The sequence below is a fragment of the Pagrus major genome, chromosome 19, assembly GCF_040436345.1.
Source record: "Pagrus major chromosome 19, Pma_NU_1.0".
NCBI lineage: Eukaryota > Metazoa > Chordata > Actinopteri > Spariformes > Sparidae > Pagrus > Pagrus major.
In genome coordinates, this window is record NC_133233.1 from 18,949,795 (window position 1) to 19,014,617 (window position 64,823).

The window sequence follows — 64,823 nt, forward strand, 5'->3', positions numbered from 1 at the left end:
GGACGAGTTATCCTCAAACCTCGCATCCACATCATAGCAAGTCATGTTCGCCATCCGTAAGTCTGTATCGGTCTGACTCACTTTAGCAGTTTTGACTTTTAGCCTTGTAATATTAGTCGGCTGCCTTCAGACTCCTCCAGCGGTTCTTGATTTGGTCAGTGGTTCGTAGGATTCGGGCTTCGATCATCTTTTCAAACACTTGTCGACCATCGAGGTGTTCAACAATCGTTAACTCCTTTAAGACCTCCGACAAATACGTTTTATCAGCCACAGACCAGTTTTGTTTTGCTACAGCCATGTTCTTATGATGTTACCTCGTTACGATCGGAATAAGCGCTTACATGGTCAATATTTTCCCTCTGACCAGAATATCACAGGTTTACACCGCCGCTCTCGATCTGATTGAAAGTTAATTCAGATCAGGCCAGTCTCTTCTGATTGAGGTGTTTACATGATTGGGCGTTTATTCTGATTATTAGTGTAATATTAGGGTCCGGGTGAACGCAGCTGGTGTTCGATGAAGGTTGATGAGTTAATTACTGATCAAACTCTCCAGACTTGGTTTTTGGATACGAGGGGAGAGACAGTGAGGCCTTTGTTTATGACAATCAGGGTGTGAATTGATCCCTCAGCCGCTCAAACACTCCGAAGTCCTTTCATGTGTGGCCTTTGCCTTGTCGAGGCGCTAAAGCGTCACCGCAGAACAAAACGGCGATACCCCCCGAGGGTGCTAACAGGACGCCACGTCGGCCCGGGCTCGCCAATGTCGATCAATAACAGCGTGTGTGATCAGTGGCACCTAGCAAGAATCTGGATCAATAGAGGTAAGCAAGGGGAGCTGCAGGGGCAGAAGATAAGAGTAAAGATCACATCCAGAACTGTGGTGGAAACAAAATCATAAGACCTGGTCTATGTGGGACTTTTAAAATTTTTTTAAATAATTTTTTGTTTCACAGTGAAATACTGCGCCATCATTTCTGGAGATTACAGAACAAATACTCCAAAACTCATGGCTGGAACTTCCTCATAGACGCAACAACTTCTCCTTTAACGTGCTGCGGTTCAAAACTCCTTAAAACTGTTTTCCCATAATCACCTCTGATCTTTACCCTACCTAAATAACATGCAACACTTTAGTAGAGTCATGCTAGCGTTTCAAAGTTTACTGAAACCTGAATCTTTATTAAACTCCGGTGCAGTAAGAGGCCGCAGTTCTCTGCAGACCCCGTTAAAGTGAGAGAAATGGCCGAGGAATGCACCGCATGTTGTTTTCACACAGCTGTGGTTTTATGGAGGAAATGCACTGTGTGTGTGAGTGCTTCCTCCCTACGTTGTTCCCTTTACACCAACGCTGTGCAGAAACAAGCAGCGTTGATAGGAAGAGCCGACCAACCTTTAATCGAATTCACACATAATTTCTTGTCGGGCTGTTTCTCCGGGACGACAGAACGAACCTCTGCCTGTGTTAAATTAATGTCCTGTCTAATTTGCTAAGTCACACGATGGATTGGTGTCAGGTTAACGACGGTGTGGGGTGGAAAGAAATGAACCTCAGGTGTGAAAATGTAGCTTTCACCTTTTTTTTTAAAATTTCCTTTTTGAGAGAGAGCTGAGGGCTGACATTAACAAAAATACATAAATTAATATGAAACCTTCCGTCTGTTTTGACTACAATCAGTCACGTCTCAGTGAAATGTGCGCCACGAGAGCATTTTATCAATACATTATCTTACATATCTGGCCTATCTTACACTTCAAGGAGTTCCTGTGTTTGGCTAAACCTCTCAGTGTCTGAGTTCACCCGATGGAGATTATCTCCTCAGTTCATTTACACACAATGGTCTGGATCATCAATACCTACTCACTCCCTGCCTTAGGTTGTGCTGCACCAAACACTACCCTGCAGCCTCGGTAAAGGAATGTATGCTATCGAATAATAGTTGCTTTCCTACAGTTAGATGAGAAGATTGATGCCATTCTCATGTCTGCACCATAAATATGAAGCTACTGCCAGGAGCTCATTAGCTTTTCTTAGCTTGGATTGAAGCAGGGGGAAACGTGGCTCTATACAGAGGTAACAAAATCCGCCCACCAGCACCTGTGAAGCTCACTAATTAAACCGTTATATACATACTTGACAACTTGTGGTTGCACTGTTTGTTGTATACTGGACCACAACCAAAACAATAGCAGGCTAGCTAAAATTAGAGTGGAAAAAATACTCCGGATGAATGCTAATGTTTCTCTGTGTTTATTAGAAGTGTAAATAGGGAAGGGTTTGCTCATTTTCATCAGGCAATTTTGGAGTTTCCCCCGTAGAGTGCTGCAAGAAATATGTCTTTTTGCACTAGCTGTTCCTTTGTCTTTAAGTCAATGGGTTTTTTGAATGGGTTTTTGATTTGATGACTCTAAGAAGGTCTGCGGTTAACACTAGCTGAAGAGATTTCCACATTTTGTTCTATGGAAAAAAAACACACCAGGAAGTACTCCACTTAAGTTGAATTTTAAAGCGTGTACGTGGCTAACAAGTGGCTAAATGAGACTACAGAAGTTGTCATTAGGCACATCTACTAAACTAGTTACTTACTAACCTTTTAGTTAGAAAATATTCTACTTCTCAACTTGTAGATTCATTGATTTATACTTAAAGTGTATAATATAGTCTATAGTGTAATAGGACTCTTAAGGGTGATGACGAAGTTATGCAACTGCGCTGTAGTTCACTCATAGCCTATCGTTAGCTTACTTCTGGCGGGCATTTACGCTTCAGATATCATAAAAGTGGTGTTCATCTGTGAATATTATTATAGTATCGTAAACTAATCCAAGATCAAATTGAAGAATCTCATAGGTTTTCTTGTCGAGGGAATCAGGGCGATGCTAACTTCTGGGTTGGCCTACAAAAAAATGCTAAGCTAAAGGCTTCTGGCTCCACTCTTAGCACATAGACATGTGAGTGATCTCAAACTAGTCGTCTAACCCTCAAAAAGAAAGTTCCCTGCACGTCAGTCATATGAGGGCCTATGTTGTGAATTAAAGCCCTCCAATTCCAATCACATACAAGCAATCAAAGTCAGCTGATCAGCATCCCTCCTGTGATTATTCCTACATGATGACATGGGAAAAGCTGCTATTAGGAAACTGGGGGAAAGTCCCTCCTGATATCATCACTAACTGCATCCACACAAAAGCCTGCTACCTATGCTGACATGCTGCAGTGTGTGAAACAATGGAGACCCAGGAGAACTCTATCCGCAGCTGAAAAATGGCATCCAGATATTCAGATCAGTGCCCGTGGTGCGGACTTTGAACTTTGCAGTAATTGTTGCATTCTGTGCAGCGGCAGGTTCGGCTTTTTTGGCTCGATACCATCCAAAACATGTGTTATCGCTGCAGGCTGTGGAGCATGGGGCCTTATCAGATGGCCTTGTGGCCTTACAATAACATAGGCTCTATCATGCCTTCGCAGACCCGTATCTGGCAGCAGTGTCATACAACAACAATAAATAAAGCCTCCGAGCCGTGCACATAATGTTACTCAAGATGCTCCTATAAGCTGGGATGGGCATTCATTAAAGGAGACCTATTATGCTTTTTCATTTTTACTTTTCCTTCAGTGTGTTATGTCGGTTCTTGTGAATGCAAAAGATCTTGAAAGTTAAAAAAGGTCAAAGATCGCACCAACAGAAGCTCCTCTCTCCCACAGAAAACACTGCTCCTGAAACGCCTCGTTAGTAGTCCCACCTTTAATCGACTTTGTGACATCACACTACATCACCATGTCGCACATTTGCAACGACAGAGCCGACTGCAGACATGGCGAGCGGTGCTGACTCAGGTGTGTGTGAGCTGGCCAATCAGAGGAGACCTGTTGTTCAGGATGGGTGTTCTTAAAGAGACAGGAGCTAAAACAGCGTTTCAGACAGAGAGGGAGTTCAGAGCTTCAGCACTGGACAGTGTGAGAAAACTGATGTGTTTTTTGAGCATTAAAGCCTGTAAACCTATTCTGGTAGTGACCCAAAATAAAATGTTGAACATGAAAATGAGCATAACATGTCTTCTGTAAATCTGAGGTGACTTGATGAGGAAATACGCCAAGCCAAGGAAGATCATTAGTATTTAATAATGGAAAATATTAAACTATTCTTTATTTGTTAAAGACGTGTGATGAAAATTATTTAAAAGGTTGCATCAGGTTGAGCATGATTGTGCACATTTTTACCACGGACCAGACTTCACAGCTTTGGCCTCTTGCGATCTCCTGCTGCTGTTTTATAAGGCACAGATTTACAGAGTAAATCAAAGCAGACGATTTCCTCAGCTCAGAGGAAAACCCCTCGGAGGAGAAAGAGTTGATAATGTCCTGACGTGCCCACGGCTTCCTCCCAGATAAATAAATACATAAATAAAAACACGCCTGGCCCACTTCAGGTTTATTGTTCCTCTGTAGGTTGTGAAGTAGGGGCTATATTGTTTATAATAAATAAGTCCATTAACAGATTTGGCCCAGATGGGTGACACAGCCTCCGTGATATCCCCTCACCCCCCCTGCAGGCACCTAGACCCCAGCGGGGCCAGAATACTTCCATTTAAGGCAGTGATGGCCAAGGAAAAAGGGGGACTACAGAGGTTAGTGTTGGTTTGACTGGGCTGAGACCGTGTCACGTTTTCTGGAGTGATAAGAGCCGGAGCAGGAAGCTGTGAGAGGGCAGGAAGGAAGAGAGCTTAGGTCTGGAAGGAGAGCGGGGAGACGGAGGGATGAGGGCAAAGAGAGATGTCGGAGAGGAGAGTGGAGCAGCAAAAACAAGACATTTTTGAAAAAAATCTAAATCCAAGCAATGCAACAAACCCTACACACGTGCAGCTATATGTGGTATTAGAGGTTTAAGCTCTCTGCGCTGGGTTTCATGCACGCTGGTGGGAGGAGGGCCGAGCTCTGCTGGGAAACGCAGAGGGAACCTGGGGTCCAGGGGGAAGTGAGTTGATGACTAAATTTGGTCTGAAAGCCACACTAACATACACCTGCTTCCCGCAATCAAACAGGCCACACAATGATGACGATATCAAGCATCAGGCTTTTGTCTGTTAACGCCAGAGCCAGCAGTATGGCAGGGAGAGAACGAAGATCTGCAGCTTTCACTAAAATCTGCACCAAACAGTTATTACTCAAGAGTTTCTTATGCTGTGTTGTCCACGAACAGGCGTGCAGTTATGTGCATGTTTGAGCATCCACAAAATGTATCAATGTTTTGCGCATTTGATCTCATCTTTGTTGCAGTTTCATTGATGATTTTGGTTTCTTTTTTAATCTTGACTTCAAGGGGAGGATTGTGAATAATCCCTCCTGTCTTCTCTTATCACTTGCACATTTCTTTCCATGTGTAAATACTTCAAAAAAACAAAAACTAAATGCAACCATGTAAATTTGAGAATCCAAATCAGTGTCTAGATTGCATCACCTTTGTTTACAACGTTTGTAGAAGGGCAGTTTCATGAAATTTACAGAGAAAGGAGACATTTGGGAAGTATCCATTTCTGCTTTCTTGCAGAGAGTTAGATGGATAGATATATGACACTACAGACGGTTAGTTTTGTTTAGCATGAAGACCAGAAACTGGGAAAACAGCCAACTGTCTCTCTCCAAAGGGAACAAAATCCACCTAGCAGTACCTCTAAATGTCATTAAATGACACATTATAACTTGTTTGTTTACTCTGTATACAAAACAGAACAATTTGTGGCTTTATGTGAAGTATTGTGCAGTCATAAGGCTAAGTCACTTCACCTGGCAAATAAATAGTCCGTGTATGCTGATTTCCAGCACATAACCCTCCGTAACTTGTTGCTCAAATTAAACAAATGAGACATAACGTGTTAATTAGAGCGCCTGTGGCCCTAGTTGTTGCAGTGCGTCCCGTGCCATTGGCACTCGTCGGCCCTTGTTGGCTTTTTGTGGCTTTTTGGTGAAGCCATTTGCCAGAATAAATGTTAGCGTCAAGTAAGTTTCTGCAAAAACACAAGTTAAAACTGAATGTTTCTTTGTGTTGCAACTTTTGTTTAGGTTCAATTTTCTATTTCTCTCTTGTCACAAAGTCACCACAAAAACAGCTGGAGATGGTCCAACTCCCGGTGAAAAATAGCCAGCTTTGTTCGCCACAAAAATGGCCGGGATTTTCCCCACAGACTCGGACTGAGGTCATCTTTTTGGCAGCTTTGTAGCTTTTTAATAACGCCACACGCTTCCCCTCAACCTCCAGATGAGAAATTCAGCTAATAAGCAAATAATGTGAGCATGACATGCCATGTTAAGAGCAAATGTCAACCTTGGACGTATCGTGGTTTGCAGAAAAGTTAACTGCTAACATTATATCCTGGTGGTCCTGCGATGTATCCGTAGTCCGGAGACTTGGAGTCTTTTTGAATTACGAATACAGACTACCGCCACCTGGTGTTATGGAGAGTTAGGTCATCTTACGAAGCTTGTTGGCTAGCTATGGTCTTTGCAGTGTGCAGCTTTTTGGCCGAGACGCTAGTCGTTTGATGTGGGTTTGGTGTGTCCGATTATGTTACCTTTGCCTCGCCAAGCTCGCCTGCTTTGCTAGCTGTTTCCACCTCTTTCAAGTGTTTATGCTAAGCTAAGCTAACCAGCAGCTGGCTGTAGCCTCATATTTAACGCACGGATATGACAGTGATATCTTCTCATCCAACTTTCAGCAAAGAAATCGATGATATATTGTTGACAAGTGACAATTGTATGGTGAAAATAGCACCATAAAAGATTAATACAATGAGTTTTACTTTCAGTTCAGCATCAGCATTGAATGTTTGGCTTCAAACAGTCTTGCCCGAGCTCTGAGTTGACTTTCACCATTGGAGAACTCCCAGGTGAGAATATCAGCAGCTCAGTTCCACCACACACTCATCTTTTCCCCTTTTTAATCAATCTGTTCATCTAAAAAGGATTTCTCTATTTTGAGATTTTAATCCAGTGTCTGAGTTAATCTCTGAAACTCAGGGATTGGAGGAGGGGACGTACGGGGCATCAAAGCCACTCAACTTCAGCCCTGCTCTCACAATTACACCCACAGGGCATCAAGGCAACCAATAAATCACGCTCTCATAATGCCTCTCGGAAAATTAATTTTCTGAGGCTCGGTCATGTAGGTCAGGTAGTGGGCGCTGGTTTGGTCGATTTCCAGGCATTTTTCAGTCAGATTAAAACATGGAAGGAGACAAGTGTAAATGATGGTCAAGCTTCTGTCAGGCTGTGTTTAAAACAGCAGATCAGCTGGATATAAACTGCTGGTTTGACCTTTGTGCAAAAACAGTGAAGGGTTTACGTTACATGTGCAGTATTCTTCATTCTGCATGAGGTGTTTTAAGGGAAGCCTGATCTGATATTACAAAATAAAATTTAAAGTTCACATTCATCCAGAGGTTCTGCTTTACCTTTTCACAGATGGATTATGAACTCAACAGAGGGAGCCCTCCACTGGAGCTCAGAGGCATTACACACAAACCTGATGAATCTGCACACATGGACTGCAGCTCTGTCTCAGTAACACTTTGACTAATTTCTACATTTTGATAATAACCTCTAAATAGTTCCTCCTCAGAAAAGATCAGGATCATATCTGTTATCATAATGGTTTAAGAAGAGGAACATTTTTTCTTGATTTGTCATTTGATGCACAAAAAAAGGAGCTTGTCCAGGGGATAATGAGCAATTTGACAAGGAGGACAAAATTTCTGCATAATCTTACTAAGAGTAAGATTAACGTTGCACTTTTCTGCCTCGAGTATACACTAGGACTGTCCTGAATATAATTTTTTGGGCTCCAGAGCTTCAGTAGTAATCAACAGCGAATATGCAAAGCTTTGGTTGGGGGAGGAGGGGGTGCTAAGCATGACAGGTGAAAGGCTTTCTCTGTTCTTTAGGTGTCTTTAGGTTTAATAAAATGCAAAACATTTTTAAGGATTCTGCCATCCTGCAGTATTTTATTGAGTAAAAGACATTTTCCAGAGGTTTGGTGTGTTTTATGCATGTCTATAATCCAGAGCAGTTTGGTTAAACAAGGTAAAATAAATGCTATTTTGCAGTTTTTTCCTTTATTGATAGCCGACATTTAGCAAAAAAGGCAAAAACAAAAAAATCTGAATCCCAAAATTGAAAACTTAATACCTACCCATCACACAAATATCAGAATAATACCTAAACACATACAAATATATACCCGTGCACATATATATATTGTATGTTAACACATATTTGTCAAGCTAGAAGGTAATTATTTCACTTTTCTGCCACCTTAAGCCGAATTACAATAATTCATGTATTTTTCATGCTTTCTGATCAGCCCTTTTTTCTGCAGAAAATGTCTTTCGATAAAATTTCAACATCTCCTTTGAGATAATAGATGGTAGTTAACAGTATGCAGCATTTCAGACATTGACAATTGGGCGGAAGAGAAACATTCCAACCCCAAATAATAGATATAATTGTGATGGTAGCGTTGTATACAGTACGGATGACAGCAACTTCAACTATAAATCCGATACTCTCACTGTGTTGTTTGTAAATCAGAATTATACTTTCAAAAGGTTAAAAAAATCATGCTGTCCTCGCAGATTTAATATGTCATTGGTTGCACTTCAAACAGCACTTCAACCACCTTGAACAGAGCCAGAGAGTCTGGCCTCTACTTGCCCTCTGAGGTCTTTATTAGAGGTCTATTACTGTAAAGTTGCTATCAGCTATTAGGGGGGTCTCCCTGGCTGCCACTAAGCAGTAAATAAATATGAGCCTATTGTATTCTTGTAGCCTCACTGTCCTTGCTCTTCCATGCTGAGTAAACGCTCACATACAATGGGAGGCCGGACTGCCTTGTCATTCCTGATCCCCCTAGATTGCTCTTCTAGGTCCTCTGCCTGGGAAAGTGGCAGCGGAGGAAAGAGGAAGCAATGAAAAAGGGATCGGTGAGAATATTTTACTCGGCTGCATCCCAGATAGTCTGTAAGGCTGATCTGATGACTCAATCGAGCAAAAATTGTGAAGTTATTCTTGTCGACAGCCGAGGTGGAAAGTAACCGAATATATTTACTCAAGTACACTTTCAAGGTTCTTGTTCATAATTGCATTTTTTCTGATACTTTATATGTCTACTACAATACATTTCAGATTACATTCAGGAGATCAAGGTTTACGACCTGGTATCACAGCAGTTTGTGAAATAGAGACAACCGAATACCCAAACACCGTATCGTATCATATCGTATTGTATCGTATCGTATCGTATCGTATCGTGTCGTGTCGTGTCGTGTCGTGTCGTATTGTGTCATATCGTGTCGTGTCGTGTTGTATCGTATCGTATCGTGCCGCATTGTATTGTGCCATACTGTATTGTATGCCGTCGTAATGTATCATATCATGTCATGTTGTATGGTATCGCATTGTATAGACAACTATAGAGATGTTGCTATGTAACAGACATTACTGACTCATCATCACTACTTACACTACTGTTACATGATATTTTAATTATCCTGCAGTTGCCTCTCATTACCATAGTAGCCTCTCTTCAGCAGAAGATGTAACTTACTGATTATAGTCATATTTATATATATGTATGTTATAGTTTATATGCAGCGGAGTCGGTCATTTGTGTGGCTGTGTGTTCTAACTTGAAAGATAAAAGAAAGAAATTGAAAGTTGTGGAGGTTTCTGGCCACCTCAGGCTGCCTTGTGGAGCTTCCTCTCCAGTTTCTCCACAGGAAGAGTGCTGACAGGGCTGCATGGACTCACAGGGTTCCTTGCGTGGAAGTGAGGCCTTGAGTGAGGAGGGGTGCGCAGCATCGCCCCCATGGGACGGTATTATTCAGGCCTCCCCGGCCTGCCCCCGTGAGCCAGGGCATGAGGCTGCCAATACCAGGCACAGGCGGGTGCTGCCGTCCTGTAATCACCGATGACATACATGAAGTAGTTTTCCAGATCGGTTTTCCTGTCCTTCCAGCTGCGAGTGGGGCAAACAGCACAGGAAGAATAACACAAGTTGCAGGCCAAGCTCAGGGAATGTGGCCTTAACAAACACAGCACAAATAAAAAAGTTAAAAGGCACACTGCTCTCCTCCTGAGAGCCTCTGAGCGAGGGAAGTGAGGCTACGTCCTGAGAGAAGGTCCAACCTTCCTCAACACCCACACAGACTCAACAATAACCTGCCAATCAAACCAAATGCTGTTTACTTTGAGCTACCTGCCGGCTTAGAGCCTGAAATCAACACCATTTTCTGACACGTTGGCCTTATCTTGTACGTAGTTTGAGCCAGATTTATCTTTATCTTCTGGGTGTTGAATCAGCTTTTTCCTGCTAATCTTAATATTTGCAAAGAAACTTTTAACTACCAGTAACATAGTTAGGAGCCTGTGTAGACTTTATTTTCAAAAGTTGACACAGCATCTTAGGTGTTAACTGATGCTGAGGCTGTTTAAAGCATATTTCACTCCTGAAATGGACTTTATTGGCTCAGGGCGACTTTAATATTTGTGTCTTGAACTAACCTGGACCTGGATTTATAATGCAATTTACTGTAGGCAGCTTTTACTAGAGCCCTGCTACCTGCAAACACCATCTGCAGCCTCCTTTAAATGAGGCTTGTGACCCTTCATCTGTAGTTAATATGTCTTCTGGTTGTGACCAGCTCAAACAAAGACAGATTTATTGTCTTTGTTTCACTTTAACAGTTTTATAAGATCTGAAGAGGTACTTTTGTCAAGTTATCCAAAAGAAAAAAGAAGTGAAAGGACTTCTTCTCCTTTTTCTCCTTCTCTACTTTCCCATGATGTTAACCTTCTCATGACCCCCTGTGATCCCTTGCGGGGGATCTGACCGTGAAGCCTTCATGTTAAATTCTGGCATTTTTTCCCGCTTCAACCACCATATCAGAGCATTATAACCAAAGTGATTTTACAGCGGCAGCTTAGCACACAATGCGTTGCCCTCAGGTGCTACCAGCCTGCTGCATGCACACAGTCCGCTACCTGCTGAGGGGCCCGGTAAGCTGTTAGTCTTTTACCCCGCTAAGCCAATCAGCTGAGGTGTTAAAGACGCCACGTCAGCACAAACTAACAGGTGCCCACTGAGAATTAAGACAGAGGGGGGTAGAGGGAGACACTGAGGGGATGGATCGACTGTAACTTCAGGTGTCGCTGGTGTTGTCATTGTATGGAAATGCTATGAATTTACCAACATGCACATGCCTACATTAGTTGTACATTTTAAATAGCTGCATAGAGGTTTGTTTGCATGAATAATAAATAGATAAAACAGATTGTTTAACCTCTTAAACAACCCTTTTTTGCTGTACAGAAATGAGATGCTGATTTTGTCTACCTGTCTGAAGGACCCATGGTTTGGAAAATACATTTTAAATATGACATTTCCAGTATCTGCCAGTACTATCAGGCAACTAATGTAAACTGTAGGCCTACAGGCTACATGTGCTGATGGAGAACAGACAGATAGCTAAGCAGGCCAACTTGTCTAACTGAATAATAAATAGGGAAGAGTTTAATTTCCCATCACAGTTCTGTTTTTTTTTTTAATCCAGTGAAAGGGGGTAGTGATCGGAAAACGGTAATGAAAACAAAACAGAAAATTAAAATACAATCACATCCTGAAACAGATCTGATAGGTGCGTCTCAGCCCTAAAACACTTAAAACACACACATGCATATGGACATTTCTGACCAACTCATGGACATACTCGCAGACTGAGTCATAAAGAGCCAGCAGACACTAAGGAAGGAGGTGTGACGTTATTTCCACAGAAATCAGTCTGGTAGGAATGACTCTGAACAACACGCCACATTTCGCTGTGACGAAGGTATTTGATATTAAAATATCTTTACATAACACCACAAATGTAGGCTTCAGTATACAGTATACACATATATATAATATAGATCAAAACACATATGATAAAAGACTATATATGCGAAGAGAAATATAAAAACAGCCCAGACACAAACAAACACTTCCGCTCCAGTTTGAGGATTGTGTTTGTGTTAATCATCCTCTTGAGTGTTTGTTGACAGGCGTTAGCCTCTTTGCTAAGAGACTGTTAGAGTATTGTATCTGCTCAGCAGGTCACAGGGACACACCCAGCTGCTCTATTCTCCTCAGTGTGTCTGTCGGACCCTGTTACAGTAATCATCTGTCTGCCGCTCACCGACTGGCTGTCTCTTGGTGGGAAACGCGGCTGAGGTCATAATAAAACCACAAAAACAGTTTTGTGACTTTTCTGCACCACCAGGATGAAACCTCCACCTTCTCGTTTAAAGCTATATAAAGCAAAACAAACTAAAGGGTTAGTTCACCCAAATTAATATCCAGCCATGCAGATGGTTTTTGGTTTAATGTGGACAGATTGTAAGATATCCATGTCTAGGATTTCTGCCGCCAGTATAATACAATGGAGGTGAGTGCAATGTTGTTCTTCAACATCACTGCATCATTGCAACTGAGAAAATATTATACTTTCTACTCAACTACACTTATTTGACAGCAGTAGTCAGCAGTTGCGTCGCAGATTAAAATATACAAACATATTACTGTCATATAAAACATTTAATTATCCCTCTATTTATCTCTATTTCTAAACTAACATTAGCTACTGTTGCTCTCTGTAAGCACTGAGACGAGGCACTGGGGTTTGTGCATAACGTCACATCCTTTGGACTGTCGTGGAAAAGCCAAACTGAGTCCTTTTAAAAGAAATCAACAGGCCAGCAGCATTAAACAACTTAAACAAATCATCCTACTGTAGGCAACCAAGAGAGAAGGGAAGGTCTCGTTTTACATGTCACATTACAATCTGCTCACATATGGCCAATACATATTGATTAAAACATGTAAAGTGCTACAAATTGTTACACAGAGCCACTTTAAGATATAAAAAAATGTCTTGGTTAGAGAAAATTTAATTTGGAGTTAACCGACTCTTACAGTCTGCACATGCCTGGACGTTTTCTGAAGTCACTGCTGATGATACAAACCTGTGAGACATGCAGGTGAAACTCCTGTGCAGGCCTGACCTGATGAGGTTACAGTAATCTGATAGGCCCAATTAGTGCTTGATTAGAGGTTGAGCAGACCGACATAATGAAGTGATCAGACAGACACATTTAACTCAACCGGATATTCCTGTTCTCATGTGAACCGAAGCTTCCTGAAGGTTTGTTTTATGGAATTACATTTTTCTAGCTGCAGAAATGACAAAACCTTTTCTTCGCTTCATTATTCCTTTAGGATAAGAAACTGTCGAGTGTCTCACTTCAGGGCTCTTCCTGTTTGAGTTTCCTCCTCAGCCCCAGACAGAGCAGACGTCCCTGCAGGATAATACTCGGATGAGCATTATCTGCAGACAGCAGCTACGAATTTACCCAAACTGCACTCAGGACAGGAAACTATTGATGACCTTCATGTAGGCGGTAAGACAAGAAAAACCTAATTATGGCTCAGAATATCTCAAAAATGTTACAGGTGAGTGAGCTCGAGTTATTTTTAAGATTTAATATAAACTCCAGCTATTTGGCCTGTCAATATTAGACACACAGAGTTGGCATATTTACATATTTAATCTCTAACGAGAAAAGTATTTTATGGTTGAGGAATGTTTCCACTTTATTACAGCATGTTTGACATGTTGAGATTCCTCACATTCTTCACCGGTGATAAGCTCAAACATGCCTCTGTGAGCTTTCCAACAGATTTATGATACGGGCATCCACTCTTGGACTAGTCACAGAAATAACTCTGGGTCGAGATCACATAAATTCAGACAGGAAACCTGTTTAATCTTCATTGTCTTTGAAAAAACTGGGGAAAGGCCTGAGAATGTGTGGTTTTGTTTCTCAAAAAAAAAAAAAGCAGAAATTTTAGAAACAGCATTCTGACGTAGCTGTTCTTATTCTCCAGGTGGCGAAATATAGCGTAAAATACACCGAACTACACCTGTCAAGTGTGTCATCGCACAGAAGAAAGACTGCGTCTACTCGTGGACGAGAGGCTCGTGATAGCACGGGACGTAAACATTAACGTTAGCTGGCCTCCTTAGCTTAGTTAGGTAGCTGCACATCCATGAGTAGATGCATGTTTCCTTCTGCGCGGTTACATCGTTTAGTTAAGTGGAAAGAAAATTGTTCCAACGTGAAGCTGCTCAAAACAAGGTCTGTGGATCATCTTGAATAACTCTTAAGTAGTTTTTCAAATGTATATTTTTTCAGCGCTTTGAGCACCACAAGCCGGGTGTTACCTAGTTCCATTATTTTCAAGGGAAGAGAGACATCTCTTTGGCTAATATCTGCAAAACTCTGCAACTCACACCAAAACAATCTAGATCGGTAACAGCAGGAGGTAAGAATAAACTGTTCCTTTAGTAACAAATGGCATCTTAGGAAAATAAGCCACTTGAAATGCTGAGTAAAAGTGTTAAAAGAGAAAGTTTAGCTGGATTTCAAAGGATTTAACATCAAAACCTACTCGAGTTTCACTTCTTGCACATTCACTTTCAGTTGTTTATTTTCTAATAAACCAGAAGTCTGTGTAAACACAGCCCTGTAAATATTTGACAAATAATGAGTTTCATAAATGTAACAAAGATATCTGACTCGTGCAGCTGCCATTTCCATCGCTGTTTATCGTTGATGATATTTTCACCTGAAACACTGATATCATCCCGTTGTTTTTCCTTCAGGAAGTTCCTGCAACTGGTCGTTAATTGTTGCTGAGGGGCCAAAGTTTGACAAAAACAACAAGTTGAACGAACAGTTTTGAGTTCAAGCTACTAAAAGAGGGAAAACAAGGACTGACAGAACATAAACCAGCATTATTTCATCATGTGTATTATTTTTGCACTGCAGTTCATTCTGCATTTGACATTGCAGCGTGTTTTGTAACATTGTCATGGGAGTTGAACTGACGTCAGATTTCTTCCGCTTATTCAGGTGGCGTTGGATTGCAGCAAGTCTTCGCTTTCCTAATCAGCTCCTCTGCTCTCGCGTCCAAGCGAGGTCATCCTTCCCTCAGCCGGTGCAGTGCTCATCCATTTCCTTCCAACACCTCGAGATCTGATTTCCATCACTGACTCACAACATAGCCCTCTGCAGACTCATTTCCAAATGCTGCTACCGGCTGTCTACACCAATGTTTGTTTTTTATCTTAACAACGAGTTGCATTTAACATTTCAGACGCTAACCCCAACCCCAAGATGCACTGCAGTTTTTTTTTTTTAAATAAAAAATTCCAGACGTTAACAGCAAGTAAATCTGTTTTCAAAGGTAATCATGTTTTTTTATTTCAATATTTTATTCACTTTAGCTTCAGAGGGCTGACTGACCAAAAATATGTAAATGCAACCTCCCAAAGTAACATGGTAATAATTACAAAAAACACCCTCGACCAATTAATCAGCAAAAAATGTCCACAATGGTCAACAATATTTTAAATAGCTGAATATTTGCATGGAAAGATTTTCTGATTTTAAATAGTTTTCAGTACAATGAAGATAAATGTTAATCCTCTGTAAATGTGTTGCAGTTAATAAATCTGTCACATTTTGGGGCATTTTTAGGTGTTTTCAATAACAATGCAGTCATTAATGAGGGGATATAAAATTTGGATTTCGTCATTGCTTGTTGGGGAAAGTAATTTTTTAAAATTATTATTATGTTATTTGAAAAGGGACGGTGTAAATTAAGCAATACTCAAACAAAAGTAAATGCACTCGAGTTAGCTAAAAGGCTATGTTTGCCTTTGCCGGATGTTCTTATGCACCCTATAATAATATAACTAACACAATATGTACACGATAGTTAAAAACATCCTACATTGTGGTAAAACGCATACACAACATGATCTAATAGCAGATGATGCAGTTAGTAAAAGCATCAGATAATCAGATGATACATTTCATATTTATTTTCATGATGTTGGAGAACTGACGGGTTTTGTCCTTGCAGCACCCGACCTGTTGGATCGAGGGCCTCGGTCTTATATCTGTCCCGGACAGAGTTCAACCTCGAGGCTCTGACACAGAAAATACAGGGCAGGGAAGTAAACATTTTCCTAAATGAGTAAACATTTGGCAGCCAAAGTCGAATAAGTCTGGAGATATGTCGATTTTGGGCCATATTTTTAGAGCCTTTGTGAAATGTTTTAAAATGAAACAGGAAGTTGGGAAGTTTATGCCCCTGGCGCCCACCCTGCTTCCCTCTGTGAGCCAAGAAAGACGTGAGGATGGAGATTAAACAGCGTGTCAACAGTTTGGCTTCTGCCAAAGGGCGGGTAGTATAGCTCCAACATTGTTTAATGTAACAGATATTTAAAATCATTTGCATCCATCTTAAAGGGGCCGATTTCACACATGGAGATCAGTTTGCTTGTCATGAGGAGTCAACATGTGGGACAGTTGTGTAATGTTTCCTGTGACCCTGGAGAGAATCGTCTATTTTTATTTTTCACTGAGATAAATAAACGAGTGCTAAATCCTTGTAAGTACATACTGAACAAAAGTAAAATCATTCACTCTAAATCAGAGAAATCCACATTTCATATAAAGATGTTGGTCAAACTTTACTTTAAGTTTCCCTTTTTATCATTTATAAGCAGTACGTTAACATATAAATGATTTATAACATACTGTTATTCAGTTTTCAGCAGAAATAAGGACATTTTTGTGTTAAGTGTTAAATGTTTAGTATTTGTCGACATGTTTGACATCTTTGCAGCTGTGTTTCACTTTATTGTCATTCAATATCTGTTTATAGGGTGTATGTGAGTGGTTGAGGATTTATAGTGGTTGACAACTACATTATTAAACACTTATTTCTGCTTATAAGTGCATTACAATGTATTATAAATGAGTTATTACATGCAGAAATCACTGGAGCAGCTTTTTGACACCTGATGGTTTAAAAAAAAAATCATTTTAATCTGTAATTCTTGTGGTTTTTCTACTTTTTTATGTATTAATAAAGGCATGAACAGTGATGGAATGTAACTAAGTATATTTTTATTCAAGTACAATTCTGAGGTACTCGTACTTTACTTTAGTCTGCTTGTTTATACTCCACTACATCTATTTGATACATTGAGTTCCTAGTCACTTTGACAATTGCATCAGAGCCAAAGTTCTGTTTTTTTAATATATTAATTAAATTTATTGTCAATCTGATAAAAAAAATGTTTTAAAAATCACTGATTCAGACAATCAGATGCTGAATATTATATCCAATTATCGGCCAGGCAGATAATTGGTCAACCTCTAGAATGCAGTATATAAATATAGATATAAATATATGTATATATTTGATTTTACTTGTACTTTTTACACTTAAGTACCTATTTTGTCAGATACTTTATATTTTATTGAAGTATCTTCGTATGAGTGACTTTCACTTTTACCAAAGTGATATTTTAACACCATATCTTTACTTTTACTCAAGTTTGACTTCAGGTTATTTTTACAACGCAGGACATGAAGATTGTCAGTTGAATTAATTATTTATTGATTCAATATAATCACATTTGAAGACGGTACAGTCATCTAAGAAACAAATTGCACAGTGTACACTTCCAGCGGTCGTTATCAGACGACACGCTGAAATGATTTAAATAAATACATCAGTGTTCGCGGTGTTACGACAGTGAGCGTCCCTGTCTGTGGCTGCTCTGCTGATGGTAGCTGCTGGGGTCCACTGACTCCGGCCTGTGAGGGGTCGGACTCAGGTACTGTTCGAACTCGCTGCGGTCCAGATCGTACAGCATGTCCAGCTGGACCTGTTCCAGGTAAAACTCCAGGGAGGGCCCGGCAGGACACAGCAGGCCCCCGTACAACCTGGACTCCCCCTGATCCACATGGGGAGCTGCAGAGGTGGAGAAACCATACTGCATGTGCTGACCGCCATAGTACACCTGAGGCTCTGCAGGGTACGCAGGCGGGTTGAAAGCGTCTGCTGCTGCTGTGTCTGGAAAAACTGGACTGTTTGTGTAGCTGCTGCGCGAAGGGTTGAAGTTAGCGGGGGAGCTGGGGAAAGCGTGCATGCTCGGGTAGGATGGCTGCTGGTTCTGGAGCAGGTGGGTGAGGTTGTGGGGCACCATGAAGCCAGAGCTGCAGAGCGCTGGATGGGAAGAGGAAGCATCTGCACCTGGGGGCTTGGAGCTCTTCTTCAGCTGCTTCCTCCTGCGGGGCCTGTACTTGTAGTTGGGATAGTCGATGGTGTGCTGGACCCTGAGACGCTCGGCCTCCTGCATGTAGGGGCGTTTCTCAGCCAGAGACATGGCCTTCCAGGTCTTTCCTGTAAGAAGAGAGCGGGGTTAATGATCTGCAGCTGACCAGTGACAGTTAATGAAAACTTAAAAGGAGTAGTTCACACAAATATTCAGTCGTTATCTACTCAAGCTCATGCTGATAGAAAATCAGGTGAAGTTTCATAGTCCACAAAACATTTCTGGAGCTTCAGTGTTGCAACATTCTGCTAGGTGATTGAAGTAGATGGGGGCTGTTTTTTTTTTACATTTTAAAACTAGTCCCCATCTACTTCAGTTGTTTGGGAGAACTTGTTTTGCTGTGAAGCTCAAGAAAATGTTTTGTGGACTCTGAAACTTCACTGAACTTCTGCATGAGGGTGAGTAGATAGAACAGTTTTCATTTTTGGGTGAACTTATCCTTTAATCATATATTTTGGGTATATGATTGAAACTTTTTATGCTGCTGGCACGAGATCACGGGACATTTTCTTGGCCCAAAGACTACAAACATAAAACATTTCTACTTTCGTTTTAAGACGAAACACTTGGTGCATTTAAACGTGATCAAACACAGGTCATATTAGGAACATTTTTCAGGCTGTAAATCAAAAATCTTACCGAGTATTTTGCTCAGATCCGTGTTCTCCAGGTCTGGGTTCAGGTGTGCCAGCCTCCTGCGCTCCTCTTTGGTCCAGATGATGAAGGCGTTCAGGGGCCTCCTGACTCTCTGCTGCGCCGACGCAGACTTGGCCTCGGGGCTTGTGCAGCTGGAGTCCGAGGTCACGGACTGCGGGCTGGAGGGGCCCGAGCACGGCGAGCGCACCTCGGCCATCTGCTCCCCGTCTGCGGAGCCCGAGTCCTCGCTCTCGAACATGTTTGCGCAGAGCTGGAAAGCGGCGGGGTCGTGACTGAAACGCATGGTTACCGATGATGATGATGGTTGACTCGGCTGCTGCTGAAGGCCGCTGTCATCCTCCTGGTGATGCTGACGGATATATGTGGGCGCTCCACCAATGGGAGGCCGGGAGGAGTGGATTTAAGGTGTGAATTCCAGGTGTTTTCTCGGGTCGGTGATAGGCCCATCCGACGCCCCAATCAACGACCTCACGAAACTTCACATCAGAGGAGTCATGAGTGTGTAATGATGTGAGATTAAGATGTTATATAATGTTAAAGTCCATTGTTTCGTCTCCAGATTGCGTAAAATAAGAGAACATGCGATCAGAAATGTGCATTTTTGCCTCTTTATGGTGCCATAATTAAACCTAAAGACTTTTTAACTGCACATGTAAACACATATGTTTGTATAAGTTGCAAAATTAGAGAATATTTTACCTTCTTTTTATCTTTTTAGGCAAATATATTTGGATTTTGACAATTTTCTGACATTTGCGCATCAATTGTTTCCTTCCCTGGCACAAAAATCCAGTTTCAGTCTTAATTCTCTTTAAAAAAACATATGAGGAAAATCAAATTACAGCTTCTTCCCCCATTGGAGAGAACTGGAATCTAATCAATAGGTCCTGAAAGGCAGCAGGCAGGGTATTGATAGGAGGACATCAAAGTTTTCAGGAGGCCGGCCTGGTTACTAATTACATTGTGGCTCTCAGCTCTTATCGGCCGTCCACTGTCTCTATCAAAGTACATTTTACAGGACTGAAACAAACATGATCAAGGCGCGTTTATTACACGATTACCGCGCACAAATATTTACCCGCACACACACAGAAAAAAACAGCTGATAGGTGCGTGCAGAGGGGCATGATGAGCTCACCTCGAGGACAGGAAAAACACTGAGACAGCTGCTTTCTTACTTTGAAAAAAAAATCTGAATTAAAAGATGAGACAAATCTATAAAAATAGACTGACTGACTTCCTGAGAGGAAACAGGAGACAGAGACAAAAGTGTATGGAAATGAGTCAAAACTGCAGCAGAGATTCAGACTCATAGAAACTATGGCAGGATGACTGCAAATTTTCTCTTTCAACCTATAATTTATGTTTCTTTCGTCAGTTTTCTATAATTTATGTGCTAATTAAAAACAACTCATTGCATAGTGACATTTTTCAAGGATAAAAATACACAAAAAGCTTTAAAATATCCACAGAAATAAAAGTTAAATAGGCCATAACTCACTTGTGAGCACACAAACACACTTGTTGAAGAATTATTTATATTGTGAGAATGTTTCGTTCCAGGAAATTTAAAGTTAAGTTGTCATGCAGTGCATAAATATCAGAATAAACACATTTCTGAGAGTTACAAACAAGTCCCCATCTACGTCAGTTGTACTCTGTTTTGTTGTGAGCTTTCATATTTGTGTGAACTCATCCTTTAATCCTGTGTATGTTTCTTTTGTAAGTTTTCCACAATGTATGTGTTATTAAAGAATATTTTATGTCAAAGTGACATTTTGGAGGATAAAAAACATCAAAAACTTTCAAATATCCTATAAATCCTCTGATAAATTCAAGTATAACTGGCTATAACTCACTTTTGAGTGCATAAACACACTTTTGGGGGGAATTATTTATATCATAGGAATGTTTTATTTACAGGAAATTATGAATTAAGTGCCATGCAGTGCATTAATATCAGAATAAACATTACTGAGGATTTAATTCCCCATCTACTTAAGTTATTTAGGAGAAAGCTACAAAAGCTGTTTTGTTGTGTTTTCTACTTTTTATGTGTTATTGAAAAATATTAAGAACATCAAAATCTTTGAAATATCCTGTAAATCCTGTAAGAAATGAAAATATAATGAGGTATAACTCGCTGTAGAGTACAAATACACACTTTTTGGGGAATTATTTATATCATAGGAATGTTTTATTTACAGGAAATTTAGAATGAAGGGCCATGCAGTGAATAAATGTCAGAATAAACACATTTCTGAGCATTAAAAGGAGCACTGTGTAGTTCTAGAGAAGAAATACAAACTTATATTTATTTTTCCTTAACTGAATAAACAAGCTGTTCTCAGAGGAAAATACGGTCCCCAGAACACTGTTTGAAGCTAGAAAGGTGGCAGGGTCCGCCACATATAAACAAAGTAAAACAGTATTGACTTGTGTTGTCCTTTAAGGTCAGCTTGTTTATTCAGTTGATTCTGTCATGTAAACAAAGAGAGTTTGTTTATTTAGTTTGTTTAAGTATATTAAAAAAAAAATGTGCACAGTGCACCTTTAAAACATGTGAATGCGAGATAATGGCTTTATTAAGATGGAACAAAACATACATATAAGTACATGCAACGACATTACACTAGACTATATGACTGAAAAGAAGAGTATAAAGCCGGTTTGTGTATTGGGCTTTAATGATCTCTCCAGAAACTCTTCAGGCGTGTGATCCCACTTTAATATAACAGGATGCCATTACAGGTGCTCGCTTCCTCTGCCTGGTTTCAATGAATATCTGTCTTTGGCACCGGCGACAAACATTACACAGACAATAGATGTCATTATGGTGACAGCGGCGACTTTGCATCTGCAATACACGGACTGAGCCTGCAGTTATACCTGCACCTGCCGCTTTGCATTGTAAATACTGTGTATTACTGCGTTAATACACACATGCAAGTCTCCACTGTTAGATATATATATATATATATATAGATAGATATTATATGAGTGTTCTCGTTGGACTTTGCTGTGAGAAGTCAATCAGGCGCTAATGGAGCTTGATATCTTAATTTAAAAAAAAGCCCGATCAATACTGTGACATTGGCAAATCCAATAACAGGATTGATTAAGGCACTGTCCACCTGAACCGTCAGCTATCAGGCGAAACTGATAAAAGTGGCATGCGGCTTTGAGATGACAGATAACACGAGACGCGTCGCGAAATCAATGCCAACCTGAGAAATTAAGATTTAAAATCTAGAGTTTGAGAGTGGAGGGTGGAGGAGGTGAAGGAGGGTGGAGGAGGGGTGGAGGTGCTTTTCTTCACGTGTTGTCAGAATTAGAGGTTGAATCCACATCCGCGGTGTCAAACGGGACGCACGCGCCATTGCGCCTTGAAGAGCACTAATGGATTTAATCAATTAAGTTGAATGACGCAGCGTGAATACAATAACGTTAGTTTCGGCCGAGCTGCCCTGAGAACCGAGTCTGATTGATATTAGACAGTGTTTGGGAGTCAAGGCGGAGGTCAGCATCTGCATCTTTACATTTTTAAAGGAGCACTGTTTAGTTTTGGGGCAAGAAAATTCAAATCTAAATCTAAACAAACTAAATAAACAAACTCTCTTTGTTTTCATGCCTGAATAAACAAACTGACCTTAAAGGACAATGAAATTCATTCTGTGTTTCTTTATATGTGGCGGACCCTGCCACCTTTCTAGCTCCAAGCACTTATTTTCCTCTGAGAACAGCTTGTTCATTCAGTTATGGAAAAATAAACATTTCTGTATCATTATTGCATTAATATTGTAAATATTAAGATTCTGCATTTGAATTTCTTATAGTGCCCCTTTAATATCTGGATTTTGTCGTTTTAAAGGGGCACTATGTCGTTTTGGAGAAGAAATTCAAACTCAGGCCCGTAAAAAGTTGCATAACAACCTTTAACTGATGGTATTTATCGTTATCATTTAAACTTTTTACCTTGTTCATAGCTTAAGTTCTGGATTTTATCTACTTTTACTATAATGTGAAGCACTTTTTAAGTTTTTCTAAGTGTTATATCATAGGTACCTGGACTTGTTTCAGTTTCTTGAAGACGTTTCATCTCTCATCCAAGAGGCTTCTTCAGTTATATTTGTTTTTGAAAACTTTAATAGTATAGATAAAGCTCTTTTTCCTTGTTACTATTATTGTAAATGTGTCATTTTTGTGTTTTGGACCGTGCAGGATCTTCGAATGAGAACATGACAGCAAAAAATGGATAAAATCAAATAATCAGTCTCTTCTGATTATAATTGCTTCTCTAAAACTACATAGTGCACCTTTAACTATCCACTCACCCTATTCCATGTGTTAATTTGCCACCAGGATCCTTTTTTACGTATTATACCTTTAAAAACATGTGTAATTTGCCCTTTATTCCAGCCCTATTAATGAATCCTGATCTATGAGGTGACAGTAGAGTATCATTGCATTGTCCCACTGCCAAACAAGCTGAATGGGCACTATCCTTCCTGAATGGGGATTGTTCTGATCACAATGTGCCATTGTATTGGACAGAACTCATATATGGGACACTCCTCTCCGTCTTCACTGTGGAGCAGTGATGGCCGGGCTTGCACAGGTAGAGGATCCATGCACCAGGAGCATCTCAGCAGGATTTAAACAGGGCCTCGTGGATTCTTGACGACTCTGGATGAAGTTTTTGGTTGGATTTGGAGCACTTATGCATGATTTGTGAATGAAAAGGATGGTTTCATGTGAGCCGGATCACCTGAACTCTCATTTTCTAGATGCCACAAAAGCTGCTGAACACTCTTCTCATCTCATATTCTGGAGGATTTGCTGAGACGAACTTGCAGAAAAACCCCAGGCGAGAAAACGTCTGATAATGAAGCACTGTATTCCTGGTGCCATCCCACCGACTTTCCTTACAGTGCTTCATTCATAAAGAGCTGCATTGTTTCATGGCTGGAAGGTGTGAAGGGGATATAATACTGCTGTGTCAGGTGACCGTGATCTTCGCAGCGAGGGACTCTATTGCATTGTGTTGTATTGTATGGGCACAGCAGGCCAGAAGCAAGATAGACTCTGTCAAGACTCAGACACCATTCTATGCAGTGATCTGAGCCCCCACCACCACCTCCACCTCCAACTCCACCTCCACCTTCTTCTTAATCACGTGTTTGAGCAGATTTAACAGTATAGACCGAGGGCCCCGGGGCCCTGAGTGCTAGCCTCCACACTCCCCGTGTAAACAGCGCCCTGCCCGGCCCTACGTCAGGCCAGCTGAGAGGATTACATGCCCCCTGGTGTAGACAGGCTTAATGTAGCCTCATTAGCAGAACACAATGACGCCCCCACCTCTGAGCAGAGATAACAGGCCGGGGCTCAGCCAGACTTCAAACACAGCTCAGAGGACCCACCTGAGAGCTCAGGATTTGAACTTTTGAGCATCATTATCGATTGAACATTCTCAGCTTTTGACAGTTGATTAATCATTCATCACATTTATGCAGCAAAAATGCCGACATTCACCATTTCCTGCGTCTGAAAGTGGGAAGATTTACTGCTTTTCTCTGTTTTATATCATTGTCTGGGGATCTCAGGCAGGAAAACTCAGTCTCGATCCACAGTTTTGTTACGTCGTCCTTTATTCTTGACCTGTCTGACTTCTAGATGGGCAATGTGCTGTTTTTGTTCTCACCCCCATTATGATTCAAACTCAAAAAAGGCAGTTTGCTTTAAAATATGGCTTTAAGTTCATCTAAAATGTTTTCAAGCTGTTCATCCATGCATCAGGAGATCTCTTTGTTTGTTTACAGGCCTGTAAAAAGTTACGTAGTTAACCTTTAACTGATTGTATTTATTGTTATCATTTGAACTTTTACCTTGTTTGTAGCTTTAGTTCTGGATTTTATCTACTTTTACTGTATGTTTTTAATGTAAAGCACTTTTTTATGTGATTTAGAGCTATAGTATAAATAAAGCTCTTCTTCTTGTTACTATTATTGTAAATTTATTGTGTATTGTGTATTTTTGTGTTTTGGACTGTTGGTCTGACAAAAAATAGGATCTTCGAATGAGAACATGACAGCATAAAATCAAATAATTAAAAGGGGCACTATGTAGTTTTGGAGAAGAAATTCAAACTCAGAATTTAACCTAACCTTTACATAAAGAAGTAAAATAAATAAATTGTGTGTGAGAGAATTTACGAATCATATTAAATCTAAAAAGAAAACAGGTTTGATAAGGTTTTCCTATTTATTAGTCTCAATTCATGGCTTTTTTAACTTTCAATGACCACTTTATTTACCATTTTCTGACATTTCTTATGTTAAACCATGAATCTATTAATCTTGAAAGTAAGTGACAGACCAATCAATAATGACTGTTGATCTCGAAGAAGGTCTGAGGGCCAAAATGTCACCCTAATAAAGGATAAATGCATGTGGGGCAAGAGTGTGTGACACAGTAGTAGTAATAACAATAATAATAACTTTATTTATAGTTTACAAAGTGCTTTGACAGACAAGCAAAAGCAGGAAACTCATAAAGACAATATTACAGAATAAAGAAGGAACTGTAGTCTGAGGAGTTAAGCAAGAAGGCAAAACACAAAATGTCAACACAAGCAAATAAAATAAAAGGAATAAAAGCGATAAAACAGGCAAAATCACATAAAAGCGTAGCAAATACAGAGATAAATAAAAGAAAAAAGAACAATAAAGGACGATAAGAAGACGACATCACATCAGAGGAAATTTTATTTGTAATTTGGATCATTATTTAGTCAATAAGTGACTAATGACGTGGTGATAAACAGATCAGAAATCTGATTCATTCAAGAGGACATCCATCAAACGCTCCGTCTGGCTCCTTTTATTCCCTTTACATCGCAGTCTCACTGCTTTCTAATTGCATTGCATTCGTCTATCATGCAGACTTGCTCAGAGTGAGACTGGCTAATGAGGCAGAGCTCCACTCATGTTGAAAAAAACAGCACTATTCTTTGTAAATTAGGAATTGTATTCTGCTGCTGATAAGAGTCTTATCTTAGGAATTGAAAAAGTCTTCCAAGTCTTTTATTGTCCAGGATCACAGCAGGTCATTTATCACAGCCATGATTTTGGACTCAAACACAGTAGATGTGTAAATCTGATCCAGGAGCAGACCCACACTTCTCTCCTCAGCAGACAGAGGAGAAAGAGGCCTGCATTAGCTGTAATTAGCCCTAATTATTAACTGGAACTAGACAGAGAGCTGTGAGACACCGTGATATCTGTCTGTCCTAAACGGCTCGTTCAAGGCAGCAGATAACCAAAACAAGCCGGCCTGCTCAGCTCCAGCAGCAATGCTTGGATGTTTAATTAAATAGTGTGAACTGGTTAGACTCAGACATTAGATTATTTGGAGCAGAAACACAGAGATGAAATGCTCCCCTTTAAACAGACTAACAAATCTTTTTAGCTCAAGTGAATGACTGTTTTCTTAAGTGTAATCGATGGAGAAAAACTTCTTTATTCTTTCATGCAGCCACACATTCACAGAGTAGATGTTTGTGCCTGTTAGAGACTCCTTTTTCTTTCTTTCGCTCGTCTGAGACCTGATACAAATTCAAAAGGATCTGCTGCTTTGAAGATAAGCACTGTGGTTCTGCCATAAACAATGATTGTGCTGTTTCTTTCCTGTGGCCTGATTTATTTAAAGTATTATGCTGTAAGGATTTGGGCTGGTTTTCCTGGCAGGGCCAGCTGTGTACGTATCCACTACTTGTGTAGTTTATTGGATACTTGAGATTCAGGAAAACACTCAGGGAACCACAAGCAAAGTCATCAAAGTGTGACCTTTGTCTCTCGTGGTAACACATTACGAAATGTACAAAAAAATTTAAGAAATTCTCCCTAACAATGCTGTTTTGTGCAACAACAAAAATAATCACTTAATAAAATAAAATCAGTCATATTTTACATTAAGTTTGGTGCATCACTTTTCTTTTTTATTCTTGCATAATTGAGCCCTGCCTACCGGTAACTAACATGGCACTTTGTATAGAAACACAATGCTCGTGGTCCTGCACACACTCACACAAACATATGCTTCCTTTGATAAAGTGTTTTTATACCAGCAGAAATTCTATGGCAGCCTCCCCTAAGACAATATCTGCGTAAAATACCAAGTTATTTATAGCGAGTGTGCCATTTTGACTTCAAAAAATAAACACAAGCGTAATGGAGAGTTCAAATACAAGTGGACTTTTATCAAACATGAACCTACGAGGTTATATTCTAGTGCAGGCGGGGGGGAAATGGCCATGAAGTGTTGATTAAAATATCTAAAAATCTTTATGAGATTCTGCATTAAAACCAACTGGATTTCAAAACAGACTGGAAATGTTTAAAGTCTTAAGTGAAAGTGTGAACTTCTGGAAGGTGGGCGACATCCTTAAGTGATCAAGAGTAAATCATGGTAATTTCCTTAGATATCAAAGCACAAACAGATCGTCATGGCATCATTATGTGTCTAAAGGACAACCGGGCGAAGTTGTATGTATGTGCTTCCCTGTGATTGTATTCCAAGAGGGGGGGGCGGAGGGGGATCTTTTGAACGTCCACACCAGGATACAGCTGCCTATGACTAATTTCAAACTCCCCTTCTATGGCCTAGGCAACCCATTTCGCAAGTAACACACATCACTAGGCATCTGTTTCCTGTTTTCATTCTTTGAGTTATCTTATTTGCCTTATTTCCCCCTCACCTGTTACAGTTCACGTTCCTTCCATCATGCAGCACGGGCCGGTTGTGCTCGGACACGAGGCCCTCAGACGTCAGCCACTCAAAAGCAGGGAAATACTCATGAATGTGGAGTAAATCATGTTGTAAATATAAAGCTTATAACCCCAAAAGTTAAGTAACCGGCATATTTGAAAGTGTAGTTTTTGAAACAAAGTTTAATGACAATACACAGAATGCTGCTTTTCCACATTTTTAATATAAAATGGAAACATGTTCAAGACTTTTTACACGTTTTGACGTGAGATACTGTACATAAACATTTATTTCGTGCTGTAATATTTCAGAACTTTCTCATCAGTGGGTTTCAGAATCTTCTTCTCCGCCATGTTAACGACCCAGCCTGGAGAGAGGCCAAAGAAGATCTGTCGAACATCCTTCCTCATGGAGAGCATGTGACAAAGTTCGTCCTTTGAAATGTCTGGCAAAATATATCCATACTTCTGCGCCAGGGCGAGCCGGGCCTGCTGTATTTTCTCCGGGTCGGCCAAGTAACCCCGGCTTTCGGCATCTGTGTAATACGGGACCATATCCTCCCCTGGTAACATTCGCTTCGGGATAGGCTGCCCACGCGTGAAGAACGGGACAGGCTTGATGAGAATATCTGCAAAGAAAAAAGAATATATTCTTCAGTTTATTATCTCAAATACAAGAGATGAATGCTAGGTGAAAAAGATTGATCATTCATTAGTTACCCAGACTTATAGGATCATAGAAACTGGTAGTGATGACCCCTCCGTTCCTCTCAATAGCAGCTATGACTCCTTCAGAAGCTCTCTGAACCTCTATGTTGATCTTTGCAGCAAAAATATCAGCACCCTGGAACAGAGAGAGAACATGAAAAGGTGAACTTGTGGCAGACCAGGATCAAAAACAACATGAGCTGTGACAGTGACAACATTTATTATGTGGCGCCCCCTTCTGGCACAAGATAATACAAGAGCGATCACGTTCTTCCTCTTCCAAAATCCATTATTTGATATCAGCATTTGATCTTTTCCTTCTAGTTTCATGGAAATTATTTAACCAGGATGTTAACAGTAATAATGAGGCAAACGGACAGCTCTACTGGTGACAATAAAGACGGTATGCTGACAAAAATAGTGCCACATTGTATTTTGCTCTAATACCGTATGTACTGCAGCTACACTTTGTACAGTAGTGGGTTTTTTTTGTTGAACAAATGTGAAAGTCCATTTGTCAAGCCTCATCGAACATGAAACATGGAACATGTAGCAATGACTAGTCCCTCCGTCCTTCTTCTACACTCATCATGGCCAAGAGAAATACACAGCTCCCCTACATTTGTGGTGAAACATTAAGCCTCCTGAGAATCCAATTTTACTCAAAAATTTTTTTATTTGACAATAATGATGACTTCCCCCTATTTAGCCCGAATGTAAGCCATTTTCTCTCCCTGTTCCTCCCTTTAAAAATGAATGAATTTCTACAACTTCGAGAGATAAAGGCAGTAAACTGGAGTGTTAAGGTTCAGTGTTTGGATTTAGTGGCATCTAGTGGTGTGATTGCAGATTGAAGTTAAGATTAAGTGTGAAAACGTCCACGATCAACAGCATTTACCTCGTCAACGAGCTGGACTCCGTAGTCTCTCTTCAGAGGCTGGATTGTCACTCCTCTGGCATTGACCAGCTGGGTCAGGTCTATGGGGTGGGTCGTGTCAACTCGTCCGAGATCAATCAGGTACTGAAGTCGCTTCAATGACAGGGGCTGGTACTGAGGACGGCGACTAAGGAGAAAGCACTGTTATTAATTGGTTGAAATGATTTATCACCAGAATCTGACGGTCAGCTTAGCAGAGAGATGTAATACAAACGTCTTATAACTACAATATATTCAGAAGCAACTTGAGATACAAGAAACTTATCATCTTTATTTAACCTTGTTTATGTTTTGTTTTTGGATATCTTTGTGTTGATATGTTTGTACTTGCATCTTTATTAATATTTTGCATTCTTTATATCTGCAATCTGTCCCACTTTGTCGTGCAACTGGTGCACAACACTTTCCCTCGGGATGAATAAAGTTCGATCATATCTCTTCTTAAATACAGTATGTCGTTTCATTTACTACTGGATGCTTTGATATATGTTGTTGGTTGATTAATTTATGAGAAGCTGACTTAAATGTTACCAAAGCAGAGGCAAAAAACAACAGAACAACAAAACAAAACAAATATTCTGGTATGCAAATGTTGTTTTAGTTCTTCTGTTTCACTTCATTTGGGAAAAAGAACGACTGGGGGTTTTACTTCCTACTGTTTGACCAACACAAGTTCATCACCATGTGCAGGACTTTGACATATAAATAGAAGTGTTACCACCAAATATCCAAATATAAGACTGGTTGGCCATGACCATGATCATCTATTTGTGAAAGCTTGTGAGATTAATGTGCCTGCCATCTTATGAGAAGCACAACTGGAGAAAATGGTAAACAGTATTTGTAATCTATGATCTCTTTATTTGTGTAACTCGTAGGAACAAACACTCCATTTTACTTGACAAACAGTCTCTGGTTAGCTTCAAAGTTGGAGAGCAGTGTGACAAGCTGTTACCTGTGTCCTTCATTGTAGCCATATTTTGGGATGGACAGATAGAAGGGAGTCTGACCTCCCTCAAAACCCAGCCGAGGTCGAGTGCCTCTCTGTCGCTCTCCCTTGTGCCCTCGGCCGCTTCTGTTGCCACCATGTTGTCCTCTCCCTCGCCGTCTCTCCTACAATTACAGAAAATTACAGAAAAAAAAGTGTTTAAGCTAGCTTGCTAATGTATCATCAACACAACTGACAGAGTGTTAGCATTTGTCTCCACTGGCGAACGTAACAGGCTAACTAGCGATGCTAGCTAAAGATAGCTATATTACAAATGGTACAATAAAACTAACCTCCGTTGTGGATCCGGGTTCAGGCCGCAAGTTTGCTAAAGTGATCCGCGGCAGAGTCTGCAAAACATCTAATGCTTTACCACCAGGTTTTTTGGGGAAAGACATGTTTCTGTCGCTCACATGTCAAAGATAGCCAAACCAAGGACACGCAGGTCACGTGACCGAGGTGCGCGGAAGTACTTCGGCAGCTTTTCAAAATAAAAGCACGACAGTCAAAATGCTGCTGCGCTGTGAAGAATGTAGGTCGGATTTTTGCCGAATCTCATTAAATGGCAGTATTATATAGGAGGTAAAAAGAGCGTTTTTAATGACTTTTTTCAACTTACATCGCTGAACTGAGCTAATGAAAAAGATATTTTGGCTCTCAAATCTGTGTCAAAGGTCACGACACAAGATGATAAACGTTTAATCCATATATAACATATTATTCTTGTAATTTAATATTTGTATTGTTGTATAATCTCATTTTCTATGTTCCTGATATGCCGGAGTGTGCTTTGTTGTCGTTGCTGAGGATTTATCGTTTTAAAACCAGCGCTCATTGACATTTCAACCAACCAATCCCTGCTTGGCATTTGTAAAGGAACTTTAATGACAGCCAATCACGTTGCGGAAGGGGGCGGGGACTACGAAGCGTACCAGCGCTGCTGGAAAACGTGCTAGCAGTCAGTGTGATCCGTCGGTGTATTATTTCCCCACAAAATTCAACTTCCAAAAAGAAATTCCCGACTGCCAGCGGTGATACGAGGCGGAGGTACCTCGACCTCCATATTGGCTCGACATTTGTCCCTTCGGCTGGGTGGTATTTGGCAGCCAGAGTTGGACCGACATCGACACATATTGGCAGTTATTAGCTAGCTTCACGGCTAACTGGTCCCGACATATCAGCTGCCTCAGCGCTGTATGTGCGGCAACAACATGTCAGCGCCTTTACCTGCCATTGTGCCTGCTGCCCGGAAAGCCACTGCGGCGGTGAGTTAACCCGACGACACTGACCTCTAACGACACACCAAACCGCAGCCAAATTCTGACATGTTTTAGCCTGTACCTGCCCGGGCAATTATGTGTTGTTGTCCTTGTTGCAGGTGATTTTTCTGCATGGCCTTGGTGACACAGGGTACGTGAATACGCTTATTTTCTCATTTAGTGCACCATTATAATAGTCTGTCAGTTATTGAGCCACACGCAGGTGTGTTTAAACGTGTTTGATTTTATCCAATATGACAGGCACGGCTGGGCTGAAGCTTTCGCAGGCATCAGGTTACCACATGTGAAATACATCTGTCCACACGCGTAAGTATTCACAGCAGCCATGGTGTTTTACAGGGTGTCTGCAAGTGCTGGAAAAGTTAGAAAGGGCACCTGTATAGTCTTGAATTAAAGGGTGTAAATGTTTATAAACTTGTTTACAGTCACAGCAACATTCATGTGTTTTGTTTTCATTGTGTTACTTTTCTCCCTTCATTACAGTCCCACCATGCCTGTGTCTTTGAACATGAGAATGTCCATGCCTTCCTGGTGAGTGTCACAGTATTCAGACTTATTTGAATATACAGTGTGGTTGTCACATGCCCAATGAGCCTCACAGGTTTTTTTCCCCCTGTTGTACAGGTTTGATATCTATGGGTTGAGCCCGGATGCAGATGAAGATGAGGCTGGTATTAAAAGAGCATCAGAGAACAGTACGTCTATTCATATCTTTGTGGAATAAACACAATTAGGAATGTGCTGCCGTTTGTTGGATGAAGAGCTTGTTTACTCGCGAGTCAAATTTAGTATTTGTTTCTTTAATCTCTCCACAGTTAAAGCCTTGATAGACCAGGAAGTGAAGAATGGAATACCTTCCCACAGAATTCTCCTCGGTGGATTTTCACAGGTAGGTGTGGCATGTACGCGGATGATGCGTTACATAACCATGTTTTGACTGTGATTCACTGCTGCAAGGTATTTGAATAAAAAAAGATGCATACACGTATACTGTATGTGCACTTCTCAAGGGGGCAGATTCTATAAATATAAATGCGTACATTTGATTAAAAGGACGTGCACAGCTGATAAGATGCACCAAAACACAGGTTCGCCATAGCATGCTCAAAGATCAAAAAGATGGTTGTTTGGCAATTTATTAAAACTGCTACTTTGAAGTGAAGAAACTCAAAATTTGAAGGGATGTCAGTGGTTGATACTGTTATTAATAAGACACAAAGAGGAAGTTACAAAACTGCTTAGGAAATACCTTCAGTTACTAGTAAGCGCAAAAATCAATAGAAGAGGGAAATTACTCATTGCAAACAAAGCTAATGTCAGTTTAGTTTCCATTGAAGTCCCATTAAAGCTATTTGAAGTAAAACACGTGATGCAATGAAGTGAAGTGCAATTTAATGGATGGGTTTGAGTTAAAAGATGTGGCGGAAATGGTGAGTAAGATTCAAGCACAAGTAATGTTTAATATTTTGGAAAATGCATATCTGCTCTCTGGCAGAGAGTTAAGTGAGAGGATCAATACCACTCTCATATTTGTGTGCTTAATACATAGCTTCAGCCAGCAGCAGCTTAACTTGGAAGCAGTGCTGCTCGCCTGGCTCTGTCCAATAGTAAAAATATCCACCCACCAGCTCCTCTAAAGCTTACAAACTAACACCATTTTTCTTGTTTGTTTAATCCACACAAAAACCAAAGTGTAAAAATGACAATTTGCCATCTATGGTGGATTATGTGCAGGACTATTTCTTTGCTCTGAGCAGTTGCCAGGCAACTAGTAGAGACTCCTGGGAGAAAGAAAAAGACAGGCATGTAATCCCCTGAACTTTCAGTATAAATCAGGTCAGGGTCAATACTAATGTGAAAACTTGAGAGTTGTGATTCAACAGACCAGCTGTCAATATCGTTTTTGTGCAGTTTCAGCGCTGCACAACAATTTACAGTGCTAGACCAGACAATGTGAGCACTTAATTGCAAATGAACAAATCTGAAATGAGTGAAATCACAGAAAATGACAGGTGGGTCTGTTTTTTCATACATTAAGATCCTGAAATTAGCGCCGTTCTTTGCTGTTATGATGCCGTTTCTTTCATGCTTTTTGTCTCTGTAAGTAATAAACACAAGAGATATGTGCCAAGGCTTTTTTTAATCAAACGTGTTCGGTTTGTTTTTTCAGGGTGGAGCACTGTCTCTCTACACGGCTTTGACAACTCAGCAGAAGCTGGCTGGAGTGGTCGCTCTGAGCTGCTGGCTCCCGCTCCGCAACTCCTTCCCTCAGGTAGAACAAACACGACACACACCTGTCTGTACCTGCACGAGTGTCTTACATGCAGATTCTGAAATGTACGACAAGGTACTTTTATCTTGTTATGAAACGGTCTCAGTTTAATACTGATGCCTCGTCATGACCTACATAAGCAAATGAGACCATTGGCTATTTCTGTATAGTCATTATAGTTTTTCTTAATGACTTTCACTTGAGTTCACTTCACAGAGTTTACTTTGTTTTACCTTCGTCATCTTTCGTCCAAAGGCAACGCCATAATCAACAAAGAAATCGACAAAAAAGTTATTTGTAGTAGCTTCAACAAATACTAAAACACACAATTAAAGGATTTGTTTACCTTAAAGTTCAAATTTATCATCTTGTTAGTTGTAAATGTAATGTAGTTTCACTAGAGCTGCATAAACTAATCGATTAAAGGGAAGTTCCACCCATTTTACACATTAAAGTGTGTTTACAGGTCTACAATAGTAGATGAAGCCTTTTGAGGCCCCAAGGAAACTGAATATAATCTGATAAATTGTATTATGGGTAATTTAGGCACCAGAATGCACTGTTCGATACAGCAGAACCAGAGATATCACCTTTTTTATTCTACACATTCTTCTTCCTTTACAAAACCTGGTGCCGACATTACCCACAATGCAATTTAGCCACTGAGTGACATAACTGGAGACAACTTATCAGATTACATTCAGCTTTCTCTGGAGCCACAAAAGGCTTTATTTTTCACATCTGTAGTAGTACTCCCTGAGACCTTTTTTAAAAAGACTTTAATGTGATTAAAATTGGTGGAGCTAACCTTTAATCGGGAAAATAATCAACAATGAAAATACAGCCCTAAGCACCACACATCTTTTGAATTGCTCAAAATTACAAATAAAATTCCCTCATTTGTCATTTTATCGTGAACTTTACTTTAATAGAATTACAATTAAGGGATATCCCATAACCAAGTCATAATCTGTCATAATCAGATGATTATGATAATCCTAATCTCTTCTATTCTCAGGCTTCTGCCAACACTGCTAACAAGGACATGCACGTCCTACAATGCCACGGGGACTCCGACCCTCTGGTCCCCTTCATATTTGGCAGCCAGACAGCAGCGAAGATGAAAGACCTCATCAATCCAGATAACATGGTCTTCAAGTCGTACAGAGGTCTACCTCACAGCGCCTGTCCAGAGGTCAGTGTGGGGAAGAGTCACACTTAATTCTAGACCTCTAGTTGCTTTCTGTATTATATATTTTGTCTTGTTGTGTATCCCTGCAGGAAATGGTGGACGTCAAACGATTCATAGAGAAGCAGCTTCCTCCCATCAGCGATGAGTGAACTCGGGAGTAGCCGCGCGACCGCACAGCACCATCAGAGTCCTTCGGGCCTCAGTCCAGCGAGACTTTGTGGGCTCGAGGAACCACTGACTTACTTGACAACAAAACCACGCTGCTACTCATAGAGCCAGACAGGACAGGGGCTACATGTGAGCCCGGGAGAGGCATGACTGTAACGATGCTGCATCCTGACTTTGGAGCCACACACAGTGTTACAGTAGAGTAACATTAGTTGCTTGATTGTTAAGCTAATTGCCATTGAGACAAGCCATTTCCTGTAGGAAAATGTATTGGAATAACTAGGGCTATACTTTTTGGTTTATTACATACTATCTCACAATAAATGGCCTGTTGTTAAATTTTTCTTTTTTATTAATGTAGCGTCTGTGTAGTAGTGCTGAAACAAGTTTCTTAAATGATAAATTAATTTGTTTAAGGCCTTTTTATCAGCAAAAATGCCAAACATCTTTTGCTTCCAGTCAGCCTCTCAATTTTGAGGATTTCCTTCTGTTTTAATGATTGTAAATCTAATATTTTTGTCTTTTGGATTTGTTGTAAATCCAAACTGATTTTAAAGACATCAACCTGGACTTTCATAGCACAGGATGAACATTCTTCCAGTGTTTTTAACATCTTGTAGACTAAAGAGTGAATTGAAAAAAATAATAAATGTTAAAGAGGCAGTATGTAAGAATTTAGTTAAAACATTCAAAAATTAACTAAAATCATCAACAGAATGTGAAAAATAACAGTTCTGACATAATGGCGTCTCTTTACAATGTTGCGGAGAAGTTAGCATGCTAACCAGCTAGCCCCAGTCGAATGCTTTTGTGCTAGCAGTGTAAACACCAACACAGATCCGGTCCCTGAGCCCCTAGTCAGAACCGCTAGCTGCATGGCAAATTGAGCTAAATAGCTGAGGGCAGCTGCAGTTGCTTTGAGTATGAATATGACAAATTCTTACATATTGCACCTTTTCATTTTCATGGCAATAATGATTTTTTGCAGCCCTAATGTGTAGAATATTTCTTAAGTAACACAAAATCTTAACGTAAAGCATTTTCAAACAAAGCACATATGCATCAATCACATTAAAAGCAGCTGAATATGCAACCCAGACGTGAAGCATTTCTAATAATGTATATCTCCATATGAAAGAATATTCTGTGAATGAATGAACAGCAAAAAAACAACATACGATTGTGCTTTATTTAATTTGTGAGAATTCAAATAGCTATTTCACACAAATTCCTTTTTAAATACACAAATATATCAGTGGTCATGGTCATGTATTCAGTGTCTTGTTCCCTGTTTTGTTTAAATTAAATATAATATGACTAATATCACAGTATTGAAACACACAGACAAGATCTATTTCCGGGTATCAGCTCGTTGAGTTGTAAAAACTTTTTATCTTTGAGAAGAGCTGAAAGCACCAACATGTGAAGTCATTGTCGCACCATTCACGTTAGACCAAAGGTGCTAGTGTAGAAGATCTTATTCCAAGGCACTTTCCTTCTTCTTAAGTTACTGTTAAAGAAAACCTACTCGTCTCTACAAGAACTGGATATGCATTAAGGCTCACAATATACCTAAATACAAATGCAGTGCTCACAGATGCATGCTTTCCCTCATTAAACAAGGTAGAAAAGTGCAATGTCAAGCGCTAGGGAATATATAAAAATATAGATATGTTTTGAACAAGTAACGGATGCTGGATCTAGCATTTGTTCTTGTTTGCTCCAAGTATTTTGGTAAGCTAATCATGGGTAAATAAACAGCAGTTACAGCTGGATAAAGACCAGTTTTAAGTAGTGTTCATTTTCCTGTCTGTCTTTCTCTAAATAGGCATCCAACAGGAACACAAAACTCCTTCGGGTGGGTCGCATGCGCCATTTTTGAAAAGCTAAGTGTGTGGCAGTGGAGAGTCTATGGCTCAGAGGGAGGATCCTCGAGGCTCTTCAGCAGATCTGTGTACGCAGAGGAGTTTATGTAGCGCGGGTACGAGTCTCTCTGCATCAGCGTGTAGATCTGCTGCTGAGCCTCCTCGAACGTGTGCGAGGTCGGCTCCAGCATGTTGCGGTTTATCACCTCTCGAACGTGTGAATCCAAACTGACCTGGAGAAGATAAGCAGATACAAGAAATTATGTGAAGTATATGATGTAAAATGCACGGACAGCATTGACTTTCAGTGCTCTTTTGCCACTGAAGGATGGAGGAAGGGGACTAAAACTACCCCAGAGCCCCAAATGAAATACACCACCGTCTTGGCGATGTTGTCACCTTGATAAAAAACTTAAATCGATTAATGTTCAATCAGTTGATGACTAATTTACTGTTGATCGATTAACCGATTATTCCTCTAAGAATTTCAGCATTATAGACGTAGCAACATGCACTCCTGGCCTTGGTGGCTCACCTCTTTCGGGGAAAGGATCGAGATGAAGTCCTCGTATATTTGACGGACTTTCTCCTCCACCACAGTCTTGTTGGTCTCCTTTTTGAGGTCCTCGCAGGCGAGCCAGAACATCATGTTCTCCTCGCTGAACTCTGTCCGCAGGAACTGCCTGAAGCAGCTGCGACCCGCTGCACTTTTCATCACCCTTTCAAATGACGTCGGCCAGGAGTGAGCGTCTTCCAGAGAGGGCTTCAGACTGAAAGATAAAAACAACAGTGGTTCATTGTTATTGAATTCTCTCAGTAATGGCACATCATGTGAAAGATGTGGTTTCTTGGAAGGGTCACAGTGCTCAGTCATTACCTGTCTTCACAGTTAGGGGTTCCCTCTGTCCTGCGCTCGAATGTTGACCTCTGTATTGTCTCGTCCTCACTCCGAACAGTCAAACTGGAACAAAAAACACAAAATGAAACTGGTTTTGCTTTGATCAACAGGCCATAAATAGCTCATCATCTAGTTTTGATCCCACCAGGATACTGAACACTTTAAATAACTCTAGACTCCATTAATGTGAGCCTTTCTTACTAAATATAATTTAGTGAGTTAGAAAGTGCATATCAGCCCACTGTACCACATTATTGGCTCTGTATGTTGTTAGTTCCAGCTTGAAATAATAGAACACAACGATCTCCAGGGAACTTTGGGAACGTTTGCGTAAATAGTTAAGTATGTCAATTGTCCACATCTTCCTGTGGGGGTCTCCTGTGCGTAATTAAAATGTCCCCAACACCTGATGTAGCAGCTGGCTGTGGACTAATTGGCTCAGGTGAGAGCCGTCCCATCTGGGAATGTGGCTGTTGTAGCCGTGTAACAATTACATGAAACTGATATAGACGTAGAGACAAAACCTATTACTCATCCCCGGTGGAGTGAATTAACATGGCCGTGTTCTGCACACAACAGGTCGGCCATTCTCAGAGGAAGCACAAGTAAAAGGCTGATGAGTCCAAAACACATTAAACCCCCCGAGGCCTCCGTCCAATGAGATCAGCCTGGGCCACAGGACCGTGTGTTTCTGTTTTTCTGGGAGGATGGCGAGCGCTGAGGTGTTGTTGAAAGGGTGTGAGGATGGAGGCAAAAAAGGAAGTAATACCCACTATTTAGCTGTGACTACCAATTGAGGCCAAGAGGGACTTCAGATTATAAAATGATGCAATTTGTTGCTGTCATGTTACATTTAGTTCTTCACAAGTACATAATGTGTGATCTTCCACAGGCTGTTACAAAAAAAGATACAAATCTGTGCACCAGAAAAGGAAATGTTTGCCAAGAATGTGCCGATTTTCTAATGCATGGTGTGTAACTCACACGTGATGGAAATATTCCATCCACCAGCAAACCCTCATCCTGCTGCATGTTATTTAGTGGCAGCATTTTCTAAAGCATGAATGAAAGACTTGAGATTGGCTGCATTGAATTCACACACGTTGTATTGATAAGCTACAATAGACTAGGGCTGCAGCTAACGTTAACATTCATTATTGATTAATCAAACCATGAAAAATGTCCCTTATAATTTCTCACAGTCCAAGGTGATGTCTCCAAATGTTGTTTTTTTGTCCATCCGACAGTCCAAAAACCCGACGATAATTAGGTATAAAGCAGAGAAAACGCAGTAATTATCACATGTGATTTTATTGTTTCAGACCATAGTCCCCCAATCTGAGGATTTTTAGGTTTGAAGATAAAAAAGACAAACTAACTGCTGCCAACTGTAGCTGCCTTTAGCTTGTTAGCCCAGTTAGCTGTGCAGCTAGCAATACAGAATGGGAGTTCGGAGCACCAGGGGGGCGTTGGTGTTTACGCTGCCACCACGGGAGCTTCGGACCATGCTAACTGCAGTAGATTTATTGCAACACAATAAATAGACTTCAGTAAATCAAAACTGTGAGTCCTCCACATGCTGGTGATAACTTGTATTTTGTATTTTTGTAACACATTTAACTTTTTGGAAAATAAAAAATATTATCAAACAGTATTTTGGCGACACCCCTGCAGTAACTCTGATGACCCCTGAGGGCAAACCCATTCAACTGGCAGCCCTCTAACAACCCCATTCCGGTCCCTTGATCATCTTGTTTTGCTAATTAGCCCGTTCATTAGTTATGTCTGTTGCCAAGCGCAAAATACTGCTATTTAATTGAAAAGTTTTAACCTCGGCTGTTTGAGCAGAGCGAATTTACAGCAGTCAGCCAGAGGCGCACCGTCAGGAGAGGCAAACTGGGCAAATGTTTGGGGCCCTCTGAAGAATTTGCCACTTTAAACCCCCGTAAAGCTCCCATAAAAGTACTGCTTTATGTGTTTCTTAATGTTGTTTATATTCTAAATAAAAGAAGATTTTGTACATGTTTGGTTGGTGTCAGATTATTCATTACATAACGGTGATGAACACTGGTTGGAGGGGCCCGCTGGGAACTCTTGCCCAGGACCCCAACAGACTCTAGAGACGCCACTGCTGACAAACTACTTTTAAGTAGTATATTTTATAAAAGGTGCATTTTTTACTGTAATTCTGTGCATGTAATTTTTTTGTTTTTCAAATGTGAAAACTAATAAACAGCAGAGAAAAAAAATAAAAGTTGACGGTTTAAACACATTTAAATTCAGAGCTTTACGGGTCAGACACAGGCTAAGAAGGCTACATGTGCGCCCCTTTGGTACACCACCTTTTTCTCAAATCTGGGCCTAAAAGTACTGGTTGATAGGGCCTGGTGTAGGGGTTGCAGACCCCCGTTGGGGACCCAGGTGCTACAGCAGCTGTGTGATCTGATATAAATCAGAAGATGGCAGCAAATAAAGAATAAGATGGTTATATAACGGGTGGACTGGTAATTTACAGCAAATTAGCAGCCGAAACCTTCATTTGAACCTCGAATACTACCAGTAGAGGACTAGATGTTTCGAAAGGCTTCACACACTACACTGAAAAGGGCTCTTAGACCTCACATCTCCTCGCCTGTCTCCGGCCCTGCTGTCTGTGTGGGAAGCGGTGGAGTGTTTATTACCAGGAGCAGCTACAGCAGCAGCACCAGCAGAAGCAGCAGGCGTTTGAGGCGTTGGTGGGGGTGTTTCCCATTCTGTGGCGCGCTTGGAGGACACTGGCAGCTGCTTCCTGATGAACCTGCATCTGTCTCTTACGCATCTCCACCCGCTCCGAGCCCATGGACTGGAGGAGGAGGAGGAGGAGGAGGAGGAGGAGGAAGAGAGACCACAGTGAGAAAGATGGTGGAGGAGGAGGAGGAGGAGGAGGAGGGTGTGGGGATTCACTGGAAGATTATTACCGCATTAAGCTGGAGCATCACACATAAACATGAGGAGATTCAAGAAATCAGAAGAGATGTAAGATCTGAGAGGAAGAGGGAGGCCTAATCGATGCACGCTGTATTGACTATTGACAAATATAACATCTGAGGTGGGGTCAACTTCTGTGCAGCCTCAATGAATCGACGTTTTTAAAACCAAGAATGGTGCGTTCAGGTTCAGTTTTCATGCAAACAGCTCGAGAAAGCCAATGGCAAACGTCCTACCGGTTTGTTGGATCATGCTGGATGTAAGAAAAACCAAACTGTGATGAGCAACAACCTCCTTCCTCTCTCCTCCTCTCTCCCTCTGTCTATGAGGGATGAGCAGTAATGATAGCGACAAGGCGTCACTGTTGGACCGCAGCAATCAGCATCCATCAGTCGCATCCATCCACGAGAGGATGCACACACACGCACACACACACACACGCACACACACACATGCACACACTCATGATGGTCGATTTATGACAAGCAGCCTGAAGGAAGCAGCGTGCAGCCATTTATAGAAACATAATGAAATGATCTGATCAGATGAGCTGATAATTCAGTCAGAGGATTCATCCTGAGAGAAAAAAAAATCTGCAAATATTCACGTTTGATCGGCGATTTTATCGTTTCATGTGCACGAATTAAAGATGAATCAGACTATTTCTGCTTGTTGGAACATCCACATAAAGATGCTCCAGCAGCCGGACTGGTTCCTGAAATTCATCCGCTTTATTTTCCACAAAAAGGGAAAAAATATATATATACGCACAAAAAAGGAGAGTTTCTGATCCACACACAAGCCGAAAGTCAAACGATAATAAACATGTACTCACTGTGTCACCATGAATGCCAGAATACAGGTGATTTTTGGCTCGATCACATCCGTCTGCCTCGACTTGACACAAACCACTTGGTTTCCTCTCCGCGCATGCGTCTCCTGCAAGTGTGAAAAAGATTTTTCTGTGCGTGCAGCCAGGACACAATGTGCGGTGTGTTACCGCAGCACACACTGATGATGCCAGATGATCTGCACTGCAAAGATAATATTTTGATTTTGTGTCACTGATTGAGGATTCCACATATTGGGATCATTTTCTAGTAAATTATAATAAAACAACCTCTTTTTTGCTTAAATTCCATGAAAAACCATTAATAAATCTACATGAAAATATGTGAATTTATCAATATTTCAAGGAAAATGATAGATTTTTGGAAACGCATTCCTTCTAAACTGGATGACAGGAGTGTAGGAAACAGGTTTTAGATGCCAAGGCTGTGAATAATTCAATCAAACATCTGGAAAACCCCAATTCCCACATCTGCAGCTTCGCCTCTCCCCATCAGCACAGGAGACCCAGTACCGCCTGTGTCCACCAGAGGGCAGTAGTGATCCGTTTAAACATGTCAGGGCTTGTTGGGATCCCAAAGGATGAAGAAAACAAGAAGAGAGCAAGTCCAAGAACTAAACTGAGAACCTGATTAAGTGAAAGTAATAAAAACAAACTTTAAATTGAATTATAAAAACCAAAACCTTGTATAGTCTTTGTTTGGCCTTCTGTTATATTTCTTGTCAAGTTTTTCTGCCTACACATCAGGCAAAAAACTCAAATATACGCAAATACTGTACTTAAGTTGAATAAGTTAACCTATTTTATGCTGTTTTATATTTCTACTATGCATGGTTAAAGGTGTGATTTGTAAAATATGGCCAGAATTTGAAGGTAGCTCCAAAAATATAGGGGGTAGCACATCAACAGAGTAGCCGACAATTGCTCCTCTTAGCTAGCTATCCTTGGCTGTAGCTACCTACCGTTAGCTTACCATTAAGCTCATGGCTCAGTTAGCCGTGGAGCCAGCGGCCCTAGAGTTTGCCTGGACTGGTACAGTATGGAGGTGATTTACAGCAGCTAAAAGAGAGAAACTTGAAATCAGAAGGTGTATGTTGTATATTTCTGTTAAGTGAGGCAGACAGAAGAAAGAGTTTTTCATACCTTTGCTCTTTCATTACACTAGCAGCTGGCATTTATCACCCAGATGAAACTACGGGAACTATCAGACTGCCTCTTGTGGTACAAAGTGGTAGGCTATTAGGAGACAGGACAGGCTGAAGCTAGCTGGTTAGCATGCTAACTTCAGTAGACATCTCTGCAACACAGTACATAGACATCTTTGACACAATTTCTACACACCCTGTTGATAATGTTAGTTCTTTTATTCAGCGTTTTAAATTCTGGCCATATCTAACAAATTGCCCCTTTAAAAGGTTAAACCAGAGTAGTTCCCAACCGTCTGATGACCCCTCTGATGTTTTCTTCGACAAAACTGTACATAAAGGGGTTTAAACTAACTCCAGCTTGACCACAAAATCAGTTTTTGATACAGTTTGGCAGCAGTACGCGTACTCAGGTAAAGGATCTTCTGGCACTATTGAAATTATGTTTGATTGAAAAGGTCCAAATATTAAATAAATGATGTCCAAAATATCAGAATCCGTCCAAAATAACCCCTCATGTTTCATTCCTGCATATTTGTAGAATCTAAAACTCCTTCTCAGTTCATTAAAAAACCCAAAAGAAAACCAGGGATCTTGGTTTTTTCTTCAGCATGTGGAGTAAAGTGAACTCGGGCACCAATTAAAAGGGTAGCATTTATTTTAGATGTTGTCTGTAGTTGCAGACAGCAGCTATCCTTTCATGTATACATTTTTAATGCTGGATAATCTGACCAAAACAGAACTTCTATATCTCCCTGCAGTACAGCCACACACTGTATTTACTCTCTTCCAATCACACATAGGGGAGGAATACTAATCAAATTGAATTCATTTTCACATTCCTGGTCCCAGAGTTCATTGCACAGCACATATTGTGGAACGAGATTATCCACTGCAGCTGAAGCTGCAAATACGACATTGGAAATATGCTAAATGGTGATTGCTGCAGAGGAGGAATATCCATCCTCTTCCGCTGTGTATGTGTGAGCCATAAAACAAGTTCAATACACAGAAAAGTCATCCTCTAAGCCAAATAATAAATCATATATCTTGTAGACGTAGTAATGTTTGAGAGGGATTGCCTCTTAAATGGACCCCGCTCTCTGGTGAGATAACTGTGATGTATGGCTGGAGCACATCAGCACATGTGTGAATCTTTTAATCTTTTACCTTTAAACTGCCTGCAAATCTTTACTGTATGTGTATCACTTCTAAATTCAATATGGTATCAATTTAAAGAGCTCGCATCCTTGTACAAAGAAGATCCAGCCTTCCAAAACACATTCAGTAAATCACCCACACAACTGTCTGCTCAGGTCGTTTAGTGGAAATGTGCAGTAACGTTCACTCTGGTTATTATGTTTCCCATTCTCCCAGCCTGTAGCTCGATTCTTTACAAGTCATTATTCCTACTTTGGCAGTGAGTAAAAATCTTTTAATGTGCTGAACCTCAAAAATCATTGGTTTTCAATCATTTTTTTGCACTGTAATTTAGAGTAGAGTCACACACTGAGGCTTCTCTCCATAGTTTATCGCAGGGCCACAGAGGTTTCCGCTGTAATGACTCCTTTTCATTTTTTATCCAGTTGATTAAATACCTTTCTTACACTGCTCCATAACTTGGGCATGATGGATTGTTGCATGTCCGAGTGAGAGGGAAGGCAGAAATGGCCGGCAGGCCCCTGCAGGGCTCTGCTGAACGACTCCTGTTGTGGAAGCTGAGGACACCTGGATACGTCCTCAGGTAAATCACGTCCACTGCTGACACATTCGGCATGAAGATTTTGTCCAGGCAAAATGTATCAACCTGACTCAGCAGAAGCAGGTCATTAATGATGTAAAGAGAAGGAAGGACAAAAAGTTATAAAAATGTGATGTGCTCTTTATTACAAACTTTATTTAGTATTTACAAGCAGCATATAAAGTTCAGTAGCGAACACCAGCCCATTTGCAGGACAAAATGTCAACATTTCCATGAACCACTAATACATTCACATTTATACATGTCATAGGCTATGTAATGTAAACATGACATAGCCTATGACATGTATAAATGTGAATGTATTTATGACCTGACTGTCATGTCAGGAGGTGGAATGGATTGCAGGAAGACTGGCAGGCCAGTGACTGCAGTTCAAGACTGTGTTTCAGCATTTGTCAGCAAGACACCGCTGGATATGTTTAAGGAGTTGTGACATGTTTGTGGCAACCTTAACAGGTATTTTTAGCCAAAAAACTTAGTCAAATTTCACCTCTGATCCATCCCATTCACTTTGCAAGCCTGCCTCTAACCAAACCCTGAACCCAGGTCCGAAAAAGTGTCCGTACAAAGGGGTGCCAGTACGCTCCAAACGGCCCGAAACACGCTCCTAAACATCCCCTAGAGGAAAAATTGAAAAATGTTTCACCTGACACTTCGTCAAATTTCACCTCTGATCCATCCCATTCACTTTGCAGGCCTGCCTTAATTCCCTAAGCCTAAGTCCAAGTATGAGTTTGGAAAAAACAACCGTACAAAGGGGTGCCAGTCAACTCCAAACGGGCCGAAACACGCTCATAAACACTCCCTGGAGGAACAATGTTGGCCCTGACACTTTGTCAAATTTCACCTCTGATCCATCCCATTCACTTTGCAGGCCTGCCTTAATGCCCTAAGCCTAAGTCCAAGTATGAGTTTGGAAAAAACAACCGTACAAAGGGGTGCCAGCTGACTCCAAATGGCCCAAAACACGCTCCTAAACACTCCCTGGAGGAACAATGTTGGCCCTGACACTTTGTCAAATTTCACCTCTGATCCATCCCATTCACTTTGCAGGCCTGCCTTAATGCCCTAAGCCTAAGTCCAAGTATGAGTTTGGAAAAAACAACCGTACAAAGGGGTGCCAGCTGACTCCAAATGGCCCAAAACACGCTCCTAAACACTCCCTGGAGGAACAATGTTGGCCCTGACACTTTGTCAAATTTCACCTCTGATCCATCCCATTCACTTTGCAGGCCTGCCTTAATTCCCTAAGCCTAAGTCCAAGTATGAGTTTGGAAAAAACAACCGTACAAAGGGGTGCCAGCTGACTCCAAATGGCCCAAAACAGGCTCCTAAACACTCCCTGGAGGAACAATGTTGGCCCTGACACTTTGTCAAATTTCACCTCTGATCCATCCCATTCACTTTGCAGGCCTGCCTTAATTCCCTAAGTCCAAATATGAGTTTGGAAAAAACAACCGTACAAAGGGGTGCCAGTCAACTCCAAACGGGCCGAAACACGCTCATAAACACTCCCTGGAGGAACAATGTTGGCCCTGACACTTTGTCAAATTTCACCTCTGATCCATCCCATTCACTTTGCAGGCCTGCCTTAATGCCCTAAGCCTAAGTCCAAGTATGAGTTTGGAAAAAACAACCGTACAAAGGGGTGCCAGCTGACTCCAAATGGCCCGAAACACGCTCCTAAACACTCCCTGGAGGAACAATGTTGGCCCTGACACTTTGTCAAATTTCACCTCTGATCCATCCCATTCACTTTGCAGGCCTGCCTTAATTCCCTAAGTCCAAATATGAGTTTGGAAAAAACAACCGTACAAAGGGGTGCCAGTCAACTCCAAACGGGCCGAAACACGCTCATAAACACTCCCTGGAGGAACAATGTTGGCCCTGACACTTTGTCAAATTTCACCTCTGATCCATCCCATTCACTTTGCAGGCCTGCCTTAATGCCCTAAGCCTAAGTCCAAGTATGAGTTTGGAAAAAACAACCGTACAAAGGGGTGCCAGTCAACTCCAAACGGGCCGAAACACGCTCATAAACACTCCCTGGAGGAACAATGTTGGCCCTGACACTTTGTCAAATTTCACCTCTGATCCATCCCATTCACTTTGCAGGCCTGCCTTAATTCCCTAAGCCTAAGTCCAAGTATGAGTTTGGAAAAAACAACCGTACAAAGGGGTGCCAGTCAACTCCAAACGGGCCGAAACACGCTCATAAACACTCCCTGGAGGAACAATGTTGGCCCTGACACTTTGTCAAATTTCACCTCTGATCCATCCCATTCACTTTGCAGGCCTGCCTTAATGCCCTAAGCCTAAGTCCAAGTATGAGTTTGGAAAAAACAACCGTACAAAGGGGTGCCAGCTGACTCCAAATGGCCCGAAACACGCTCCTAAACACTCCCTGGAGGAACAATGTTGGCCCTGACACTTTGTCAAATTTCACCTCTGATCCATCCCATTCACTTTGCAGGCCTGCCTTAATTCCCTAAGTCCAAATATGAGTTTGGAAAAAACAACCGTACAAAGGGGTGCCAGTCAACTCCAAACGGGCCGAAACACGCTCATAAACACTCCCTGGAGGAACAATGTTGGCCCTGACACTTTGTCAAATTTCACCTCTGATCCATCCCATTCACTTTGCAGGCCTGCCTTAATGCCCTAAGCCTAAGTCCAAGTATGAGTTTGGAAAAAACAACCGTACAAAGGGGTGCCAGTCAACTCCAAACGGGCCGAAACACGCTCATAAACACTCCCTGGAGGAACAATGTTGGCCCTGACACTTTGTCAAATTTCACCTCTGATCCATCCCATTCACTTTGCAGGCCTGCCTTAATTCCCTAAGCCTAAGTCCAAGTATGAGTTTGGAAAAAACAACCGTACAAAGGGGTGCCAGTCAACTCCAAACGGGCCGAAACACGCTCATAAACACTCCCTGGAGGAACAATGTTGGCCCTGACACTTTGTCAAATTTCACCTCTGATCCATCCCATTCACTTTGCAGGCCTGCCTTAATGCCCTAAGCCTAAGTCCAAGTATGAGTTTGGAAAAAACAACCGTACAAAGGGGTGCCAGTCAACTCCAAACGGGCCGAAACACGCTCATAAACACTCCCTGGAGGAACAATGTTGGCCCTGACACTTTGTCAAATTTCACCTCTGATCCATCCCATTCACTTTGCAGGCCTGCCTTAATGCCCTAAGCCTAAGTCCAAGTATGAGTTTGGAAAAAACAACCGTACAAAGGGGTGCCAGTCAACTCCAAACGGGCCGAAACACGCTCATAAACACTCCCTGGAGGAACAATGTTGGCCCTGACACTTTGTCAAATTTCACCTCTGATCCATCCCATTCACTTTGCAGGCCTGCCTTAATTCCCTAAGCCTAAGTCCAAGTATGAGTTTGGAAAAAACAACCGTACAAAGGGGTGCCAGTCAACTCCAAACGGGCCGAAACACGCTCATAAACACTCCCTGGAGGAACAATGTTGGCCCTGACACTTTGTCAAATTTCACCTCTGATCCATCCCATTCACTTTGCAGGCCTGCCTTAATGCCCTAAGCCTAAGTCCAAGTATGAGTTTGGAAAAAACAACCGTACAAAGGGGTGCCAGCTGACTCCAAATGGCCCGAAACACGCTCCTAAACACTCCCTGGAGGAACAATGTTGGCCCTGACACTTTGTCAAATTTCACCTCTGATCCATCCCATTCACTTTGCAGGCCTGCCTTAATGCCCTAAGCCTAAGTCCAAGTATGAGTTTGGAAAAAACAACCGTACAAAGGGGTGCCAGCTGACCCCGAATGGCCCGAAACACGCTCCTAAACACTCCCTGGAGGAACAATGTTGGCCCTGACACTTTGTCAAATTTCACCTCTGATCCATCCCATTCACTTTGCAGGCCTGCCTTAATGCCCTAAGCCTAAGTCCAAGTATGAGTTTGGAAAAAACAACCGTACAAAGGGGTGCCAGTCAACTCCAAACGGGCCGAAACACGCTCATAAACACTCCCTGGAGGAACAATGTTGGCCCTGACACTTTGTCAAATTTCACCTCTGATCCATCCCATTCACTTTGCAGGCCTGCCTTAATGCCCTAAGCCTAAGTCCAAGTATGAGTTTGGAAAAAACAACCGTACAAAGGGGTGCCAGCTGACTCCAAATGGCCCGAAACACGCTCCTAAACACTCCCTGGAGGAACAATGTTGGCCCTGACACTTTGTCAAATTTCACCTCTGATCCATCCCATTCACTTTGCAGGCCTGCCTTAATTCCCTAAGCCTAAGTCCAAGTATGAGTTTGGAAAAAACAACCGTACAAAGGGGTGCCAGTCAACTCCAAACGGGCCGAAACACGCTCATAAACACTCCCTGGAGGAACAATGTTGGCCCTGACACTTTGTCAAATTTCACCTCTGATCCATCCCATTCACTTTGCAGGCCTGCCTTAATGCCCTAAGCCTAAGTCCAAGTATGAGTTTGGAAAAAACAACCGTACAAAGGGGTGCCAGTCAACTCCAAACGGGCCGAAACACGCTCATAAACACTCCCTGGAGGAACAATGTTGGCCCTGACACTTTGTCAAATTTCACCTCTGATCCATCCCATTCACTTTGCAGGCCTGCCTTAATTCCCTAAGCCTAAGTCCAAGTATGAGTTTGGAAAAAACAACCGTACAAAGGGGTGCCAGTCAACTCCAAACGGGCCGAAACACGCTCATAAACACTCCCTGGAGGAACAATGTTGGCCCTGACACTTTGTCAAATTTCACCTCTGATCCATCCCATTCACTTTGCAGGCCTGCCTTAATTCCCTAAGCCTAAGTCCAAGTATGAGTTTGGAAAAAACAACCGTACAAAGGGGTGCCAGTCAACTCCAAACGGGCCGAAACACGCTCATAAACACTCCCTGGAGGAACAATGTTGGCCCTGACACTTTGTCAAATTTCACCTCTGATCCATCCCATTCACTTTGCAGGCCTGCCTTAATGCCCTAAGCCTAAGTCCAAGTATGAGTTTGGAAAAAACAACCGTACAAAGGGGTGCCAGTCAACTCCAAACGGGCCGAAACACGCTCATAAACACTCCCTGGAGGAACAATGTTGGCCCTGACACTTTGTCAAATTTCACCTCTGATCCATCCCATTCACTTTGCAGGCCTGCCTTAATGCCCTAAGCCTAAGTCCAAGTATGAGTTTGGAAAAAACAACCGTACAAAGGGGTGCCAGCTGACTCCAAATGGCCCGAAACACGCTCCTAAACACTCCCTGGAGGAACAATGTTGGCCCTGACACTTTGTCAAATTTCACCTCTGATCCATCCCATTCACTTTGCAGGCCTGCCTTAATGCCCTAAGCCTAAGTCCAAGTATGAGTTTGGAAAAAACAACCGTACAAAGGGGTGCCAGCTGACTCCAAATGGCCCGAAACACGCTCCTAAACACTCCCTGGAGGAACAATGTTGGCCCTGACACTTTGTCAAATTTCACCTCTGATCCATCCCATTCACTTTGCAGGCCTGCCTTAATGCCCTAAGCCTAAGTCCAAGTATGAGTTTGGAAAAAACAACCGTACAAAGGGGTGCCAACTGACTCCAAATGGCCCGAAACACGCTCCTAAACACTCCCTGGAGGAACAATGTTGGCCCTGACACTTTGTCAAATTTCACCTCTGATCCATCCCATTCACTTTGCAGGCCTGCCTTAATGCCCTATGCCTAAGTCCAAGTATGAGTTTGGAAAAAACAACCGTACAAAGGGGTGCCAGCTGACTCCAAATGGCCCGAAACACGCTCCTAAACACTCCCTGGAGGAACAATGTTGGCCCTGACACTTTGTCAAATTTCACCTCTGATCCATCCCATTCACTTTGCAGGCCTGCCTTAATTCCCTAAGCCTAAGTCCAAGTATGAGTTTGGAAAAAACAACCGTACAAAGGGGTGCCAGTCAACTCCAAACGGGCCGAAACACGCTCATAAACACTCCCTGGAGGAACAATGTTGGCCCTGACACTTTGTCAAATTTCACCTCTGATCCATCCCATTCACTTTGCAGGCCTGCCTTAATGCCCTAAGCCTAAGTCCAAGTATGAGTTTGGAAAAAACAACCGTACAAAGGGGTGCCAGTCAACTCCAAACGGGCCGAAACACGCTCATAAACACTCCCTGGAGGAACAATGTTGGCCCTGACACTTTGTCAAATTTCACCTCTGATCCATCCCATTCACTTTGCAGGCCTGCCTTAATGCCCTAAGCCTAAGTCCAAGTATGAGTTTGGAAAAAACAACCGTACAAAGGGGTGCCAGTCAACTCCAAACGGGCCGAAACACGCTCATAAACACTCCCTGGAGGAACAATGTTGGCCCTGACACTTTGTCAAATTTCACCTCTGATCCATCCCATTCACTTTGCAGGCCTGCCTTAATTCCCTAAGCCTAAGTCCAAGTATGAGTTTGGAAAAAACAACCGTACAAAGGGGTGCCAGTCAACTCCAAACGGGCCGAAACACGCTCATAAACACTCCCTGGAGGAACAATGTTGGCCCTGACACTTTGTCAAATTTCACCTCTGATCCATCCCATTCACTTTGCAGGCCTGCCTTAATGCCCTAAGCCTAAGTCCAAGTATGAGTTTGGAAAAAACAACCGTACAAAGGGGTGCCAGCTGACTCCAAATGGCCCGAAACACGCTCCTAAACACTCCCTGGAGGAACAATGTTGGCCCTGACACTTTGTCAAATTTCACCTCTGATCCATCCCATTCACTTTGCAGGCCTGCCTTAATGCCCTAAGCCTAAGTCCAAGTATGAGTTTGGAAAAAACAACCGTACAAAGGGGTGCCAACTGACTCCAAATGGCCCGAAACACGCTCCTAAACACTCCCTGGAGGAACAATGTTGGCCCTGACACTTTGTCAAATTTCACCTCTGATCCATCCCATTCACTTTGCAGGCCTGCCTTAATGCCCTATGCCTAAGTCCAAGTATGAGTTTGGAAAAAACAACCGTACAAAGGGGTGCCAGCTGACTCCAAATGGCCCGAAACACGCTCCTAAACACTCCCTGGAGGAACAATGTTGGCCCTGACACTTTGTCAAATTTCACCTCTGATCCATCCCATTCACTTTGCAGGCCTGCCTTAATTCCCTAAGCCTAAGTCCAAGTATGAGTTTGGAAAAAACAACCGTACAAAGGGGTGCCAGTCAACTCCAAACGGGCCGAAACACGCTCATAAACACTCCCTGGAGGAACAATGTTGGCCCTGACACTTTGTCAAATTTCACCTCTGATCCATCCCATTCACTTTGCAGGCCTGCCTTAATGCCCTAAGCCTAAGTCCAAGTATGAGTTTGGAAAAAACAACCGTACAAAGGGGTGCCAGTCAACTCCAAACGGGCCGAAACACGCTCATAAACACTCCCTGGAGGAACAATGTTGGCCCTGACACTTTGTCAAATTTCACCTCTGATCCATCCCATTCACTTTGCAGGCCTGCCTTAATGCCCTAAGCCTAAGTCCAAGTATGAGTTTGGAAAAAACAACCGTACAAAGGGGTGCCAGTCAACTCCAAACGGGCCGAAACACGCTCATAAACACTCCCTGGAGGAACAATGTTGGCCCTGACACTTTGTCAAATTTCACCTCTGATCCATCCCATTCACTTTGCAGGCCTGCCTTAATTCCCTAAGCCTAAGTCCAAGTATGAGTTTGGAAAAAACAACCGTACAAAGGGGTGCCAGTCAACTCCAAACGGGCCGAAACACGCTCATAAACACTCCCTGGAGGAACAATGTTGGCCCTGACACTTTGTCAAATTTCACCTCTGATCCATCCCATTCACTTTGCAGGCCTGCCTTAATGCCCTAAGCCTAAGTCCAAGTATGAGTTTGGAAAAAACAACCGTACAAAGGGGTGCCAGCTGACTCCAAATGGCCCGAAACACGCTCCTAAACACTCCCTGGAGGAACAATGTTGGCCCTGACACTTTGTCAAATTTCACCTCTGATCCATCCCATTCACTTTGCAGGCCTGCCTTAATGCCCTAAGCCTAAGTCCAAGTATGAGTTTGGAAAAAACAACCGTACAAAGGGGTGCCAACTGACTCCAAATGGCCCGAAACACGCTCCTAAACACTCCCTGGAGGAACAATGTTGGCCCTGACACTTTGTCAAATTTCACCTCTGATCCATCCCATTCACTTTGCAGGCCTGCCTTAATGCCCTATGCCTAAGTCCAAGTATGAGTTTGGAAAAAACAACCGTACAAAGGGGTGCCAGCTGACTCCAAATGGCCCGAAACACGCTCCTAAACACTCCCTGGAGGAACAATGTTGGCCCTGACACTTTGTCAAATTTCACCTCTGATCCATCCCATTCACTTTGCAGGCCTGCCTTAATTCCCTAAGCCTAAGTCCAAGTATGAGTTTGGAAAAAACAACCGTACAAAGGGGTGCCAGTCAACTCCAAACGGGCCGAAACACGCTCATAAACACTCCCTGGAGGAACAATGTTGGCCCTGACACTTTGTCAAATTTCACCTCTGATCCATCCCATTCACTTTGCAGGCCTGCCTTAATGCCCTAAGCCTAAGTCCAAGTATGAGTTTGGAAAAAACAACCGTACAAAGGGGTGCCAGTCAACTCCAAACGGGCCGAAACACGCTCATAAACACTCCCTGGAGGAACAATGTTGGCCCTGACACTTTGTCAAATTTCACCTCTGATCCATCCCATTCACTTTGCAGGCCTGCCTTAATGCCCTAAGCCTAAGTCCAAGTATGAGTTTGGAAAAAACAACCGTACAAAGGGGTGCCAGTCAACTCCAAACGGGCCGAAACACGCTCATAAACACTCCCTGGAGGAACAATGTTGGCCCTGACACTTTGTCAAATTTCACCTCTGATCCATCCCATTCACTTTGCAGGCCTGCCTTAATTCCCTAAGCCTAAGTCCAAGTATGAGTTTGGAAAAAACAACCGTACAAAGGGGTGCCAGTCAACTCCAAACGGGCCGAAACACGCTCATAAACACTCCCTGGAGGAACAATGTTGGCCCTGACACTTTGTCAAATTTCACCTCTGATCCATCCCATTCACTTTGCAGGCCTGCCTTAATGCCCTAAGCCTAAGTCCAAGTATGAGTTTGGAAAAAACAACCGTACAAAGGGGTGCCAGTCAACTCCAAACGGGCCGAAACACGCTCATAAACACTCCCTGGAGGAACAATGTTGGCCCTGACACTTTGTCAAATTTCACCTCTGATCCATCCCATTCACTTTGCAGGCCTGCCTTAATGCCCTAAGCCTAAGTCCAAGTATGAGTTTGGAAAAAACAACCGTACAAAGGGGTGCCAGCTGACTCCAAATGGCCCGAAACACGCTCCTAAACACTCCCTGGAGGAACAATGTTGGCCCTGACACTTTGTCAAATTTCACCTCTGATCCATCCCATTCACTTTGCAGGCCTGCCTTAATGCCCTAAGCCTAAGTCCAAGTATGAGTTTGGAAAAAACAACCGTACAAAGGGGTGCCAGCTGACTCCAAATGGCCCGAAACACGCTCCTAAACACTCCCTGGAGGAACAATGTTGGCCCTGACACTTTGTCAAATTTCACCTCTGATCCATCCCATTCACTTTGCAGGCCTGCCTTAATGCCCTAAGCCTAAGTCCAAGTATGAGTTTGGAAAAAACAACCGTACAAAGGGGTGCCAACTGACTCCAAATGGCCCGAAACACGCTCCTAAACACTCCCTGGAGGAACAATGTTGGCCCTGACACTTTGTCAAATTTCACCTCTGATCCATCCCATTCACTTTGCAGGCCTGCCTTAATGCCCTATGCCTAAGTCCAAGTATGAGTTTGGAAAAAACAACCGTACAAAGGGGTGCCAGCTGACTCCAAATGGCCCGAAACACGCTCCTAAACACTCCCTGGAGGAACAATGTTGGCCCTGACACTTTGTCAAATTTCACCTCTGATCCATCCCATTCACTTTGCAGGCCTGCCTTAATTCCCTAAGCCTAAGTCCAAGTATGAGTTTGGAAAAAACAACCGTACAAAGGGGTGCCAGTCAACTCCAAACGGGCCGAAACACGCTCATAAACACTCCCTGGAGGAACAATGTTGGCCCTGACACTTTGTCAAATTTCACCTCTGATCCATCCCATTCACTTTGCAGGCCTGCCTTAATGCCCTAAGCCTAAGTCCAAGTATGAGTTTGGAAAAAACAACCGTACAAAGGGGTGCCAGTCAACTCCAAACGGGCCGAAACACGCTCATAAACACTCCCTGGAGGAACAATGTTGGCCCTGACACTTTGTCAAATTTCACCTCTGATCCATCCCATTCACTTTGCAGGCCTGCCTTAATGCCCTAAGCCTAAGTCCAAGTATGAGTTTGGAAAAAACAACCGTACAAAGGGGTGCCAGTCAACTCCAAACGGGCCGAAACACGCTCATAAACACTCCCTGGAGGAACAATGTTGGCCCTGACACTTTGTCAAATTTCACCTCTGATCCATCCCATTCACTTTGCAGGCCTGCCTTAATTCCCTAAGCCTAAGTCCAAGTATGAGTTTGGAAAAAACAACCGTACAAAGGGGTGCCAGTCAACTCCAAACGGGCCGAAACACGCTCATAAACACTCCCTGGAGGAACAATGTTGGCCCTGACACTTTGTCAAATTTCACCTCTGATCCATCCCATTCACTTTGCAGGCCTGCCTTAATGCCCTAAGCCTAAGTCCAAGTATGAGTTTGGAAAAAACAACCGTACAAAGGGGTGCCAGCTGACTCCAAATGGCCCGAAACACGCTCCTAAACACTCCCTGGAGGAACAATGTTGGCCCTGACACTTTGTCAAATTTCACCTCTGATCCATCCCATTCACTTTGCAGGCCTGCCTTAATGCCCTAAGCCTAAGTCCAAGTATGAGTTTGGAAAAAACAACCGTACAAAGGGGTGCCAACTGACTCCAAATGGCCCGAAACACGCTCCTAAACACTCCCTGGAGGAACAATGTTGGCCCTGACACTTTGTCAAATTTCACCTCTGATCCATCCCATTCACTTTGCAGGCCTGCCTTAATGCCCTATGCCTAAGTCCAAGTATGAGTTTGGAAAAAACAACCGTACAAAGGGGTGCCAGCTGACTCCAAATGGCCCGAAACACGCTCCTAAACACTCCCTGGAGGAACAATGTTGGCCCTGACACTTTGTCAAATTTCACCTCTGATCCATCCCATTCACTTTGCAGGCCTGCCTTAATTCCCTAAGCCTAAGTCCAAGTATGAGTTTGGAAAAAACAACCGTACAAAGGGGTGCCAGTCAACTCCAAACGGGCCGAAACACGCTCATAAACACTCCCTGGAGGAACAATGTTGGCCCTGACACTTTGTCAAATTTCACCTCTGATCCATCCCATTCACTTTGCAGGCCTGCCTTAATGCCCTAAGCCTAAGTCCAAGTATGAGTTTGGAAAAAACAACCGTACAAAGGGGTGCCAGTCAACTCCAAACGGGCCGAAACACGCTCATAAACACTCCCTGGAGGAACAATGTTGGCCCTGACACTTTGTCAAATTTCACCTCTGATCCATCCCATTCACTTTGCAGGCCTGCCTTAATGCCCTAAGCCTAAGTCCAAGTATGAGTTTGGAAAAAACAACCGTACAAAGGGGTGCCAGTCAACTCCAAACGGGCCGAAACACGCTCATAAACACTCCCTGGAGGAACAATGTTGGCCCTGACACTTTGTCAAATTTCACCTCTGATCCATCCCATTCACTTTGCAGGCCTGCCTTAATTCCCTAAGCCTAAGTCCAAGTATGAGTTTGGAAAAAACAACCGTACAAAGGGGTGCCAGTCAACTCCAAACGGGCCGAAACACGCTCATAAACACTCCCTGGAGGAACAATGTTGGCCCTGACACTTTGTCAAATTTCACCTCTGATCCATCCCATTCACTTTGCAGGCCTGCCTTAATGCCCTAAGCCTAAGTCCAAGTATGAGTTTGGAAAAAACAACCGTACAAAGGGGTGCCAGCTGACTCCAAATGGCCCGAAACACGCTCCTAAACACTCCCTGGAGGAACAATGTTGGCCCTGACACTTTGTCAAATTTCACCTCTGATCCATCCCATTCACTTTGCAGGCCTGCCTTAATGCCCTAAGCCTAAGTCCAAGTATGAGTTTGGAAAAAACAACCGTACAAAGGGGTGCCAACTGACTCCAAATGGCCCGAAACACGCTCCTAAACACTCCCTGGAGGAACAATGTTGGCCCTGACACTTTGTCAAATTTCACCTCTGATCCATCCCATTCACTTTGCAGGCCTGCCTTAATGCCCTATGCCTAAGTCCAAGTATGAGTTTGGAAAAAACAACCGTACAAAGGGGTGCCAGCTGACTCCAAATGGCCCGAAACACGCTCCTAAACACTCCCTGGAGGAACAATGTTGGCCCTGACACTTTGTCAAATTTCACCTCTGATCCATCCCATTCACTTTGCAGGCCTGCCTTAATTCCCTAAGCCTAAGTCCAAGTATGAGTTTGGAAAAAACAACCGTACAAAGGGGTGCCAGTCAACTCCAAACGGGCCGAAACACGCTCATAAACACTCCCTGGAGGAACAATGTTGGCCCTGACACTTTGTCAAATTTCACCTCTGATCCATCCCATTCACTTTGCAGGCCTGCCTTAATGCCCTAAGCCTAAGTCCAAGTATGAGTTTGGAAAAAACAACCGTACAAAGGGGTGCCAGTCAACTCCAAACGGGCCGAAACACGCTCATAAACACTCCCTGGAGGAACAATGTTGGCCCTGACACTTTGTCAAATTTCACCTCTGATCCATCCCATTCACTTTGCAGGCCTGCCTTAATGCCCTAAGCCTAAGTCCAAGTATGAGTTTGGAAAAAACAACCGTACAAAGGGGTGCCAGTCAACTCCAAACGGGCCGAAACACGCTCATAAACACTCCCTGGAGGAACAATGTTGGCCCTGACACTTTGTCAAATTTCACCTCTGATCCATCCCATTCACTTTGCAGGCCTGCCTTAATTCCCTAAGCCTAAGTCCAAGTATGAGTTTGGAAAAAACAACCGTACAAAGGGGTGCCAGTCAACTCCAAACGGGCCGAAACACGCTCATAAACACTCCCTGGAGGAACAATGTTGGCCCTGACACTTTGTCAAATTTCACCTCTGATCCATCCCATTCACTTTGCAGGCCTGCCTTAATGCCCTAAGCCTAAGTCCAAGTATGAGTTTGGAAAAAACAACCGTACAAAGGGGTGCCAGTCAACTCCAAACGGGCCGAAACACGCTCATAAACACTCCCTGGAGGAACAATGTTGGCCCTGACACTTTGTCAAATTTCACCTCTGATCCATCCCATTCACTTTGCAGGCCTGCCTTAATGCCCTAAGCCTAAGTCCAAGTATGAGTTTGGAAAAAACAACCGTACAAAGGGGTGCCAGTCAACTCCAAACGGGCCGAAACACGCTCCTAAACACTCCCTGGAGGAACAATGTTGGCCCTGACACTTTGTCAAATTTCACCTCTGATCCATCCCATTCACTTTGCAGGCCTGCCTTAATGCCCTAAGCCTAAGTCCAAGTATGAGTTTGGAAAAAACAACCGTACAAAGGGGTGCCAACTGACTCCAAATGGCCCGAAACACGCTCCTAAACACTCCCTGGAGGAACAATGTTGGCCCTGACACTTTGTCAAATTTCACCTCTGATCCATCCCATTCACTTTGCAGGCCTGCCTTAATGCCCTAAGCCTAAGTCCAAGTATGAGTTTGGAAAAAACAACCGTACAAAGGGGTGCCAGCTGACTCCAAATGGCCCGAAACACGCTCCTAAACACTCCCTGGAGGAACAATGTTGGCCCTGACACTTTGTCAAATTTCACCTCTGATCCATCCCATTCACTTTGCAGGCCTGCCTTAATGCCCTAAGCCTAAGTCCAAGTATGAGTTTGGAAAAAACAACCGTACAAAGGGGTGCCAGCTGACTCCAAATGGCCCGAAACACGCTCCTAAACACTCCCTGGAGGAACAATGTTGGCCCTGACACTTTGTCAAATTTCACCTCTGATCCATCCCATTCACTTTGCAGGCCTGCCTTAATTCCCTAAGCCTAAGTCCAAGTATGAGTTTGGAAAAAACAACCGTACAAAGGGGTGCCAGTCAACTCCAAACGGGCCGAAACACGCTCATAAACACTCCCTGGAGGAACAATGTTGGCCCTGACACTTTGTCAAATTTCACCTCTGATCCATCCCATTCACTTTGCAGGCCTGCCTTAATGCCCTAAGCCTAAGTCCAAGTATGAGTTTGGAAAAAACAACCGTACAAAGGGGTGCCAGTCAACTCCAAACGGGCCGAAACACGCTCATAAACACTCCCTGGAGGAACAATGTTGGCCCTGACACTTTGTCAAATTTCACCTCTGATCCATCCCATTCACTTTGCAGGCCTGCCTTAATGCCCTAAGCCTAAGTCCAAGTATGAGTTTGGAAAAAACAACCGTACAAAGGGGTGCCAGTCAACTCCAAACGGGCCGAAACACGCTCATAAACACTCCCTGGAGGAACAATGTTGGCCCTGACACTTTGTCAAATTTCACCTCTGATCCATCCCATTCACTTTGCAGGCCTGCCTTAATTCCCTAAGCCTAAGTCCAAGTATGAGTTTGGAAAAAACAACCGTACAAAGGGGTGCCAGTCAACTCCAAACGGGCCGAAACACGCTCATAAACACTCCCTGGAGGAACAATGTTGGCCCTGACACTTTGTCAAATTTCACCTCTGATCCATCCCATTCACTTTGCAGGCCTGCCTTAATGCCCTAAGCCTAAGTCCAAGTATGAGTTTGGAAAAAACAACCGTACAAAGGGGTGCCAGTCAACTCCAAACGGGCCGAAACACGCTCATAAACACTCCCTGGAGGAACAATGTTGGCCCTGACACTTTGTCAAATTTCACCTCTGATCCATCCCATTCACTTTGCAGGCCTGCCTTAATGCCCTAAGCCTAAGTCCAAGTATGAGTTTGGAAAAAACAACCGTACAAAGGGGTGCCAGTCAACTCCAAACGGGCCGAAACACGCTCCTAAACACTCCCTGGAGGAACAATGTTGGCCCTGACACTTTGTCAAATTTCACCTCTGATCCATCCCATTCACTTTGCAGGCCTGCCTTAATGCCCTAAGCCTAAGTCCAAGTATGAGTTTGGAAAAAACAACCGTACAAAGGGGTGCCAACTGACTCCAAATGGCCCGAAACACGCTCCTAAACACTCCCTGGAGGAACAATGTTGGCCCTGACACTTTGTCAAATTTCACCTCTGATCCATCCCATTCACTTTGCAGGCCTGCCTTAATGCCCTAAGCCTAAGTCCAAGTATGAGTTTGGAAAAAACAACCGTACAAAGGGGTGCCAGCTGACTCCAAATGGCCCGAAACACGCTCCTAAACACTCCCTGGAGGAACAATGTTGGCCCTGACACTTTGTCAAATTTCACCTCTGATCCATCCCATTCACTTTGCAGGCCTGCCTTAATTCCCTAAGCCTAAGTCCAAGTATGAGTTTGGAAAAAACAACCGTACAAAGGGGTGCCAGTCAACTCCAAACGGGCCGAAACACGCTCATAAACACTCCCTGGAGGAACAATGTTGGCCCTGACACTTTGTCAAATTTCACCTCTGATCCATCCCATTCACTTTGCAGGCCTGCCTTAATGCCCTAAGCCTAAGTCCAAGTATGAGTTTGGAAAAAACAACCGTACAAAGGGGTGCCAGTCAACTCCAAACGGGCCGAAACACGCTCCTAAACACTCCCTGGAGGAACAATGTTGGCCCTGACACTTTGTCAAATTTCACCTCTGATCCATCCCATTCACTTTGCAGGCCTGCCTTAATGCCCTAAGCCTAAGTCCAAGTATGAGTTTGGAAAAAACAACCGTACAAAGGGGTGCCAGCTGACTCCAAATGGCCCGAAACACGCTCCTAAACACTCCCTGGAGGAACAATGTTGGCCCTGACACTTTGTCAAATTTCACCTCTGATCCATCCCATTCACTTTGCAGGCCTGCCTTAATGCCCTAAGCCTAAGTCCAAGTATGAGTTTGGAAAAAACAACCGTACAAAGGGGTGCCAGCTGACTCCAAATGGCCCGAAACACGCTCCTAAACACTCCCTGGAGGAACAATGTTGGCCCTGACACTTTGTCAAATTTCACCTCTGATCCATCCCATTCACTTTGCAGGCCTGCCTTAATTCCCTAAGCCTAAGTCCAAGTATGAGTTTGGAAAAAACAACCGTACAAAGGGGTGCCAGCTGACTCCAAATGGCCCGAAACACGCTCCTAAACACTCCCTGGAGGAACAATGTTGGCCCTGACACTTTGTCAAATTTCACCTCTGATCCATCCCATTCACTTTGCAGGCCTGCCTTAATGCCCTAAGCCTAAGTCCAAGTATGAGTTTGGAAAAAACAACCGTACAAAGGGGTGCCAGCTGACTCCAAATGGCCCGAAACACGCTCCTAAACACTCCCTGGAGGAACAATGTTGGCCCTGACACTTTGTCAAATTTCACCTCTGATCCATCCCATTCACTTTGCAGGCCTGCCTTAATTCCCTAAGCCTAAGTCCAAGTATGAGTTTGGAAAAAACAACCGTACAAAGGGGTGCCAGTCAACTCCAAACGGGCCGAAACACGCTCATAAACACTCCCTGGAGGAACAATGTTGGCCCTGACACTTTGTCAAATTTCACCTCTGATCCATCCCATTCACTTTGCAGGCCTGCCTTAATGCCCTAAGCCTAAGTCCAAGTATGAGTTTGGAAAAAACAACCGTACAAAGGGGTGCCAGCTGACTCCAAATGGCCCGAAACACGCTCCTAAACACTCCCTGGAGGAACAATGTTGGCCCTGACACTTTGTCAAATTTCACCTCTGATCCATCCCATTCACTTTGCAGGCCTGCCTTAATTCCCTAAGCCTAAGTCCAAGTATGAGTTTGGAAAAAACAACCGTACAAAGGGGTGCCAGTCAACTCCAAACGGGCCGAAACACGCTCATAAACACTCCCTGGAGGAACAATGTTGGCCCTGACACTTTGTCAAATTTCACCTCTGATCCATCCCATTCACTTTGCAGGCCTGCCTTAATTCCCTAAGCCTAAGTCCAAGTATGAGTTTGGAAAAAACAACCGTACAAAGGGGTGCCAGTCAACTCCAAACGGGCCGAAACACGCTCATAAACACTCCCTGGAGGAACAATGTTGGCCCTGACACTTTGTCAAATTTCACCTCTGATCCATCCCATTCACTTTGCAGGCCTGCCTTAATTCCCTAAGCCTAAGTCCAAGTATGAGTTTGGAAAAAACAACCGTACAAAGGGGTGCCAGTCAACTCCAAACGGGCCGAAACACGCTCATAAACACTCCCTGGAGGAACAATGTTGGCCCTGACACTTTGTCAAATTTCACCTCTGATCCATCCCATTCACTTTGCAGGCCTGCCTTAATGCCCTAAGCCTAAGTCCAAGTATGAGTTTGGAAAAAACAACCGTACAAAGGGGTGCCAGTCAACTCCAAACGGGCCGAAACACGCTCATAAACACTCCCTGGAGGAACAATGTTGGCCCTGACACTTTGTCAAATTTCACCTCTGATCCATCCCATTCACTTTGCAGGCCTGCCTTAATGCCCTAAGCCTAAGTCCAAGTATGAGTTTGGAAAAAACAACCGTACAAAGGGGTGCCAGCTGACTCCAAATGGCCCGAAACACGCTCCTAAACACTCCCTGGAGGAACAATGTTGGCCCTGACACTTTGTCAAATTTCACCTCTGATCCATCCCATTCACTTTGCAGGCCTGCCTTAATGCCCTAAGCCTAAGTCCAAGTATGAGTTTGGAAAAAACAACCGTACAAAGGGGTGCCAGCTGACTCCAAATGGCCCGAAACACGCTCCTAAACACTCCCTGGAGGAACAATGTTGGCCCTGACACTTTGTCAAATTTCACCTCTGATCCATCCCATTCACTTTGCAGGCCTGCCTTAATGCCCTAAGCCTAAGTCCAAGTATGAGTTTGGAAAAAACAACCGTACAAAGGGGTGCCAACTGACTCCAAATGGCCCGAAACACGCTCCTAAACACTCCCTGGAGGAACAATGTTGGCCCTGACACTTTGTCAAATTTCACCTCTGATCCATCCCATTCACTTTGCAGGCCTGCCTTAATGCCCTATGCCTAAGTCCAAGTATGAGTTTGGAAAAAACAACCGTACAAAGGGGTGCCAGCTGACTCCAAATGGCCCGAAACACGCTCCTAAACACTCCCTGGAGGAACAATGTTGGCCCTGACACTTTGTCAAATTTCACCTCTGATCCATCCCATTCACTTTGCAGGCCTGCCTTAATTCCCTAAGCCTAAGTCCAAGTATGAGTTTGGAAAAAACAACCGTACAAAGGGGTGCCAGTCAACTCCAAACGGGCCGAAACACGCTCATAAACACTCCCTGGAGGAACAATGTTGGCCCTGACACTTTGTCAAATTTCACCTCTGATCCATCCCATTCACTTTGCAGGCCTGCCTTAATGCCCTAAGCCTAAGTCCAAGTATGAGTTTGGAAAAAACAACCGTACAAAGGGGTGCCAGTCAACTCCAAACGGGCCGAAACACGCTCATAAACACTCCCTGGAGGAACAATGTTGGCCCTGACACTTTGTCAAATTTCACCTCTGATCCATCCCATTCACTTTGCAGGCCTGCCTTAATGCCCTAAGCCTAAGTCCAAGTATGAGTTTGGAAAAAACAACCGTACAAAGGGGTGCCAGTCAACTCCAAACGGGCCGAAACACGCTCATAAACACTCCCTGGAGGAACAATGTTGGCCCTGACACTTTGTCAAATTTCACCTCTGATCCATCCCATTCACTTTGCAGGCCTGCCTTAATTCCCTAAGCCTAAGTCCAAGTATGAGTTTGGAAAAAACAACCGTACAAAGGGGTGCCAGTCAACTCCAAACGGGCCGAAACACGCTCATAAACACTCCCTGGAGGAACAATGTTGGCCCTGACACTTTGTCAAATTTCACCTCTGATCCATCCCATTCACTTTGCAGGCCTGCCTTAATGCCCTAAGCCTAAGTCCAAGTATGAGTTTGGAAAAAACAACCGTACAAAGGGGTGCCAGTCAACTCCAAACGGGCCGAAACACGCTCATAAACACTCCCTGGAGGAACAATGTTGGCCCTGACACTTTGTCAAATTTCACCTCTGATCCATCCCATTCACTTTGCAGGCCTGCCTTAATGCCCTAAGCCTAAGTCCAAGTATGAGTTTGGAAAAAACAACCGTACAAAGGGGTGCCAGTCAACTCCAAACGGGCCGAAACACGCTCCTAAACACTCCCTGGAGGAACAATGTTGGCCCTGACACTTTGTCAAATTTCACCTCTGATCCATCCCATTCACTTTGCAGGCCTGCCTTAATGCCCTAAGCCTAAGTCCAAGTATGAGTTTGGAAAAAACAACCGTACAAAGGGGTGCCAACTGACTCCAAATGGCCCGAAACACGCTCCTAAACACTCCCTGGAGGAACAATGTTGGCCCTGACACTTTGTCAAATTTCACCTCTGATCCATCCCATTCACTTTGCAGGCCTGCCTTAATGCCCTAAGCCTAAGTCCAAGTATGAGTTTGGAAAAAACAACCGTACAAAGGGGTGCCAGCTGACTCCAAATGGCCCGAAACACGCTCCTAAACACTCCCTGGAGGAACAATGTTGGCCCTGACACTTTGTCAAATTTCACCTCTGATCCATCCCATTCACTTTGCAGGCCTGCCTTAATGCCCTAAGCCTAAGTCCAAGTATGAGTTTGGAAAAAACAACCGTACAAAGGGGTGCCAGCTGACTCCAAATGGCCCGAAACACGCTCCTAAACACTCCCTGGAGGAACAATGTTGGCCCTGACACTTTGTCAAATTTCACCTCTGATCCATCCCATTCACTTTGCAGGCCTGCCTTAATTCCCTAAGCCTAAGTCCAAGTATGAGTTTGGAAAAAACAACCGTACAAAGGGGTGCCAGTCAA

General features: G+C 42.9%; 4 protein-coding genes across 4 annotated transcripts; 1 reads left to right on the forward strand and 3 right to left on the reverse strand.

The window, feature by feature from the left end:
- Positions 1-17,694: 17,694 nt before the first annotated feature.
- sox32 (SRY-box transcription factor 32) lies at positions 17,695-19,225 on the reverse strand. The gene is made up of 2 exons (XM_073488795.1): positions 18,925-19,225; positions 17,695-18,353 (listed from the first exon to the last, which is right to left on the reverse strand). Exons 1-2 carry the CDS (start codon positions 19,223-19,225, stop codon positions 17,695-17,697), a joined length of 960 nt encoding a protein of 319 aa, XP_073344896.1.
- An 8,687-nt stretch (positions 19,226-27,912) lies between these two features.
- mrpl15 (mitochondrial ribosomal protein L15) lies at positions 27,913-30,791 on the reverse strand. The gene is made up of 5 exons (XM_073488307.1): positions 30,634-30,791; positions 30,308-30,465; positions 29,314-29,479; positions 28,428-28,551; positions 27,913-28,336 (listed from the first exon to the last, which is right to left on the reverse strand). Exons 1-5 carry the CDS (start codon positions 30,736-30,738, stop codon positions 27,996-27,998), a joined length of 894 nt encoding a protein of 297 aa, XP_073344408.1. The 5' UTR covers positions 30,739-30,791; the 3' UTR covers positions 27,913-27,995.
- Positions 30,792-31,268: 477 nt separating this feature from the next.
- Positions 31,269-36,425, forward strand: lypla1 (lysophospholipase 1). The gene is made up of 9 exons (XM_073488598.1): positions 31,269-31,605; positions 31,719-31,750; positions 31,861-31,926; positions 32,104-32,151; positions 32,245-32,315; positions 32,436-32,509; positions 33,791-33,892; positions 34,911-35,087; positions 35,174-36,425. The coding sequence occupies exons 1-9, from the start codon at positions 31,537-31,539 to the stop codon at positions 35,231-35,233; spliced, it is 699 nt and encodes a 232-aa protein (XP_073344699.1). The 5' UTR covers positions 31,269-31,536; the 3' UTR covers positions 35,234-36,425.
- A 694-nt stretch (positions 36,426-37,119) lies between these two features.
- On the reverse strand, positions 37,120-41,843 carry LOC141014751 (regulator of G-protein signaling 20-like). The gene is made up of 5 exons (XM_073488660.1): positions 41,826-41,843; positions 40,697-40,857; positions 37,995-38,078; positions 37,653-37,887; positions 37,120-37,350 (listed from the first exon to the last, which is right to left on the reverse strand). The coding sequence occupies exons 1-5, from the start codon at positions 41,826-41,828 to the stop codon at positions 37,162-37,164; spliced, it is 672 nt and encodes a 223-aa protein (XP_073344761.1). The 5' UTR covers positions 41,829-41,843; the 3' UTR covers positions 37,120-37,161.
- Between the last annotated feature and the right edge of the window lie 22,980 nt (positions 41,844-64,823).

Coding starts and splice junctions, on each gene's coding strand:
- sox32 (XM_073488795.1), bottom strand. CDS start 19,225: ATGCGTTTCAGTCACGACCCCGCCGCTTTCCAGCTCTGCGCAAACATG. Junction 18,354..18,924: donor GGATCTGAGCAAAATACTCG/GTAAGATTTTTG, acceptor CTCTTCTTACAG/GAAAGACCTGGAAGGCCATG.
- mrpl15 (XM_073488307.1), bottom strand. CDS start 30,738: ATGTCTTTCCCCAAAAAACCTGGTGGTAAAGCATTAGATGTTTTGCAG. Junction 30,466..30,633: donor AACCCGGATCCACAACGGAG/GTTAGTTTTATT, acceptor CTGTAATTGTAG/GAGAGACGGCGAGGGAGAGG. Junction 28,552..29,313: donor GAGTCCAGCTCGTTGACGAG/GTAAATGCTGTT, acceptor TCTCTGTTCCAG/GGTGCTGATATTTTTGCTGC.
- lypla1 (XM_073488598.1), top strand. CDS start 31,537: ATGTGCGGCAACAACATGTCAGCGCCTTTACCTGCCATTGTGCCTGCT. Junction 32,510..33,790: donor TCCTCGGTGGATTTTCACAG/GTAGGTGTGGCA, acceptor TTGTTTTTTCAG/GGTGGAGCACTGTCTCTCTA. Junction 33,893..34,910: donor TCCGCAACTCCTTCCCTCAG/GTAGAACAAACA, acceptor TTCTATTCTCAG/GCTTCTGCCAACACTGCTAA.
- LOC141014751 (XM_073488660.1), bottom strand. Junction 38,079..40,696: donor TGCTGCTGTAGCTGCTCCTG/GTAATAAACACT, acceptor TTTTTGTTCCAG/TTTGACTGTTCGGAGTGAGG. Junction 37,351..37,652: donor CGATCCTTTCCCCGAAAGAG/GTGAGCCACCAA, acceptor TATCTTCTCCAG/GTCAGTTTGGATTCACACGT.